Below are 72,089 nucleotides of genomic sequence, written 5' to 3'. Positions count from 1 at the left end.
AAGGGCTAAGCTCCACGTTGAATCCCAAATGGAATCCTAGGTCAGCTCAAACTCAATAAACCTACTCAAACTCAAAAATAGCTTGAGAAGAATGAGGTTCTAAGAGATAGGACACAACTTGGTGAGTGGAGCTCCAATCCCAGCTCCAGTCAGCCTTGAAGATTCACTTTCTCCTCTCTCCTTCTTACCTTTTTCTTCTTTTCTTCAATCCTTGTCCGGACAGCAAGAGGAGGGAAAGTAGGGCAGCAAAACCCCTTTGGCTTCCCTTCCATCTTCTTCTTTTCCCCTCCCATTCCTCTTCCTTACTTCTTCTTCTGCTTCCTTTCCTCTTCTCCTCCGCGGTTTGGCTTGGAGGGGAAAATATGGGAGGATCTTGAGGTTGAGCCCTCTCTTTTAAAGATAAAAAGGGCCTTAGGGTTTGTTAGCCTAGGTGCCCCTAAGACTAAGAATGGTCCTTTAGGTTTAATTGGGCCTTAAGGCCTGTTTGGCTAGGGTGACAGACTCTATTAGGTCCAACTAGTTAGGGCATGTTTGGCCTAGCCTAGGGCCCCATGAAAGCATTTTAGTCCTAGGGTTGGGTTTGGCTCAAGCTAATTAAAAGAATCCCATTAATTATTTAAGTTAAGTCCTTTGGGCCCATATTCATGGCCCAACAACCACTAGGAAGGTAAGGGTGGGGGTCCATCTTGCCCGAGGACCTAGTTACTATGTCCAGAGCATGGGGACATGGGTCCCACATAAAAATACATCAAAAGGACAAGAAACAGTACGGACAGATCCATGAACGGAACCAGTCTGGTGAGTCCATTCGTGACTTTGTTGCTGCTGTCAGGGTCCAAACCACAAAGGAAGTTACGAGGCTTTAAACCACACTTCCAAGACTCCGAATGGGATATGTATAATAGATTTTTGGGGTTCAGTTTTACCCGTGGTGGGGTCCATCCGCCCATCAAGGTGTGAACACAATTCCTTGTGTTTGAGCTTTCCCCCTTTGACTGTTAGAGTTCAAGATCATGGGTGTTGACCATTGCCATCATAGCCTCACTCGTTAGTAAAAGTCTAATTTGACCCGGGGTATTAGGGTGTATTTCGGGTGCGGATGTAACACTAAATGTGGAGATAAATGTCACTACATTTTACAACTCTAAATGGATATTTCATTAAAGCAGGGGATACCCTCCCTTATTGTGGATTTAATGAACCATGGTACGATGAAATTTCTCAACAACTAATGCCAGTCTTGAAATCTTCTTTATAAATTAAATGGACTGGTTGGAGATCCTTCAATAAGATCGTGTGGACTCCAACAAAGATCGGGAAGATGTAGCGGCTTCTTTCCACATTGAAGACCTATTCGAAGGAGTGATCACTACACTAGACGGCCTTGAAGATTGGAATCCAAACTCGCAAGCAATGATCTCCCCAGCTGAAGGAGCTATACCCAATTGGACCCAGTTTTTTAAGGACCACTTCTACGAAGGCATCGACAATTTTAGTCCTAGCCCTAGCTTACATTTCAGCTCTTCTAGTTCCAGTTCTGAGTCCGAGTCAAGTTTTTCTTCTAGTTCTTCTGAGTCCATGTCAGCTAAGTCCGATGTAGACCTTGAGTTTGATTCAATGATTACTTTCTTCTGATTACATTGTGCCTCTTCTTGCTTACATAAATGAAGACAAAATGTTCAATGATCCTCCACCCGATCTCCTAACAATCCAACAAAATGAAGAGAAAAGAGCTCAATCAATCCCTGAGAGCTTTAAAATCATCAATTTAGGATCATCAGAACTGCCAAGAGAAATAAAAATCGGCTCAACTTTGAATGAACAAGAGGCCCAACCTCTAATTGAACTTTTAAAGGAATACATGAAAGTATTCGCATGGTCATACAATGACATGCCCGAAATTGACACCAACATTGTCACACACCGTCTACCTTTATATCATGGGATAAAGCCAATAAAGCAAAAACTTAGACATATGAGATCGAAATGGATCTTGAAGAACAAAGAGGAAGTCACTAAACAACTTGAAGCAAGATTCTTAGAAGTGACTGAATACCCTGAATGGTTGGCCAACATTGTGCCGGTACCTAAGAAGGACGGACGAGTCCGAATATGTGTAGACTTTAGGGACCTGAACAAAGCAAGCCCAAAGGACAACTTTCCCTTACCACACATTGACATACTCATAGACAATACGGCCAAGCATGCCCGTCTATCCTTCATGGATGGGTTCTTAGGGTACAACCAAATCAAGATGGCACCCGAAGACATGCAAAAGACATCCTTCATAACTCAATAGGGAACATACTATTACAAGGTTGTCATTTGGACTCAAGAATGCCAGGGCAACCTATCAAAGAGCAACAACCACCATTTTACATGATCTAATGCACAAAGAGGTTGAGGTCTATGTCGACGACATGATCATCAAGTCAAAAAAATGTGAGGGACATGTTGAAGCCTTAAGAAAATTCTTTGAAAGAATTAAAACATACAAGCTAAGGCTAAACCCCTAGAAGTGTGTATTTGGGACAACGGCTAGAAAACTCTTAGGATTTATAATCAGCCATAGGGGCATTGAAGTTGACTCCACAAAAATTAAGGCAATTATGGACATGCCACCACCCAAAACCAAAAAGAGATAAAAGGATTTTTTGGAAGAATACAATACATTAGTCGGTTTATTTCTCGGTTAACCATGGTATGCGAACCAATCTTCAAACTACTCAAGAAGAATGAGCCAAAGGAATGGAATGAGCAATGTCTGGCTGAATTTAAAACAATCAAAGAATATTTAACCAACCCACCGGTATTGGCATCCCTGATATCTGGAAAACCTTTGTTGTTGTACCTGTCCGTAACAGGCGCGACTATGGGGACAATGCTGGCACAACACCAAGAAGATATAATTAGTGGTCTCGGGTGTGGGTATAACATTGATGAGCACATTTATGTGTGAAATCTTAGGGCATAAAGCATACATTTTACCACATTGGACAGAGTTACTTTGGTGCTTTCTTGTGCTTTTCAGGTTTTGGGCTATTTTGGGCTATTCTGGACTATCGGGAGCTGCATATCCCAAGTTACACGTAAAGTTGCCATTTTTCTTTCTATGGCTGTAAAGAGGACTAAATTTGGAGCAAGATGGATGTGACGGAACTCAAGTACACATTCATTTAGGCCTCCATGCAGTTGATTATTCTTTTCAGCCCAAGAAAGGATAATGGGTCAGAAAGGAGCTGTAGTGCAAGCCCATAGTCATTCTACCACTACCCAAGGACATTTTTGACATTATAGAAGATATTTCTAAGCAATGGTGGAGATCTACTGCAAGTACAGGACCATTGCGATGATTTTTCATTCTTGAAGAGAGAGAAGCACTGCTACCCACATGGAGGGACCCACACTGCCACTAGATTCCATTATTTTTGAAGGCCCACTACTGTCCACGATTTTTATTGGGCTGTACCCAGTGCTCCACGATTTTTCTTGAGGACATGATGGGCATTGTGTTATTTGATTGAGTGGAAATCCTAGTCATTACCCTTGCTCTCTCTCTCCTCCAACTTTTCAAGGGCACTTTTGGAATTCTACTTGGGATAGATTTCTTTTGAAAGATATTCTCTCATCTATGGAAGGTTAAAAAGTCAAAGATGTTTTGATCTCATTACTTGGAGAAGATATCTACAAAGAAAAGGAAGTACAAGTTAGAATTAGAAATTTACTTTTCTAGAAATAGAAGGTTTATGTAGCTAGGATTCTCTTCTCTCCCTCTTTCTATTTTTTTCTCTTTTTTCTTGGTATTCAAGGCATTGTAAAGGAGGAAGGAGAAGGAAATATTCCCTTAGCTCTCCCACACTCTCTCTATTCTCCACGTTTTTTAGAGGGCTGTCCCTCTCTCTTCTCTTCTTCTCCCCTTCCCCCTATAAATACCCCCCTCTTCTCTTGTAAAGTTGTTCATTCACTTAGTGAAATTTCTTCTCTTCTTCTTCTTCTAATTTGTGATTTTTGGCTTTTTAAGTTCTAGTTTGCTTTTATGATTTTTATTTCATGGTTGTAATGCTTTTGATTCATGCTTTCAATTCATGTCTTCAATTTGGTTGTAATAATTTAATTCTAGTTTAGTTTTAAAGCTTTCTAGTCTAAGTTCCTACGTTGATGACAAGACTTGGAGATTTAGAAGAGGAAGCCATGGTAAGTTTATTCAATTGTTCATGCAAGGCTTAATTAATTCATGCAAGCAAGTTCAATTCGGTTCAAGCACATCCAGGTTTTTACTCTCTAAACTCTTAAACTCATTCTCCTTCTCTTATATCTCATTCTCTCTTCTTCTATCTCATTCTCCTTCTTCTTCTTTTATTTTTTTTTTTATGTGGTTGTGGTGTGTGGCTGCAATTTTTCCCTTCCAATCCGCGTAAGGGTGTTTTGGTTGTATCTCTTCATTCTATGGGAGCCATTTTAGTATGAAGGGCCCCAAACCCAACATCATCATCGATTTATGCTAGGGTTGGGTGAACTCATCCCAAACCGGAATTAGTTTACTGTTTTGGGCAAAAATGAACTTGTATCTTAAATGTGTTCAAAATCCTTTCAAGGAAAAACACTTATGCTTGTTAGTTAGATACACCTATACTTGGTGGAATCATTCAAATGGTTTCCTAGGTAAAGGTTGGGATAAAACTCCCAAATTCTTACTGTTTTGGGAGAGAATTAGTCCTATAGCTTGAATGTGTTTAAAAATTTCTTTCTAATCTTCACATATGCATGCTGATTATATATATATTTATGCTTGGTTAGATTGTTTGATTGCTTTCTTAGTAATGCTTATAGGAAATCCTCCTTCTTAAACCCATGTTCAAGGGAGTTCCATTCCCTTAAAAATTATATAACTCTTGGTTAGTTAGAGCTTGTTTAGTTGCTGTAAAAATCTAATTTTTTTGTCAAGGTTAAACTAACAAAACACATGTATTGTCTCCAATTCCTTGTGTGTAGGTGAGTAAATCATAATGGCTCCAAGACGAAGGGGAAACAGGGCTCCCGCAGCGGCACAGACACCATTTAATGCCAGTGTCTTTGTGTCTGCCAAGGTAGAGAAGTTATTCAACTAGCAATTCCATAATAGGAGGATCCTCGTGGGGAGAGAAGCTATGGCTGAAGAATTGGTTGCCTTCAAGGTGCGGCAAAGATTTGACCGACTGGGGTGGTTCAATATGTTGTCACCTCCCAAGTTCTACTACCCCAGGCTAGTCAGGCATTTCTACTCCAACCTGACCGTCATTCACGAGGACGCAGTAAGGCTCTAGATCACCTTCTTCGTGAAGGGAGTACCCATCTCATTCAATGAGGTGGTGTTGGGACTGATACTTGGGGTGGATTCTATTGGAGACCGAGTCCATCACCCAACAGGAAGGGACCTGAACTCTTGCCTGCCTAAATCAGAGTACAAACATTTGTATGCCACGCTCATAAATGAGAAGTTCCAGCATCGGGTGAATTTGACCGAGTTTGGCAGGTTGCAAAGGGTCTTGACCATGTTGGCTAAGATCAATCTAGTCCCGGTCAAAGGTCACAGTATTGAGCCCTCTCTTATGGCTGCTGCCCTAGGCTACTCTCTCTATAAAGGGGTACAAGTGTGTCTACCCTACGCCATCCTCAGACACATGGAGCAAGTACTGTCCAAATCTCAGTGCAAGAAGACCTTACCCAACAGGAGGTTACTCACCTGAGTCTTTCAGCATTTTAGGATCAATCTTGACAATGAGGTGGCAGCATAGAGCTTTGAGGAGCCACTCGAGCACAATGCCCTAGCCCGGATGCACATCCAATACGATACCTTTAGTGACGATGAGCCCGTCAACCCAAATGAAAATGAGGAAGATGGAGAGACTGAAGATGACGAGGAAGAGGAAGCACCAATGCAACATTCTACAGGAGCCTCCAGTCCAGGGACTACTGATATGGGTGCTGTCTTGGCTGCCCTTGGACCACTGAACTCTAATATGGCCAAGCTCAACACAGACATGGTGCAGGGGTTCGTGGGCATACAAGGGCAGTTCACTACGTATGATCGCCAATTCGAGAGGGTGGAGAAGGACATCCACAACATCAATGCCTACTTGTACTATGAAGGCAATGATGAGGAGGATGAAGATAGTGATGATGAGATGGAAGACTAGGCTCCATAGCTGCAAAAGTTATATGCATCTCTCCCTTTTTTTTTGTTTCAGAACAATGTCTTATTTTAACTCTACTTTTGGTTCATGTAAGGATTTGATGTACCCAATTGTAAATTTTTGTGGTTTCTTTTTTGTTTGACAGTATTGTACTCACCTCCAAGGGAGGTTAAGGATGTAAGCAATAGCTGGAATCGAACGTATATATATATATATATATATATGCCCTTTAACTCTACTGTTGTCTCTATTATCTTGCTATTGTTCTCGGATTTCACCCTAGCTAGTCCTCTTCCTAAGTCCCACACACATTCCAATTATTTTTGTTGAAAGCTTTAATTTAGACCCTAATGTATAGAATAAATCACGAGTCTTTGCTAAACTATGGTTGGTGCAAAGCATCGTTCTCTGACTCCATGCTGTCACGCCCCCATTTTCGAGTAGGAATAAAGTATAGTCAAAGGGGTGACTAGGATGACACACGTCATCCCTTTTCACTACCAGGATAACTGACACAGTGTCCCAATCCACAGTCAATAATCAATGTAAAGCATAACAATTACAAATGCGGAGATAAAGGGAAATTCTATTTCCAAAATAGATTAATTACAAGCGCAAGCGTTTAAATAACAGTTACTATATGTTCAGTAGGCTAAGTGATACAAATAATGTCTAGTATTGTTTACCTACTGACCATGATGTAACTACTCAAAAGGAATATAAAGTATTACAAACAAGTGTTTATAATGGGCACAAAGCCCCAAAAGAATCAACAGAGGGGACAATCCCTAGAATCAACATGGCCTGTAGGCACAATCGTCACAGGGGCATCCGTCATCGTGTTCCTCCGACACAGGATCGGGTTCCTCCGTGCCAATACCATCATAATCAGCAGGCCGGACCTCAAGACCAGCCAAATAACTGCCATTTGCATCAAAATCTAAAAGAAGGTGTACACAGGGGGTTAGCTCCACTGAGCCAGTGAGGGGATGGGGAATGCACAAACACACAATCACACATAGTCCATGATGAATGTAATGTTGATAGATTTTCCACCTAATACACAGTCTAAGTCCGGTTATATACTACTATGACGACTCGCGAGACACTGTAGGTTACTTATCTTATCGCCACATTGAAACCACAATCATCACTAGGGGACCTACACAGGTCAAAGCCACCAAAACCACCCATTGGCAAACCCCGATGATCAGTGGTCATCCTTGACCTGGCCTCTCTCACCCACAGGCAATAAGGAGCCCTGATCAGCCAACACCTAACCCCTATTGGTAAGGGTCGTAGCATAAGGGAATGAATCCTAGCTGCAAATATACTACATGCAAGTCCTATCGTCCGGAGAGGTATTCAGGGTGCATCAATGTCCCATTCCATCTAGCACCTGTGTACCAGCATAGCACGGCACATACAGGGTAGGATGATAGTCAATGAATTTCATAAGCATTTCTGCGGTTCCGGTATCGACACGCCCGACACCGTAACCTAATTTAATAATGAAGTAATAAACACAACCACATAGCATCAAATGATACAGGAATCATAACAAATGCATAGTTCTTTTAAGCAAGCCCAAACATCACCCAAAACCCACTCACCATTTGTTCGATCATCGATTGAGGTGTTTAGTATGGTTTGCCTTGGCACATGCTCTCCCACACTGGTTAAGTAACCTAGGGACGTGTGAGAATAGTGTTAGAAGAGTGTAAGTGGGCCCCCTGATGGGTCCCAAAAGTTAAATTCAGGTTTCACACACGACAGCACGGACGGACTCAGGGACGGAAGCAACAAGGTGAGTCTGTTCCCGGCTCCGTCCAAGCATAGGGTGAAAATAGGAGGGATGGATTCACGGACAGAACCTCACCATGAATCCATTCATGCATCCGTCTGAACCCTGAGACATTACCAAGAGGGAACGGAACCACGGACGAAACCACTAGGTGAATCCATCCCTGGCTCCGTTCGAGCCAGTTAACAGCTTGTACAGGACGGATTTACGGACGGAACCATGATGCTGGATCCGTTCATGGATCCGTCGAGCCCCTGTCCGAGATAGTGAAGGATTTTCACTTCCACCCTTCCATCCTTGAGGTCACATGGCTCCTAGGGTTAGAGAGGGGAGTCCTAAGCCTCCCTAAAGTCAATAGTACCTAGTCTATCCTTGGGCCTTAGAGGATCCAAGGAATTGGAACCATTTCTAGGGTTTCTCTACTCCTAGGTTAGAATCTTAATGCTTGGGATAGCAACTTAGGTTACAAGGGGCTATAGATGGCATTAATGGAGGGGTAAGACTCCATTTAGGAGGCCAAAAGGTTAACTTTGGGTTCCATAAGGGAGCCCTAGGTTGGAACTGATCCAAGAGGGGATTCCCACATTTGAAATAGGAAAGAGAGGGAAGAAGGAAGAAGGTACCCACCTAACCAAGTGAGCCAATGGATGAAGTCCACCTCCAAGCCCTCCTCCAATCACCTCCTTCTTCTCCTTCAATGCTCTCCAAGCCTTCCACGGTTTTGGTTGGTGGAAGAAGTGAATGAGCCAATAGAAGGCTGAGCAATGTATTTATATTAAGTGGCCCACTTAGGGCCTGTTTGGTTTGGATCTCTTAAGATAAAACACATTTAAATGTATCCATAGGCTAATGGGCCCACCAACATAGCACACACACATTACAAGGGGACCATGGGTGGGGTCCACCATGTCTGGGGGCTCAGCTACAAGGTCTGAGGCATAGGGTGTGGGGCCCACATAAGAAAATACTCAAAAAGTATGAAACAACACAGGCAAATCCATGGATGGAACCAGTCTTGTGAGTCCGTTTGTGACTCCGTCACTGCTGTAAGGGCTAAAAACACAAGGAAAGTTGTTGGGCTTTGACCCACACTTCAAGGCCATAGAGGGGAGGGTACACTAGCCTACACCAGGGCAGTAATTTACTCCTCGACCATCATGACGTGTCCTTCATGATCCCAAAGAGTTTCCCGACTGCGATGCTAAGCTCATCGTTGAGGGAGGTGTCTAAGTGTGGCGACTCGGGAAAAGTCTTCCAGTACTCTTTGCTCCGGGGGCTTGTGCTAGGAGAATAGTCGACGAAGTCACCATCGACAAACCTCCCCCACTCTCGATTGAGGAACCTCTCTTCGACGGCCAGACCCGTGAACTGATCGATGATCTTGTAACTGGGCTTGACCACCAGTGAGAACAGTTCTCCGGCGTACACGGCAGCAGTATCTACACATCATAAGGGAGAAAATTCATAAATAATTAGTGATCCCGGGTGCGGGTATAACACACTTTGTCCGACCTTTGAGCCCCTAGTTTCTAAAGCCTTGGAACGCCGTTATTCTGTCCAAGATCGTAAGATTCGACACCTGCAAGCCATTACTTTGTCCGACAAATAGACAAAATCAGTCTTTTGCCTCCACCTGAGCTGGGGGACACCGTCCATTTTGCATAATTGCATTTATTTAAAGCGTACAAGTATACATTTCTTCCGTTAACTTTTAATTTCAGTACAATGTAGTTCTTTTAAATACTCTCGTGTAGTGTACAGTAGTTCGTGTAACATAGTTTAATTTAATTAAATAGTTTAAGCATTCTGACAAACTCATTGTCAACTAATCCACTCAATAGTGCATTCTTGGCCTTTGAGTCATTCTCAAATTTTTTCTTTTCAACTGCAGGCTCAATGATTGGCTCTATGGCAGGCGTATATCCAGTTTTCACTGACATCCAAACATCAAAACCAAGTGCTTTCAGAAAAGTCTCCATAAGAATCTGCCAAAAAGCATAGTTCATGCCATCAAAAAGTGGAGCCTTGTTGTAGGAATGTGCCATTATTTCAATACACCTCTGATTGACCCTAAGCTGTTAAGCCCTGACTGAAGGGACCCTCAGCTCTAAAACCAATTGGCCATCCTCACGTGTCACTGAGAGGGGGGTGAATCAGTAACCCCAAAATAAAATGCAATTTTCTGGCAATCAAGCAACCACACAATCATATGCAACACCCTACCTCTCACCTATGTGTAACAACACACATGCACACGTAGCGAGGTCTACCTAGTGTGCACACCCACTCTGCAAATAAATACACTCCAAATTCACAATAAAAAGTCACATAGGACACACAGGGTTTACGTGGTTCAACAGCACATTGTGTGACTGTCTAAGTCCGTGGAGTAATGCCCTAATAGGGCTTCATATTTACTCGATACACTTCCACTAATCAGATAGTTACACCGACCAGGGAGCACCCACTCCCAAAACACTCAACCCCTGCACCCACAAAAGTATAGGGCTACAACCCTAAAAGAACCAAACAAGCACCCACTTGATTGGTGATACAAGATAATTAAAGAGAATAACAAATCCCAACCCTTATTACATCCAATGAACTAGGGACAGCAAATAGAAGCTTAGAACAAAAATATAGGATTTGTCCAATGCAACCTCTCCTCATGGCCTCAAATCAATCCACTAGCTCGATCAATAGAAACTTAACCCACATTAGTGCCAATCCCATTCACAAACAGTAAACTCCATCATCGAATCAAGCTTGGCATTTAAATATGTTATTCTTCTGCTCACTTTTTTGGTTCTGCAGGTATTCAACGTTCTTCACATTTTTCCCAGAGTGAGCTACCACGATTCTGGTTGAAAATTTCTTTTAAAAGAGACCTAAAAGCCTCATTGAAACCTAGCCATACGATCTGGGATAGCAACAGCTTAGATGAAGCCAAAATAGAATTTTCTAGGTACTTGAACATTAAAGAAATTTCTGAAATTGTAAATGAGGCCCTCTTTAATTTTAGCATAATTTACATACCCATCTAACTTCTAATAATTAAATCTCAACCCCTAAGAAAAAAAAAACTGTTGCTGCCGAGGGCATGATTTGAGCTCAAATCTGTTTCAGGTTTGCTTCTTTTCTGCGTACTCATACGAAAAAATTCATAACTCCATCATCTGGCATCGGAATAATGAACCGTTTGAACCGATGGAAAGAGGACTTGATGAACTAACTTTCTTCAATTCAAAGATCTTTCAAATTCTGCCACTGGATCCACTGAAAAAATTCTTGAAAGTATCATAGCCGCGGTGACCTGTAAATTAGGACACAAGAATGAAGCAATACATAACTCAAAACAGCCATAAGCCACCAAACACCTCCAAACACTCTGTATCACTATTGTCCATTCTTGCAATGCTCTGTATTGCTACCAAAAACTTTGTATCATTGTTGTCCATGCTTTTGCAATGCTCTGTATTGCTACCAAAAATTCCCTGAGCCACTGGACACTGCCATAGCCTCTTCTGAGCTGTCAAGCCATTATCAGACACTTCCATCACCTGAACACCACTACAGGCATACGTGTAGTTGCCAACAATGACAATCCACACCATAGTTGCCCAATAGAAAACAATAGCTTCAACACAATTTTCAATGAAGAAATGGATTTGCCAATATGGTTTATGTCTCAGTCATTAAAATAGGTTAGTCTTTAACTCAAATGGAAGAGCACATGGGGCTCCACCCATGGGATGGTGGTTCGATTCCACCAGGACTCGAGAACAATTTTTCCTTTCATTTTTATTGTGTGTAGGCCTACTTTTTTTTTTTTTTGTTCCTCTAACTGTGTTCTTATAAGGTGATCCAGGTTTGATATTTCTCTCTATTTTCAAATTATTTAACTTCAGTTGTGTAAAAGGCTTGAACATTGCATTGATGTGAAAAACTATGCTCATCTGATCCCTCAATTTTCTCAACTGCTTATGGGTTTCTTTTCTAATGATTTATGTGAAAAACCTAGGATGTCACAGTAGTATAAGAAAATTTTTTATTATATTTTATTCATGCAATGGATGACAAGGACAGGTATTGGATAGGAACTCTATTAACTGTCATTTTAATTCAAGTTTAAACATTAGTTGCATGCAAATTTCTTCATAATTGTTTCATATTCTAGCCATATAGTAGCCAATGTGTTGACATAATCTATCTAGACCAAATAGTTTTTTATACAGATTCAACCTAAATCCAACTGACAGACTCAGGGAAACCAAACAATTTTTCATATAGATTCAAGTTGAATCCAATTGATATACTCAGGGTTACCAAATAGTTTTCAGGAAGATTCAGCTAACAGACTCAAGGAAACCAAACAGTTAATCTATTAGGACAACGGATCCACTAGTGCACCACCAATGGACTCCTCACCAATATCAATGCAACCACCACTTGGTTTAGCAAACCAAACACGTCCTAACAGAATCTGTACCAGTTACATTCACAGTTTCCTCTAAATTAAATTTTAGGGCATAGCTAGTCCAATTTAGTAGAGGTTCATTGGTGGAGCAGATTAATAATTGTGGTGTTGGACCTTCTCCTTCCTTGATGAAAACTATGGCTATGTCGAACATATCACTGATGTCGATGCAGTCGTCTTCTCCCTTGAGTTGTATCTCTGCTAACTCAAGTGCAACCCTGTCAATCTCATGCTCAAAGAAAATCTTTGAATCTAGGCCTGATTAGTGTCACAGCTTTCTCAAACCACGGTTCAGGATTTCCACAATAAGTAAAATCCTCTCCTTCTTTGACAAAGTAACCGTTCGATGTCTTGTAGTAGGGCTGCATACCCTTCTTTGACCTCTATGCTTTACTTCCATCCTCTTGGTACCCTAGTCCAAAGGTACCCTTGTTGCTCGAGAAGTTGGGTAATTGGGGAATACCCTGCTGGTTCTTCCCTAGACCAAATCTTGGGAAGTAGTTCATATCCCTCATCATTTTGAGCACTGTGAGATTCCACACTGAATAGTGCTCTGGTACGATCTGATCTCCTTTGCTAAGAATTGTGAAGACACCTCTTATCTCAAAACTGCCTAGCTGCACTTCTTGTCCCAGGATCTTTCCTTCTTCTATGTTGGAGAGGGTATTAACAAAATTGGAGTCTCCAAAAATTGAGATGACCCTATCCTCATTGATGAAATTGAGCTTCTGATGTAAGGTAGAAGCTGCAGCTCCCTCTTGTTGCAGCCATGGACGTCCCAACAACATGTTGAAGGAAGCCAAAATGTCAATTACCTGAAAATTTGTACTGAACTTGGCTAGCCCCAATTGAAAGTCTATTGCGAGTATTCCAAGGATCTCCCTTTTGGAGTTATCATATGCTCTGATAGTCTGACTGGAAGGTTTCATCTGGGCTAAGTCAAGCCCAATGCGACTGGCAGCTTTCAAAGGTAGCACATTCAATGCTGACCCATTATCAATCAAAACTTGGGGAACCTACATTCAATAGTAACATGTAGGGCACGAGTATGCTTTGTCCCTTCTGGTAGCAGATTTGTTTCAGAGAACCAAAGTGAATTTACCACGTAAGTAGCACTGTGTGATAGTTGCACCGAATCCATATTCACTACCAATTGCACTTGACGGAGAGATTTCAAAACCACCTCTTGATGTGCCGGAGAAGCCACCAACAACCCCTAGATGGAGATGTTAGCTTGTACTTTCTTCTACTGCCCTAGTACTTGGTGCTCAGGGACCAGGAAGGTGCTACACTGATCTTATTCTTTTGCCTATAGGGTTGACTTTTCCACCACAAAACTTTTTGGCTTGAAGCCTTTCCCACTTTTGGTTTCTGATACTATTGGGTGTGTATTATTGATGATGAGGTCAACAGGCCAATCCTCTTCTATCTCATCATCAGAAATATCCAAAGTGCCGACTATGGGGCTATCAGTCATTTGCTCAGATATGGTTTGGTTTGATGGATATCTTGACAAATCCTGAGCCAAGGCTTTGATGAGAGCGATTGTATTCATTACTTGATGCAAAGTCTTTGGCAAAATTTCTTCCTCCTCAGCTACTGAGAGTGTCAAACACTGTTGTTGATATATTGCCCCTGGTCATACCTCCTAATAGAGTAAGTTATAATCCGTATTGGCCTCTACTCATATTTCTATGGCCTGTGCCAAAGCTTTGCAGTGTTTAAAAAAATTCTCATCTCTGAAGAAAACTTCTTCTTCTTCTGTGTTGATAAACGAGTAATCCTCAGAATCTTCATCATCATAAATGGGACAGATACCATCTATGGGGTAAGAGGACGGTTCATCTATATTGATGCTGTTGAGCCATGTCTCCCATTCTTCCTTTGGTGGCTCATTTTAGGCCTGACTTTCCCATGCATTGGAATGCAGAATCGAAGAGTTGGTGGGTTTACCAAACAAATCCTTAGTAAAATCATGTATTGACCCTGTTACATTCTTCAGCTCATGCAAGAGCCTTGAGATAAGATCATCTAAATCGGGCACAGTGATGTGGACTCTGCATATGGAAATTATTTGGGTGGATGAAGAGATTCCATGAATATCTTCCAATTGTTGATAGACATCATTACCCCATTTATCAAAGCCTGCGCCTTTCACAAACCATTCACCTCGAGGATCACCAGGAGAACTGGTGGTTTCCTTATCACTGCTTAATGTAACCACAACAGGTTGAATAAGATCTTTGGGATCATCTTGCTGATGATCTGAATTTATGTTGTTCACAGAGTCACCCCAAACCATAGTCCTTCATCACTGTCATTGGAGTTTCCACCCATATGGATCAAGTAAGTATCTTCAGACAAGATCGCACCAATAACTACAGTTGTTATCGCCCTCATTAAGGTTGGAGTTACATCTTTAATGCTCTCCACACCTTCTTCGTCTGGCTTTTTGGAGTCGACAGGGTGGGCTAAAGTTGATGAACTAGTTAGAGGTGTCTCATCTTGCAAATCTCGTAGATAGATCATGTGGTCGATTTCATATTCATGGAAGACAAATTTCTTCGAGGATGCATTCTGTGGCAAGCTACTCAATCCTTCCTGAAGGAAATCTAACATCTCTTGCCTGCTATTTGAAGCTAAACCTCCACCATGATCGCAACACTGTCCCCCTTCCTGGAACTTTCCATTGCAACTGGTCCTTATGCAGTACGCATAAACCATCATTCTTTTGGCCCTTCTTTTACGAGCACGCAAACTCTTTCCACGAAAATGAGAAAACTCATTGTACTTCATTTCCTGTTGAAACTCTTATTGAGAAAAAGAACCAATCCAAGTTCTCGCCTTAGTTGGAAGATTTAACTGCCATACTAGCCTCATTTTGTTCTTCCAGATATCCTTAAGATTAGCTATAGACTTATGTACTGGACGGATCAAAGTTGTGGGGTTGGTTTGACAATCTTCCCCTAGAACATTTACTGACCCTATTGATGATTGTGGAGATTCAAAACGATATGATGATGGTTTTAGGACTTCAATCATTTCCTCATCAAAAGGAAGCCACCCATTGCTATGCAAAGCCGGATGGTAAGAAGGTGATAGTGGCTTATCAACTTCTTTAGAACTTCCTCTTAGGGTTGATGTTTCTCCCCAAATTGATCGGCCGACATAGTGCAAAAGTGCTCTATTGCTAGGCGAACTCAGATGATAAGAAGGTGATGCTAGCTTATCAACTTCTTTAGACATTCCCCTTGGACCTGGTGTTTCCTGTAATGCTCTCCCTTTTCCACAGTTCTGAAAAGCTTGAGCACTAAGGATGGCTCTGTAAGCCTTGGCTTTCATGTGCTTCGTCTTCTGAGGAACTGGCTTTATGAGAGTTACAAGATCATCCTTTAAAAAGTCTGGCTCCATCATGTTAACATCATGAGCTGGATGAGGGTTGGTAGTCACATTTGGTTGTTGTTTGGCCCTGAGTTTGATCTTCCTCACATTGATCAGGTCTTGAATAGCATGTTTTAGATGAAAGCACCTATCCGTTTGATGACCCTTTTTGTCATGATAGTGACAATAGAAGTCTGGTTTGTACCATGCCGGTAGATGTTCCATGTCAATTGGGTGAGGGGGAATAGTACTCATCATTCTTCCTTCTTCAATTTTTTGAACAATGCAGTTAAAGCCATACCCCCAAAATCTGAGAAATTTCTTCTATTTCCTTGCTACACTAGAGGATTCGGTTATATCACCATTGGAGGTGGAGCTATCACTCTCACTTGCTCAACCGGTTGTTGGCTTGACCCTACCATATTCACTTATGGACCTTTCCCTTTGTTGGCTCTCATATTTCTCCCAGATTGTGTTGCAGAGGAATCATAAGAAGTACCTCGGTTTAATGATCTCTTAAGCAACTGGTCTTCAATACGCTTCCCTGCGAGCATGAGTGCTTCAAAAGATAGGCTGGCAATAGAGACTATCATGTTATTCCCCGTAGAGATTTTCCAAAATCATTTATACTTGCTCAGTTTCAGAGGGTTGATTCCACATCTTGGCAACTTTCTCATAGAATCTTATTATGAACCACAAGAAACCTTCATTTGGCCTTTGACTTAGTGTCTCCAGTTCACGTCATGTGATGTCTACTTCAGTATTGTATGAATACTGTTTGGCAAAGGCTTTCATAACACTTGACCATGTTTGTGTCTATGAGAGATCTAGTTGTGTCAACCATCGCAGAGCAGATCCCGATAATGAATAAAGGAATGCTTGTCCCATTTGTTCTTCAAGCAACACTAGTGAAGATTTTCAAGTGAGCTTTGGGGTCATCGGTTCCATCAAGTTTGTCTGGCTTCCATTTGAAGTCTTTAGGAACTGTGGATTTTGGAAAGAAACCCATAGTACCATCTTCAAAAATGTCCTGGCTTTTCCCATTGCAAACAATAACTTCTAGTTTTTCTACTTTCTCTCTCATCCTTCATTCACTATCGGTCTCAGGAGATTCTTGATGAGCATCAACCATGACCTCTTCATCTTCTTCTATGACCACTCTGATAGGAACTCTAGAGGCTGTCGGAGCTGCTCTAGGGACACGCTCAAGGTCTCCGGAAGTAAGCACAATTTCACCTCTCTATTGGGCTTGCATTGCTTATAGTAATTGTAATATTGTTTGCTTCATTTTTGGCCATATTTTCCTAGATTTGGTCCATTCGCTGACTTTCATGAGGATCTGGACGGTCATTACTTGGTGGGTATGTGTTTGCCTCAATGAGAAGATTTTTTTGGTGGGTTTGGCAGGGCCATTGAAGCTGGTGGGATAGAGGTCCTAAAGTCTTGACTAGATAGAGGAGACGGACACTGGACAAGGTTAATTTGGATTAACCTATTGCCGTGACGGGTCCAAACAGGTAGCAAGGAGCTCTCTTGATGTGAAATTGTACCATGATTAAGCAAGAAAACATATAGGCCAAAAGGAAATTTTAGTTTATTACGGACAACATTCCCACACAAATATCTACACACAAGGTTAATACATGTACCAACACGTTGTTTGCCTTTGAGCTACAATCCTCAAGTAATTGATGGTATGACTACATTGTCACATGCTAAGCGATATTGGCATCCATATTGAATTCAAAATGATTTCCCTCCTGAGAGGGAGCAATATCCCCATGCCATTAAGCTGTGAGTGATGTAGTCATACCATAAATCCTTCGTTGTCCGGTAAATCTTAGGTCAAACTTGTTGCCAGATGAAAAACAAACAAAGTGGTTCAAATAAGATTAACCTCGTGGTTAACCTTACACTAACATAGGATGCCTTTTCACCGAGGGACCATCCGAGCTTCTCTTTTATAAGCATGCTATATCAGGTAAAGTATGTCCACAAGAGTTTTAATCCAATGAGCACACTTGGTGGCTCTGACACCCAGTGGTTAACTCTTTGCTACCATAGAGTGTCTTTTATCATGGGACAAATCGAGCTTCCCTTTTGTAGGCACGCTATAGTAACTAGAATTTACCAACAAATATTCAAATAATGGCCCCTCCAAAATAATCTACCAAGTTAGTTTGTGGTGAATCCTATTCATGTATGGTCTAATTTTCTACATGATTGATGCAAATAGGTAGGCTAATAGGACATAAAAGGTCACCCTTGACAGAACCGATATACTTCTCGCTCGTGAAAGCGAGTTATGGGTATGTGGTTCCTTTGATATACCTGGGGAATAGATCAATCAGACTCAGAATGATCAAACTAGTGCCATTTTTTAGTATCAAATGTACCCCACAGCACACTAGTTACCATCCTCACTTATGATTCTAGGCTTGCAAAGTAAATATCAAAGGGTGTGACTTAGCCGCTAATTACCCATGACTACACATGGGGTCCAACAACTAAACCACCTGGCTGAGTATTTTCCATGCATTGTGTGTGTGTGTGTGTGTAATGAGTGTAGTGCAGAAGCAGGCATCATTTGATCTCTAAATGTCCACTAGGAACACCCTCGTTGCCTGATTTCACTTCGAACACTCTTGTCCGGGAAGCATCTATCATTCGATCTCAAAGTACTTATTATAATGTGTCTCACCTCCCCGGGGGTAGAGACACAACAGGGAGTAACCTCGTCATTTGATTTTACTCCGAGTATGCTGCATTATGCAATTAATACAATCATGGTACAAACAAGGTTCTCAAACAAGCATATTGTCAAACAAAGCAGTATATGAGAGAGCAATATTTGTATTTAAAGCAAAGCAACATCTACTATTGAAAGCACCATAAACTTTCCTAGCGCAGTTGCCATTGTAAGGTATAAACATTGTGATTGTGCACCGATCGACACCTTTGTGGGGTTGCTGTCGTGACGCCTCATGGCATTGATGTCCCTTTTCCTTAACGACTCAAATTGTATGCCAAAAGACTGTGTGTTGTGGTTCACTCTTATGAACCGGTGATGTGGGCGCGAGGAAAGCACAATAACAGAAGGGAGTCGCCACCTAGGTTGTGAAGGGCCTAATACCCTAAATAGGTAGCCCAAATCCTGGTTAGAGGATAGGGGTACAATTGAATCTATGTGATCTGGCCAGAGAATGGGTAAGAGGTCAGGTTACAGAGATAGGAAGGTTTTACGCACCCCACTCCTCCCGGAGGAGCCGATCCTTCGTGTTAGATGTTGGGATTCACAAAATCTATCTAAATAAGATCTCATCTAACAATATTCAAGGTTGGTCTACAGTCAAAATATCATGATCATACATCATAAGACATTAAATGTGCAAACCTGTATAAAGTAATGGAAATTACTAAAATGCCCTTAAAGGGCATAAAGGCATAAAATGCAAATAGAGCCATGTCTGAACACCACCACTGATCTGAATATGACTAAATGCATTAACAACATATGTGTGAGGTATTCCAAATACCAAAAATGCATTCCAGCTTACAATGGTAAATATTACCAAAATGCCCCTAGAGAGCAGACTTACAGAAAATATAGTTAAACATCACCAATGATATCAAACATGACTAAATATGCTAACAAAACATATATGAGATATTCCAAATATCTAAAGTACAATCCAACCCAAAATGGCAATAATTACCAAAATGCCATTGGAGGGCAGAATTGTGTAAAAATCATATTTAAGCATCACCACTGATATTAAACATGGTTAGATAAGTCAACAAAACATCTATGAGATCTTCCAAATATCTAAAGTGCAATCTAACATTAAATGACAATAATTACCAAATGCCACTAGAGGGCATAAAGGCACAAGATTGCATGGAAATGATGCGTTATGTCCCAAGACATGTTTATTAATGTCAAAACATGTGTTATAATTATTAGGAATCCTTTTAGGGTCCTAAACAAATTTTGGCTACAAAATGACCAAAATGCCCCCCAAGGGCATAATGGCAAAAGGGTGTCGAAATAGACATTATGAGGGATTGCAAAGATCAAAAGTGATATTGATCAACTTAAAATAACCCGACATACTGAATAGTATTTGCTGGGATGGGCTTTCAGGCTTGTAATTGGTAAATTATCAAAATGCCCCTGAAGGGCATAAATGCAACGAGTGCGAATAAAACCATATTTGGGCATCACCATTGATTAAAAACATGATTTTGAATGCACTTATATGCATGGAATAACGTTTCAAACCTAGCGAAGGGATCAAACGTATTTTTAGAAACATAGTCGGTATTGTGACGATATAGGGATCGACAGGTTTTTAGGAAAACATGATGGCGTGAGGGCTGAAAAACTAAAATTCTGAAAGGACCAGAATAAAGCAGTAAGATTCTGTCAAATGCCAAAGTCATTTATTCTAGAAAGCTGTAATTTCGGAATGACTAACGTAAAGTAGTAAGATTCTGTCAAATGCTAGAGTCATTTCTTCTAGAAAGCTATAATTCTTGAATGACCAGTATAAAACAGTAAGGTTCTGTCAAATGCCAGAGTCATTTATTCTAGAAAGGAAAAATGATCGATGGGGGGTAAAAGAACCACTCGGCATCGATTAGGTTATTAGTAAATAACGCATGCACACATCACTAAAACTCCAAAAAGCAATAATGACCGATGGGGAGTAAAAGAACCACTCGGCATCGGTTAGATCATTAGTAAGTAATGTACACACGCATCACTAAAACTTTGGAAAGTAATTAAATGCCTGATGGCAAATATCCTAGAACGACAAAATACACCAATTTAGTGATAATGGATGGCCATTTTGGGCTCTATTGGATAAACACCAGAATGCCCATAAATGGTTGAAATGATATTTTATATGATTTTCTTATGCATAACACGTGCATGGAAATGACATAGAATACCCACTAGTATATGCCATAACCCGGTCACTTTACCAGTCTACATTATGCCAGAGTTGGAATAGAGCAAGAAGGTGAAAATACCTGGATTTAACCTTCCACTAAGGTTTCAAAGGAAACTTCTGTACAGAAATATCGGTGGCTTCTGCTCTATGAGATGAAATTTGTTGATAAAATTCGGGAAAAACCTTGACTTATCAAACGAACTTTTGCTGACAAAAATCAAACAAAACTTCGGCTCATGTGGAGGGGAAAAGACATCTTCTCTCTCACTTACAGGGCTATACCTCTCATAAGGTAGGGTTTGGAAATATCCCTATTATCTATGGATTCGGGACTTCGAGGGGCTTATCGAGGGTCCACAGAGTAACAGGGCATCGTGGGGACAAGGCCATGTTGGCAAAGGGAATAACAAATGAGGGGTAAAAGTACAGGCCTTACTCACTCAAAGTATCCGAAAAGAAAATTGAAGAAGGATAAGATAATCTGATTTTCAAAGAAAAAGACCTATTTTGAAAACCTCCTGCTTCTCCCTCTTCTTTCTAAAATCCAAACCAAAAGAAAAAGTTTGAAAAATCAAACTTCGAACATGGCTTCTGCCAACATACCGGAAGACATTTGATTTCAAAACCCTTTTTGAAAACCTTCTCTGTAAATCCGATTTTCAAATATGGAATCTGAATCTTAAAATTTGAATTTGAAAATCTCAATATGAAAACCTCCATTTGAAAATCTGCAATTGAAAATCTAAATCTCAAAGTCTCTAGTATGTGTTGGTTTGAAAGCGGGAGGGGTATTTATAGCTTTAAGATAGTGAGGATATTTTGATTTTCTTGTTTTTCTTTTTTTTTTTTTTTTTAAACCTTATCCAAAGCTTCCACAGATCCAAGGAACCGCCCTTGGGTTCCACAGATCCATGGAACTTATAAGGATCCTTGGATGCCCCAGATTGATCCATATGGCCTAAAATGGAATCTTTTGCCAGTTGGGATGTTGGATTTTGATAAAAAAAAAAAAAAATACCGTTAGATTCATTTTTCCAAGCACTATCCAAAGGTATATTTTTTAGCCCAAGATTGGGTCAAAAATGTTTTAATTTTAAACAAAACAATTAACCCTAACTTGGTGTCGACAATGTTTCTAATCACTACCTCTGCATCCTAGGCTATCATTGGTTATTTTGCACTTAAAAACACTTGTCCAAACCTTATCGGTTAAAAATGAAATAGGTTAGGTGGTTGAGTCCTTTTGGAGAGAGAAACTTTGTTAATTCACGTCCGATTGTCATCACTACCGAAGGGGGTGGCAAAATGCAGGGTCTACACTTATGAAAACTAAAAGTTTGGATCTCTCTCTCTCTCTCTCTATCTATATATCTATCTCTCTCTTAGAAACTATAATGTTGCATTTATAATTCTGTAAATAAATGAGAAGAAGCCATCTCTCTCTCTACATTGCACTCTTCACTATCCAATCCATAATAATGGTTGATCCATCTATCTAAGAAATCTTCCATCTTCCTCTCTTGACCAGGTTTATCTAGGCCAAGTCACCAATTTTTCTAAAAGGTGAGTCAAGTCAGAAAACCAGGTTTTCCAACTATTACTATATATTACTAACATTAATATTAAATTTTAGGGAAATAATTTATTATCCAGGAGTGTGGCTGTTGCACCCATACCCTAACCCATGCTAATCTAACAACATCTTGATGATTTACATGTGATGTTTGTACACTAATGATACCCATTTATACCCCCATGTGTGTATGAATCCCCTTTAGAAGACCCCACTCCAATTGGAGTCAAACTTGCCCAAGATTACTCCCTGCAGATCATGCAGCATAAGCCAGCAGATGAAACATATCATCCGTAGGCATATCGTCCGCTCAGTATAAATAGTGCCCAGAATCGTATGACTTTACCTTGGACCATCATGGCTTGAGCCTAGGGCTCCACCCTGGGTTAATCCAACCCACTTAAGACCTAATAAAGCTATCTAAATCCTAAGGTAGGTACCCTACACCCCATTTGGGATCCCAAGTGTTTAAAACACATTTTAGACACTAAAACACCCCCAAACCAAACACACTCTAAGTTACTTAGCTAAACCCAGCCAAAACCCTATCCCTCTCCTCATTTCTCTCATTTCCCAACCCTAGAGAAGAGATAAGAACGTGGAGAGATAAGGAAGGAAGGAAAAGAAAGAGGAAGATGGAGGTGAAGAAAGGGAGGACTCCATCCTCCATTGGAGCTGCTTTGAGCACACAGCACTCCCCCATCAAGCCATACACTCACCATTGGACTAGGAGCTCATGGAAGAGGTGATTTGGAGCTCAAACCCAGCTTAGGAACTCACTCTCTTGCTGCCCTAGGCTTAATCCCATTGTAAGCTATCATTTCTACTTGATTTCTATGCAAATCCTTTTAGGTTTCATGCAATAGTTGTCCAATCTATGTTCAAACCAAAGGACTTTTCATTCTTAATGATCTAACCTTCTAATTGAATGCTAGAGGCATCAATTGATACCTTAGGAATGACCTAACCCCCAGCCTTATGGCTTAGATGGCATGGAACCCTATTTTGAACCCCATTTGTGTGATTCTTCATGTTAGCAACCAAATCCCTCATTGGAAATGCTAAGCAGATTGATTCCCCATGAGTAGAAGCTCCCTTGGAGTCTAAGAACACTCCCTCATAGACCCTTATAGGACCCATGGCCATTGGCCAAGATATGGATCGAGCTCAAGCCAAATTGCTGCAAATTTGGCATGGGCGGACGATGTATCATCCACTCAGACACAAAGCATCGTCCACTCTAAAGGATTGGATCCACTGATTGTATAGTCCGCTGGCCTATGGACGATGTGCATGATCCGCACTATCTATTGTCCGCTTAGGCTATCTGATGCTGACTTGGGGTTTTGACTTCGGACTTGGTACCCAGACCCTCTCTCACCTATTGCATGCTTGTGTATTGACATGTTAGGGTAACGTACACCTACGATGGAGGACATACACTACACGGAACCTATGATTGCTTATGCTTCAGCGATTGTGAGTGGATTGAACATATAAACTATTTTATGGAATGTTTCTCATTAGGCATGTGTTTAGGATATGCATAATGATGTGGTATGATTACTATGCATGTTGTACCTTGTGGAATAATGCAAACATGATGACATACAATTATGCTAGATGATTTTAGGCTGAAATTCTATTTTGGAAATTATGTGAATGATGATATGAATGGAATGGAATATGGATATATGCTGAGAATGAGTGATGCGATCCAAGTACCGTGAGTGGGAGTCGGACTTATGATTGCCATGCGTAGTGAGGAGAGTGTTGTGAATAAAGAATGATTGTGATGTGTGTATGATGTAGAGGGTTAGGGTTGTGATCGGCCGACTGGTATCTCAGTATCACACCCGCCATATTATTATATTCTTGCGTGTGTGTGTAAGCTAGAGGGTGCAATAGGATAGCCAGGCCACCGTGTTTGGCACTATGGACTCAACCTCTAGGCTACACATGCACGTACCTTTGCATTTCAATAGTTGTTTGCTGACTATGATATAACTTACCTAGTACTACAACCCTTACCGATAGTGGTTTAGGGGTCGGGCAAGCCCATAGGTCTTAATCGTGTTCTCGGGATAGCCCACCGTGAAGTCCAGGCACTAATAGTAGTTCGGGTTGGACACCAGGATGAAGTGTATATCGGGGGGTTGCAGACAACCTAGTGAAGAGGTCCAGTCTCGCAGGCTTCCATTGTAGTATGGGTTTGACATTGTCGGAATGTCATCCAGATTATGGCACTGTTTGCCGACTATGCTACCTGTGTTATAGTAGTACTCAACCCAACTTGGAATCTTGTTGTTAGGGGAAAAATGAACAAATGCATTCATGCATCATATGTGATGAGCATAATTTAGCATGCATTATTGATGTATTTATTGATGTATGTATGTGTATGGTTTAATCGCTTACTGGGTTTGTGGAAACTCATCCCTCGGCAATCTTTGTTTTTAGATGCTGATACAGATAATGCCCTGGAGATTAACGAGGAGTCCCGATGGCCATACGTGGCTGGACTTGATATTTGGGGAGACCCTGGTTGAACACTTATACCCGATGATGACATTTGTGGGAGGCCCACTGAGGAGGGACATGATGGGGATCAGACTTATGAGATGGATACTCATGGAGCATAGTAGTTCGGGCTAGAGGCCCAGTGGTTATGAAACGTTATTATTTTATTTTTATCTTGAGAGAACTTTTGTCGATGACTGTAACCAATGATAGATGATATTTTGCAACTCCTCTTTATATCTTATACTTGCTTATTATTGTTATGGAATGTGATGACATTTTGAATGTTGGGATAAATGATCACTTATACTTATATGCTACCATTTTATAAATCTTATACTATATGTTATTAATATTCCTTATTTCTTCTGCTGCTACTCTGGATTAATCCTTGTTCTTTTATTGTTTGAATGATAGTGAACATGACACAACAAAGTGTCAATCCTATGGTTAGGTCAGGAATACAGGGGTATTCCAGTCACATTGCCCTTGCTTTGGGATAGGGGTGTGACAGTGGCCTATGCCAGCACTCCCATGTGTCTATCTCTCTCCTCCTCAAAAAAGGGGGCATGGGTGTCTTTTCGCATGGGGAGGAGAGAGATAGACTCATGGGTCTGCTGGCCATACTCACTGACATAGTTCTTTTTCCCTAGATATTATAATACTACTATTATAATATACGGACCGAGTAATAGAAACCAGAACCAAACCGTACTCCAGAATCAAAACCGAACCGAGCAAGTTCAGTTTGAGTATCATATTTCTAAACCAATTTGGCTCTCAGTTCGGATCTGGGTCACACAAACACTATCACGTCCCTATCCCAAGCTTATGCCATAAGCACAGTCAAGATGGTAATTAGGATGACACACGTCACCCCAATACCTACCAGGATCAACGGCACAATGTCCCAAAGCATAGTCACCACCCAAGGGCCCACCCAAATAAATACATTTAAGCAAAAAGGAACAAATATTCCAATCATTGTCAGAGTTATAAAGAGCTTAAGTAGTATTTACATAAGCAGTTACAGTATGTTCAGCTGTCTGAGTGATAGTATAATAGTTAGTGCTAACACCAGCTGACCATGACATAATTATTCAAAAGTATAATAAGTTATTACAGAAAATGTTTATAACGGGCACAACGCCCCACAAGAATCAAAAGATAGGGGAAATCCCCAATTAACATCAGTGCCCATAAGCACAATCATCACAGGGGCAACCATCGTCGTGTTCCTCTGACACATACCCAGGTTCCTCTGTGCCAATACCATCATACTCTGTCGACTGTACATCTAGGCCAGCCAAGTATCCACCACCTGCATCAAAATCTAAAAGTTGTGTACATAGGGGGTTAGCTCCACTGAGCCAGTGAGGGGAAAGGGGAGTGCACATACACAGAATCACACATAGTCCATGATGCATAAAATGTTAAACATATATTTTTCCACCTAACAAATAGTTTAAGTCATGGTATATGCTATTGTGATAACTCGGGAGACACTGAGGGTCACTTATCCTATCGCCCCAGTGAAACCTCAATTATTACAAGGGACCTACACCGGTAGAAGCTATAGGCCACCCAGTGGCAGACCCCATATAGCCGTTACTACCCCTGACCTGGCCTCTCCCACCTCCACAGACATCAAGTGCTCCGACTATCCAACACGTAAACCCCTGTTGGCAAGGGTCGTAGCATAAAGGAGTATAATTCCTAACCATAGATATACTACATGTGATTCTATCGTCCCGAGAGGTATTCCGGTTGCATCAACGTCCCATTCCATCTAGCACCCGGGTACCAGCACGACATGGCGCATACAGACCAGGATGGCAAGCAATGATTGTAAACATAAGAACTTCGGGGTTCCGGCATCGGCATACCCAGCACCGTAACTCAATATAACAATATAAAGTATCATATCCACATTTCATCCATTTGTATCCAACATGGTTTTATATGCAAAATGCAACATGGCAAGAATGAATGTAAGCACATAAACCATTCTATATTCCAAATGATTGTATCTATACATCTATATGTATTTGTCAAGCCCAAACATTACCCAAAACCCACTCACAGTTTGTTTGCTTGTCGCTCGGTGAGGTTTGCTCTAGTGCACGTACTTCCATATAGATTCCAAAGTCTAAGGATCTATGAAAGTAGTGTTAGAAGTATATAGGTGGGTCCCACAAAGGGTCCCAACAGTTTAAATGAAGTTTGGGTTAAAACAGTAGGGGTGGATGAAGGAACGGAGTCAGCCAGGTGAGTCCAGTCGTGGATCCGTCTAGGCCATACCCAAAAAATATATGGAACGGACTCACGGCCGGACGTGGAACATGGATCCGCTCGTGCATCCGTCCAAAACCTAAGACACACTTGAGAGGAACCTGAGCTATGGGCGGATTCACCTAGGTGGGTCCACTCGTGGCTCTGCCCAGATTAAACAGCCAGGTTAGGCTGAACAGACTAATGGGCGGATACACGACAGTGAGTTCGGTCGTTAGTCCGCTGCCATTCCTTTGAAAGCTACGAAGATTATCACCTCCAGCCCTTCATTCATAGATCCATAGAGGTCCTAGGGTTGGGGAGGTGAGCTCAAACCTTCGTTGGAGGTCTAGTACACCTGGTCCTCAAAGAAGGTAAGGGGATTTAAGGGATTTGGGTCCATCTCCAAGGTTTTTTCCCAAACCTAACCTAGGTTTCAAATGCTTGAACAACATTTGGGTCATCCAAGCCATGAAGGCATTAAGGAAAGGGAATGTGAGTCTCAAAGGGAGCATTTAATAGGGATTATTGGGTTTCCAAGAGAAACCCTAAGCTTGGAATTGATCCCAAGGGGATCCCCCAATTTTAAAATGGAAAAGAGATGGAGGAAGGTGAAGATGCCTACCTCAAGGATGGATTATTTAATGCTTTCCACCTCCACAGCCTCTCCAGACCCTTCTTCTCCAAGCCTTCAATGCTCCCACAGCTCCAACGTTTTGGGTAGGTGAAGGAAGTAATGAGGCTTAAGGACTAAGTCTTAGTCTTATACCAAATCCCACTTAGGGCCTGTTTAGCTTGGACATAATGAGTCAAAACTCATTTAAGAGGTCTACCAAGCTAATGGGTCCACCCAAATGGTAAGCCCACAAGTCAAGGGGATCAAGGATGAGACCTACCTTGTCTAAAAGACTAAAAAGAGTGTCTGAGGCACAGGGTGTGGGTCCCACACAAGGTCCTCAAATAGCACGGGCGGACTAACAGGTGGATTCAGTCTTGGTGAGTCTGCTCGTGTGTCCGTTGCTGCTGTAAAGGTAGAAACTTAAGGAAATTGATCAGGCTTTGGCCCACACTTTAAGGTCAACTAGGGGAAGGGTACAATAACATTCACAAGGTCAGTATCTTACCCCTCGACCGTCATGACGTGTCCTTCGTGATCCCGAATAGTTTTCCAATTGTGATACTAAGCTCATCGCCAAAGGAGGAGTCTAGCTGTGGGGACACAAGAAACGCCTTCTGGTACTCCTCACTTCGTGGACTCATGCTAGGAGGATGATCGACGAAGTCATCATCGACAAATCTTCCCCACTGCCGATTGAGGAACCTCTCCTCCACAGGTAGGCCCGTGAACTGGTCAGTGATCTTGTGGCTAGGTTTGATCACAAGTGAAAATAACTAGCCAGCATACACGGCAATAGAATCTACACGTCACACAAGAGAGAAATAATAATTAATAGTAAATCCAGGCATGGATATAACATCCTCCCCACCTTACAAAAATTTTGTCCCTGAAATTGTCATACCTTGTAGGAATTCAAGGGAAGGGTACTTTGCTCACATTTCCACCTCGGCTTCCCAGGAAGCTTCTTCTTCTGTGTGGTTGCACCACCTCACCTTCATATAATGAATAGGTCTGTTGCGGAGATTTACCACCTTGCTGTCGTAGATTCTTTTAGGTTGTTCTTTATAATACATATCTGCTGCCAACTCTGGTGGTTCCTGAGATAGAACATGACTGGGGTCATGCACATACTTCCACAACATAGACAAGTGGAAGACATCATGCACGTCGTCCAAGGATGGTGGAAGCGCCAACTGATAAGCCACCTGCCCAATCTTCACAAGAATCTCATAGGGTCCAATATATCTTGGGCTTAACTTCCCCTTCTTGCTGAACCGCATTACGCCCTTAGTAGGCGACACTTTAGGAAATACTTTATCACCGATGAGGAACTCTAGATCCTTTCACCTTTGGTCTGCATAGCCCTTCTGCCTAGATTGGACAGCTTTAATTCCCTCGTAGATCAAATCCACCTTCTCACAGGTTGCTTGGATCAATTCCGGCCCAAGGATATGCCGCTCACCTACTTCATCCCAATACAATGGAGTATGGCACTTCTTTCCATACTGAGCTTCAAAGGGTGCCATTCCAATAGTTGGTTGGTAACTGTTGTTGTACGCGAACTCGATAAGCAAGATGTGCTCATCCTAGTTGCCCTGCATATCAATGGCACAGGCTCAAAGCATGTCTTCCAATGTCTGTATTGTTCTTTTCGATTGCCCATCAGTCTATGGATGGAAAAAGCAGTGCTAAAACTCAATCGGGTACCCATAGTTCTCTGGAATCCGCCCCAAAACTTGGACGTGAATCTGGGATCTCGATCTAAGATAATGCTAACTGGAACTCCGTGTAGGTGAACCACATTATCAATGTACAAGTGGGCCAATTTATCCATAGAATAGGTGACTTTGATTGGGATGAAATGAGCCATCTTCATCAGCCTGTCCACAATAATCCATATAGCATCAACACCTCTAGGCATACGGGGTAGCCCTGTGATGAAGTCTATGGTGACATGTTCCCACTTCCATTCTGGCATGGGCAATGACTATAGAAGGCCATGGGGTCATTGTTTATCTGCTTTCACTTGCTGATAAGTGAGACACCGGGCCACAAATTCAGCTACATCCCTTTTCATTCCACTCTACCAGAAATGTCCTTTCAGGTCCTTATACATTTTAGTACTACCTGGGTGAATTGAGTAGGGAGATTCATGTGCTTCTGACAACATTTCTTTTCTTAGCTGATCGTCCTTAGGGACACATAGGCGATCCCTAAACATGAAAATGCCGCTATCTGTCAATGTAAAATCCAGATCTCGCTGCGTGTCACTCTGAATAGTTTCAATAACTTCCTGAAAGTGTTCATCTGTAGCTTGAGCTGCTTGAATCTTTCCAACCAAGGTTGATTGCACCGATAAAGGTGCTAGGGATAGGGTAACACCCTCTACCAATAACTCCAAATCCATCCTTCTAGCTTCTTCTATAAGCTCCTTACTGACAGCTAAGGAGGTCTGGGATTTTCAACTGAGAGCGTCTGCTACAACATTTGCCTTACCTGGGTGGTAATGAATGGTGAAATCATAGTCTTTCATGAGTTCTAGCCAGTGCCTCTGTCTCATATTGAGTTCCTTCTGAGTAAAGAAATATTTGAGGCTTTTATGGTCACTGTAGATCTCACTCTTCTCTCCATATAGATAGTGTCTCCAGATCTTCAGAGCAAAGACTACAGCTGCCAGCTCTAAATCATGAGTTGGGTAATTTCTCTCATAATCCTTCAGCTGACGAGAAGTGTAGGCTACCACTTTATCACCTTGCATCAGAACACCGCCGAGGCCCATTCTCGACACATCACAATAGACTACCATCCCTTCAGTACCATTTAGAATGGTAAGTACCGGAGCCAAGATTAGTTGTTGCTTTAGATACTGGAAGTTCTTTTCACATTCGTCTAACCACTCAAACTTCACTCCCTTTTGGGTTAGTCGAGTCATAGGAACAGAGATTTTTGAAAAGTTCTCGATAAATCTCCTATAGTAGCCGGCCAGATTGAGGAAACTGTGAATATCCACTACATTCTTAGGTGTCTCCCAGTCAACTACCGACTGTACCTTACTGGGGTCAACTTCAATACCCTTCGTAGATACCAAATGACCTAGAAAAGCCACTTGTTGTAACCAGAATTTGCACTTGCTGAACTTAGCATATAGTTGCTTTTCTCTCAAGCGTTGTAGCATGAAACAAAGGTGGTCAACATGTTCTTCTTCACTCTTGGAGTAGACCAGGATGTCGTTAATAAATACAATAACGTACTTATCCAACACATCATGAAACACCCTATTCATTAACTCTATAAAAGCTGTCGGGGCATTGGTCAATCCAAAGGACATAACTAGAAACTTGTAGTGTCCATATCGCGATCTGAACGCGGTCTTGCTAATGTCACTACCTCTGATCTTTAGCTGGTGATACCCCAAGCGGAGATCAATCTTGGAGAATACCCTCGCGCCTTGCAGTTGGTCGAATAAATCATCTATCCTGGGCAGTGGGTACCGATTCTTGATCGTAAGCTTGTTGAGTTCATGGTAGTCAATGCACAAACGTATACTACCGTCTTTCTTTTTCACAAACAAACAGGTGCACCCCACGGGGAAACACTTGGCCTGATAAAACCTTTCTTTAGTAGGTCATTAAGCTATTCTTGAAGTTCTTTCTGTTCTGATGTAGCAATTCTATATGGTGCCTTAGACACTAGAGCGGCATCAAGTTAGATGAATCATAAATTCTGTTTCTCGATCCGGTGGCAACCGTGTGAGGTCTTACGGAAAGGCATCAAGAAAATCTCTTACAACACTTATCCCTTCCATAGGCGTAACCTTGGCTTCAGTATCCATTACAGAGGCTAAGTAACATTAGCAACCTTGTGCTAAGTGACACACCCCAAACCACCCCCTGGGAGGATTTAGGCAAGTGACCCGGATATCCCACAACATCCACCAATCCCCAAGGATCAAGAAGCAGTACTTACACATTATAAACCACATAATGAGGGTAAAAGCTAATAAGAGAATATCAGAGTACAACGAAAGATCAAACTACCCACAGATGATTTATATCATCGATAATACTATCCTAAATACCTATGTTATACCATATACATATCCATTTATGTTCAATAAGTACATTATCTTGGTAATACACTTCTTAAAAGAAAGAAACTTAAATAATAACAAAATTGTCGCTAAGCAACGAGATGAGGAAGATCTACAATTCCATCAATGGCTTCCTCGCCCATTGGTAAACCCGTACCTGCAAAATCAACTAAAAGAGAATATACAAGTGTGAGCTCCACTGATCCCGTGAATAAAATATAAACCATGCATGCACATGCAAGCACAACCAAATGAGTCCTACATGAGGTGTAGTTCATTTTATTTATTAGCCACCTAACATCACAACTAAGGTAGGTTAGTGCTACTACAATCCCCAATACATGTATCCCTGGTGCGGGTTTGGTTATCCCTTCCCGCGATACACCCATTGAGTTGTTGGAGAAAACCAGTCGGCTCCAGCATCCCTTCCCAAGGTCAGCCCGACCGGCCTTCTGTGATTAATCCTATGAGGTTACCACTTCTTATATTTTCTTTTTGTGGTTTTTGGATGATATTGTGGCATAAAGCCGAAATTCACCCTTTCGGTGCTTCCCAAGCATATTGCACGAGGCATCCCAGCAATGTTGCAAAGGCTTCCCGGCGTATTCGCCCGAGGTTATACGGTAGTCCTCACAGGCATCCAACACCTTAACCCTTGTTGGCAAGGGTGCGTAGCACAGGTGATGAAACTCTAGCCCCATGTCTATATGGCATTGTATGAGTCAGGCGGTGTCAACCGTATCCCATACTACGGGCTACCCCAGGCCTCATTTCCAAGCCGGCTACGGCATCTAATCTAGCAATTTCACATATAAGCATTATCATCCATTTCCAATGTCCATCAGATAAGATTCAGAATTCAAATGAGAATATAAAACAATTTAAAGTAATTAAAGATAGTAAATATTATTGATGTTGTCGTCATGACCCATCAATCATGTTACACCTACACTCATGGTGTAATTTCACTCACCTTGGTTTGATCTTATCGATTCAGTTGTTTGTTCAGTTCCGACCGGTATCTGGCAGCGCACCCCGAGCGCAAGGTCAAACCCTAAAGTATACATAAAAAATATGTCATTTAATATTCCAAACTATTTTTGGATGTCCTAGTGTTGATCTAGGCTCACTAGTTTGACTCGGTGCACAATCGAACATCACTTAGAATTCTCTGGGCCTTGCACTAGGCTTTAGGCCTAAGCCCCTGTGCATCATTCGGAGAATGTGGCTTAGGGTCAATATGGTATTTTACCACTATAGTACATGGTTCTAGGTCACAATAGTCTTACAACACAGTCCCTAGGTCAGTAGTGCTGCAGGACCAACACAGACAGGGTTTCCAAGCCCTGCGGGGACCACTTGGGTACCCAAGGTGTTCATAATTATAGATAGATGTAAGGAGGGGTATTTTGGACATTTTACACCTCCTTACACTATTTATAGTCCATATGTGGAGGTCCCCAACCTTAGATCTACAAAACAATCCACTTTAATTCTCTGGGTGATGTCTCTAGGTGATGTGTGCATCGCCCAGTGCATCATCCAGAGAATGCTTAGAACATAAACAGGTTCATTTTCTTAGGTTTTGCACCATAGGTAGTGCCTTGATCGACCCTATATGCATGTTAGGTCATTGTGGACCCTACAATGTCCTGACCAAGGGTCAAGCCCCTGTGCAAGCCCCACTGAGATTCAGCTTTGCTGCAATCTCTGGGCAATGGCACTGGGCGATGCAGACAAGGGCCAGAGACATCGCCCAGTGCGTGAAATAGCATATTTTAATGGATTTTACTTATGGGGACCACCCAACATGAACATGGGCACCCTCCATAGATAGAGGGGAGTCTGAGGGACCACCTCATACCCTCGGTTCACTGTGGACCCCACTAGTGTGCCCAAAGTCACTCAAAATCAGTTTAAAAACTCATTTTCAAAATGGGCCTTAATAGCCAAACAGGCCTCAGTGTGGGCTGGGCCTATAAATAGGAATGCCTTGGGCTCATTTAGAACCCTTAGCATTACTAAAACCGTGAGGGGAGAAAGAAGAGAGAAAGGAGAGAAAGAAGAGGGGAAGAAGAAGAAAGAGAGGAAGGAAGAAGGGGGAAGCTGCTCACACACACCTGGGTCCAGATTTTCTTGGCTCCTAGCCCTGCTCAGGTATATATCTACATACCTACACCTGCTGCCCCTTTGAATCCCTATGCTTTGGATGTATTTCTGCTCTCCGGTAGCCCAGAATAGCTGGGAAATGCTAAGACTGGCTCCAGATCTGCCATGCAAGCTTGGAGCATGGAAGATCTGTGATTTTTGAACAAAAATACAAGACTGATATGCTGTTTATGGAAGCCAAATCTGGCTGTGCACAGCTGCACTGCCCAGATTCACTATTTACTAGCTGTTTGGAAACCTTGGATGCAAACCATGGCTACACAGACCTAGCCCTGGGTAATTTCGGCCATGAATCCCTATATTACATCTGTTTCCAGCCTTCCATGTGGCTGAAACTGAGATTCATGTATGGAGAAAACCCTGTGATACTATTCACTGGGCTATCTGGGCAACCTCTGGCAGCCAAATGGTGGGCCCAGAGGAGAATCAATCTGGACCGAAATGGAGATCATCCCTAGGGCTACCTGACCCCCTAACATGCATTGGGATCAGATTTGAGCACTGCCGATGAAGCCCAACCTTGGAATCTCAGCCCTGTGTCGATTTGCAGACTCTGGGCAATGCACTGGGCGATGCACCCATCGCCTAGTGAGGGATTCGCTACAGTTTTTGCAATCTGACCTGTGGAACCTCACCCAATGGCCATGTGACAGTGTGAAAAGATGGGAAATTACCTAAATGCCCTTTTTCAAATCTACCCTTATGAAGAATTGGCTTTGGAACCTAAGTGGGCCCCGCAGGTGATGGAAACCCTGTCTGTGCTTGGTCCTACAGTACAAACAAGCTATGGACAGCACTGTGAACCTAATCTGACCTAGGGTCAGGTACAACTATAAAGAATGACCATTTTACCCCTAGACCACTATCTCTGGATGATGCACCGAGACATGGACCTAAGGCCCAGTGCAAGGCCCAGAGAGTTCCAAGTGAGAACCAACTGAACATCGGGTCAACCCAGTGAGCTTAGGTTAACCCTAGGACTACCAGAGACAGATTGGAAACTTAACATGACAACTTCTGATTTATATCTAGGATTTGATCCCGCGCTCGAGGTCTACAATCAGACTGCTGTTGGAGCTAAATTTTTGACTGAGTTCCTAGAACCAAATCAAGGTGAGTGAAATATTATCATATATGTACATGTAACTGAGATGCTATGCTGGCTATATAATTTAAATCATAATTGCTGTGTTAATTAAATTCTGTTCAATTATTCAACATATTACACATTGATTGTATGTTGATCAACACTGTGAATTTTATCTGATGACTGTGATTGTTAGACTAGATCCTATAGTTGGCTTAGAAATGACGCATGTGGTAGCCCATGGCGGTTGACACCACCCGACTCATACGATGCCATATAGATATGGAGTTAGACTTTCACCACCCGTGCTACGTACCCTTGCCAACAGGGGTTAAGGTGTTGGATGCCTGTGAGGGTGATCATATGTGTATATGAGAAAAGAAAAGAAATGTGTTTGCACCGGAATGGTGATTATGGGCTATAAGCCATAAAAGAAAGGAAATGAGAAATGTGATTGATTGCCCTACAAGTTAATCACAGAGGGCTGGTCAGGCTGCCCTTCGTGAACGAATACGGGAGCCAACTAGTCCTCTCCGACAACTCAATGGGTGTATCACGGGAAGGGGTTAGAAGCCCGCACCAAGGATACATGTATTGGGGATTGTAGTAGCACAGACCTGACTTAGTTGTATTGTTAGGTGGCTAATAAATAATCTGGACTTACATATCATGTAGAATCATATGAATTGTGGTTGTACGTGCATGCATGATGATATATTTTGCTCACGGGCTCAGTGGGGCTCACACTCTGTTATACAATGTTTTTCTTAGATGATTCTGCAGGGTGATGCCACTATGGCATGGAGGCTCTTTACGAGGAGGAGAGCCCTGGTTGTTATGATGATATTGGTGTAGACCCTGACAGAGGTCGTGCCAATGATGCGTGCATTCTCGGTGGTCATTGATGAAGACCATTGAGGAGTGCACCTGATGCTTTTTGTCTTGGGGACTCCTTTTTGTTTTGTTAGGAGTTTATCCCCGGTCTGCCTGTGGTTCTGTTGTAGTTTTTCTTACTCTTCTTTTTGGAGTTGAGTTATCTCACCCTGTACATATATGTATGTATATCTTTCTTTCTTTTAGCATTTGTCAGCTTTGTTTCTGTTGTGGGTTATATTTGGGTGGGAATGCTTCAGAACACAATATATATGTATTTATCACTCTCATTCCCGTATTGCTACGCTTTCTCTTTATTTATAATTGTAGATTATTCTGCAGCACTCTGATCTTACCTGTAGTAATGTGATGAATGGGGACCCATGAATGTAAGCACTGCTTCTAGATCCGTGGGATTTGGCGGATTGTCGTTACGTAATTCGGGTCACCTTCCTAATCCTCCCAGGGGGTGGTTTGGGGTGTGACAGAGCTTGGTATTAGAGCGTGAGGCTCTTCTTACATTCACGGGGTGTAGATTTAGGGTTAATAAGCTACTAACACTAAAACAAGTAATAACTAAAAGTAACAGGGGAGGTAGGTGCAATTAAATAGAAAATGCATAATTTCCATTAAATAAAAGATAACTGTGGCTGAGCCACTACTAAAGTTCTAACTGAAGGTACTACTCTCAGATAATTACATAAGTTTAAAAAAATAACTACATATAAACCCAACACAAAAGAAGCAAAAAAAAAAAAATACATAAGCATAAAAAGAAAAAGATAAGCTGGAACACAGTAGCATAAGCACCAGAGCTGGTCTGGGGAACTACTCCGGTGGGGGTAAGTCGCTCGAAGGAGGCTGTGTCTGGCTTGAGTCAACATGATAGAATCTGTCCCAGAAGTCCAAGCGCTGCTCAACAGACCCTACCCTGCTCTCCAAGGAAGTGAAGCCCCGATCCATCCTAGTCGCCATGTCTGAAAGCTGGGTACCAAGGCTCTGGAAATGTGACATCATCTGTGCCCACTCGGAAGGCCCTGGACCCTGAGAACTGGTAGCACCCGTCGCCTCATAGGCAGGTAAGTCAGTGAACTGAGTGCCAACAACCTCAAAGTCGCCTTGACCCACACCCTGCTCCTCTCCATCCACACCCTGGATGTCTCCCTCAATGTCTCTTAGCTCCTCATCCTGCTCATCTCCACCACGCATCTCACCCCTCTCCTCTCCCTGCTGCTCATCACAAGGCATCACCATCTCCTCATCCTCTTGAGGATCACCCCCTGGCACCTTCATCTTCAGAATCGAGGTCTTATCAATAGGCATGGATCTGTCCTTCTCCATGTACTCTCCCGCCAAAGGAAACTCGAAATGCTGGAAGACTAAGGTGAGGAACTTCCCATATAGAAGGTTCCCATCGCTGGGTTCTGAGCATGGTACAACATAACCTGAAGTAAAAGATATGGGAGGTTTATGATTGGACCCCCTCTGCCAGCTCCCAGTAAACAGTATGTGATGTATGCCCTCATCATAGAAATACTACCCCTATTACCGCCCTTGGGGTAGATGTTGTAGGTTACACACCTACTAATCACTCGGGCACTAGGCTTAGAGGAAGCCTCAGATTTGGGAGTGTCCTGTGAACCTGTTAGTGCTCTAAAAACCCCTCTCCTAGGCTCCAAAGAGAACATCTCCAAGATGTCCATCCTGGGCTTGTAGTAAACCCTCTCCCCCGTATTGGGTAAACTCAAAATCTCTGCCAGTGAAGCAGTGGTCAAACGGATATCCACTCCCTTCACCCTACTCAATAATCCAAACTCTTGTGCCCCAGATGGCACCAAGTTGTAGTAAAAGTACCGAACCAAGTTGGGATAACAAGGCCCGGTAGGTGTCAACATAGAAGCCCAACCTAGGGCATTAAACCTAGCAAGGAGACTATATTGGTGAAAGTCCTCCACCTGGACCACCCGACCTTTTACAATTTTTAGAGACCTAAAATTCTTCCAAACCCTAGCATGCTCATGCCGAGAAAAATGGAATCGATCAAACTTGGGTTCCTCCGAAGAGGAGTCATCCCTAGGTGAAGATGTAGGTACCGTAGATGAAGATGATGATGAACGATCACTTTCAACTCGGAGTCTCTTCTGTGCCACGGATTTTCTAGCCGTGCGGTGACTTGAAGACATTTTTCTACAAAAAGAGAGGAAAAGAGATAGTTAGGGCAAGAAATTTTAGCAAAACCCAAGCCAAAGTAAGAAGAAAGCAAAAGGAAGAGTTAAAATAGGGAAGCAACAAAAAATCCTTACCTAGGCACGTGTAGATTCGCAAGGAACTCGAGGAAAGGCGAGGATTTGGTGTAGGAATAGTCACACTACCCTCCAAAGACTTTTCCTAGGTGTTTAGAAGAGTTTAGAAGAAGATAGGAGTGAAATGGGCCCCTCTCGGACTCATATACCTGCGCTCCGATTCTCTGGGCGATGGCACTGGGCGATGCAGGCAACGCCCAGAGACATCGCCCAGTGAATGTATTTTGCTGGTTTTTGTGTTTCAACACATGGGGACTTGGATTTCACCTATATTAGCTTTGTTAAACATAAAAACAAAGATTTTTAATAATGTTTTTAAAAATAATAATAATAATAATAATAATAATATTAATTAATTAATTAATTAATTAAATTAAATAATTAAACAAATACAAAGTTTATGAAAATAATGGAATATGACTTTTACTTGGGGGTCTTGGTAGGGCATATAGGAGATTGAAAATTCTTTGTTACGTGTTTAATATAAGTACCTAAATTATGTAAATATATATACATATTTATGGGAATTGGTGTGTGTAGTATCTAATTAGTATGTGCTTGATGTTGTGATGTACAAACTGACTGGAGTGTTGCCATGCAAAACCGCACATAGATACGTAGGTATGTTGTAATACATATGAACTACGTGTAGGGAATGTAGATATTACCCCATCCAAAATCCAAGTCAGCCAAGAATAGGATCTTACAACAACAAAGAATTGCTTGGTCAAATGTCTACACAGTTTGCAACCATGATGCATGAACGCACAGCACCACCACCACCACCCAACCACCCCGTACTATTTCCACCACCTATGCCTCAACACTTAGCGGAGAACTCTACCGCCAAGGTTATGGAGAGATTCAAGAAACTCCAACCGCCTACGTTTTCCAAAATAACTTCTGAGGCAATGCAAGTGGAACGGTGGATTAGTGCCCTAAAGAAGGCATTTGAAGTACTTGAGTGCACGGACGCACAAAAGCTGATATGTGTTGGTTATCAGTTGCAAAATGAAGCCAAAGCTTGGTGGAAAGCTACTAAACCTAATTTGGAAACTACTCACCCGAACCCCACGTGGGAGCAATTTAAAGAAGTTTTCTTCAAGAACTACTTCCCAGATAGTTTCAGGGATAGGAAAGAAGCTGAATTCATCGCACTAGTGCAAGGAACCAAGTCAGTACTGGATTACCAACAGCGATTTGAAGACTTGTTTCATTTTGCTCTAGAGCACCTAAAAGGGGAAGTTAGTAAGGTAAAGAAATTAGAGAAAGGACTCAAGACTGAGATTGGATCAGTATTGTCAATCATGGACATCCGGGATTATGCTCAGATGGTCGACAAGACGAAGACCATGGAAGATAGATTTAAAGAGAATGAGAAAGAGAAAGCTGTGACATTGTCTGTAGGCAAGAGGCCAAACAATTTTTAGACCTACGCCTGCCCAAATAAAGCTTACCGCAGAACCAATTCAAATTCCATCTCGACTCCGTATCGTAGGCCGAACGTGGGTTAGAACCCTTTTCGCCCCACATTCAATCGACCTGCTCAACTGGCTACGAGTCAAGCGACAACGGCGGCTTTGCCAGCCCGACCAGCCACAAGTCAAGTGAGCCAAGCCTCAACACCTGTTGTTCCACCCTATAAATGCAATGTGTGCAGTAAAGAAGGACACATGGCTAGAGATTGCAGATCGCATGGGTACGGCAACAACTTACCAAATCAGTCCTATGCTAGACCTTTTAAGCCACAGGACAATCAGACGCGAGGAAAGGTGTTTGCGATGATGAATGAAGAAGCTGAGGTGAACCCTGATGTATTGACAGGTAAGTTTTCGAAACACTACTAAATTATAGGGAATGACTGGCTTACTTCATGTAACCTAAATTACCTACAAACCCTAGGTACCCAGAATGTCTCAACCATACCTGCACGAGTGTTATTTGACTTGGGCACAACCCACTCTTTCACTTCTACCACTTTTGTGAGTAGGATGAAAGATCAACCGAGAGACATCAGGCACGAGTTAGTAGTCAGCACACCGACGGGCAATGTCATGAGTTTGAAAGAAGTATACGACCCCTGCCAGATTTAGATTTACGGGAAGAATCTAACCGCACAATTGATAAAGATGGATATAAAGGATTTTGACGTGATACTAGGCATGGATTGGTTATCCGCCTATGGTGCAAATGTCTTATGTGCCGAGAAGAAGATTGTATTTAAGATGAGTAATGGGACAATCCTCACTTATCAAAGTTAACCAAGAAGAAAACCCAAGAGAATAACCTTATCAGCCCTTCAGGCGCGAAGATTGTTAGACGAAGGTTGTCAAGGCTTTTTGGCCACTGTGATAGACACAAAGGCAAAGATAAAACCTCTGGAGAAACTTGAAGTCATCAGAGAATTTCCTGATGTTTTTTTGGAAGATCTGACGCAGTTACCGCCTAACCGCGATATAGAGTTCGCGATTGATCTAATTCCTGGTGCAACACCGGTATCCAAGGCACCATACCAAATGGCGCCAATTGAACTAAAGGAGTTGTAGGTTCAACTTCAAGGCCAGCTGAAGAAGGGATTTATATAATCCAGCGTATCACCCTGGGGAGCACCCGTGTTGTTTGTTAAGAAGAAAGATGGTAGTATGCGGCTGTGAGGACTCAACCAATCTTGATTCCGAACAAGAGGACGCACTACTCTTGATTCCGAGCAAGAGGATTCAATTAAAACATGAAATAAAAACTAGTAGAAAAAGGGTTACCTCAACCTTAGTAAGAGTGTATGCTACCTTCCACCCTTGGAGCTTGAAGCTAAATGAGGTTGAGGAGCTTGAGTGTGTTAGCTTGTGATGATTGGATGCTTGAATACTCACTTAGGCTATTACAATTGAGAGCTTGTGATGAAGTCTCTTAATGATGATTATTAGTAGTCATTAGAGCCTTAAACAATAGGGTATTTATAGGCTTGATGGCTCAATTCAATTAAGAATTTATTTCAAGATCAGATTCCAAAAGCCATAAATAATCCCGTATGCTGGATTCCAATCCGGTATGCCGGATCACCTAATTTCTTTATTGAACAAAGCAATAATGGTCAAAAGATAACAGTATTATATTGATCTGGTATGCTGGATATTGATCCAGTATGCTGGATTATGATCCGGTATGCTGGATTACAATCCAGCATGGGCTGGAAGGCTACTGTGAGAAATTTCCTGAGATTGCAACACTGATCCGGTATGCCGTTTCATGATCCGGTATGCTGGATTTTCCAATTTCTGCTAAAATTTGTTAAGTCCTTTATTGGACTTACATGGATGAATCCAATTGGGTTTGGTCACCTGGACCACCCGACCGTTTACAATTTTTAGAGACCTAAAATTCTTCCAAACCCTAGCATGCTCATGCCGAGAAAAATGGAATCGATCAAACTTGGGTTCCTCCGAAGAGGAGTCATCCCTAGGTGAAGATGTAGGTACCGTAGATGAAGATGATGATGAACGATCACTTTCAACTCGGAGTCTCTTCTGTGCCACGGATTTTCTAGCCGTGCGGTGACTTGTAGACATTTTTCTACAAAAAGAGAGGAAAAGAGATAGTTAGGGCAAGAAATTTTAGCAAAACCCAAGCCAAAGTAAGAAGAAAGCAAAAGGAAGAGTTAAAATAGGGAAGCAACAAAAAATCCTTACCTAGGCACGTGTAGATTCGCAAGGAACTCGAGGAAAGGCGAGGATTTGGTGTAGGAATAGTCACACTACCCTCCAAAGACTTTTCCTAGGTGTTTAGAAGAGTTTAGAAGAAGATAGGAGTGAAATGGGCCCCTCTCGGACTCATATACCTGCGCTCCGATTCTCTGGGCGATGGCACTGGGCGATGCAGGCAACGCCCAGAGACATCGCCCAGTGAATGTATTTTGCTGGTTTTTGTGTTTCAACACATGGGGACTTGGATTTCACCTATATTAGCTTTGTTAAACATAAAAACAAAGATTTTTAATAATGTTTTTAAAAATAATAATAATAATAATAATAATAATATTAATTAATTAATTAATTAATTAAATTAAATAATTAAACAAATACAAAGTTTATGAAAATAATGGAATATGACTTTTACTTAGGGGTCTTGGTAGGGCATATAGGAGATTGAAAATTCTTTGTTACGTGTTTAATATAAGTACCTAAATTATGTAAATATATATACATATTTATGGGAATTGGTGTGTGTAGTATCTAATTAGTATGTGCTTGATATTGTGATGTACAAACTGACTGGAGTGTTGCCATGCAAAACCGCACATAGATACGTAGGTATATTGTAATACATATGAACTACGTGTAGGGAGTGTAGATATTACCCCATCCAAAATCCAAGTCAGCCAAGAATAGGATCTTATAGGCTATCTAGTCAATCAAAACACTTAGACGCTAGGGTACCTCGAGCCAACCCAAGTATATTTTATTGATATTTTTATTTTAGTCATTTAAGTTCCAGTAGACATGTACTTAATTCTTTTAATTAAGTATAACCTGATGCTCAGAACCATTTTCTATGACAGGACCTATTCCCTCAGCCAAAGCTGGAGACCCCAGCATCATGATCTATATTAGACAGCTACGAGTGAGACTGAGAAGGATACGATTAGTACTATCCCGAGCCGAGAACCGGTTAGACTTTTATCTAGCCATTGCTGCCATTAGTGGACTGGAAGAGCGAGACTATTTTATGTCCTTAGCTGAAGAAGTAAGAGCCGACATAGAGTACTTACTTACGATGGAGTTTGTGACAGGGAGGAAGCTGGAATTACTTGCCTGTTAGACCAGCTAATAAATTAAAAGCCTTCTATTTAAAAATTTGAAATCTCTCATATAGTGTCATGTATAGCATGTATAGCATACCATTACGTAAAACATTTAAGAAGAGAAACCATAGATGAAATGAAAGAAAACACTTCATAATGATCAAAGATAACATATCTAACAATCCACCTTACTGGTGCGGCTCATGAAATTCACTGGAACTACGGACTAGGTTTGTACCTGTACTAGCTAGGCAATAATTGTTGACCTCAATGAGCGAAATTGGAATATTGAACATGCTCCTCTTTTCAGAGAAGCCACAATGGTCAACACTAGAAGAAGTTCCCGTGGTGGTCACAAAGGGAAGCAACCTCGTGTTATACGGAGGTTGAACTGCCTAATGGGAATGAGGCTCAAAATTCGAGAAGATCGGCAGCTTCGTCGGAGGCACCAAGCAGTTGTGCGAGCCACGTACGTAGCACCTCAGCCAAATATGGCAGCCGGTGACGTGATTGCATTTATGGCCACAATGATGCGGACCATACAACAACAACAAGAATTGCTTGGTCAAATGTCTACACAGTTTGCAACCATGATGCATGAACGCACAGCACCACCACCACCACCCAACCACCCCGTACTATTTCCACCACCTATGCCTCAACACTTAACGGAGAACTCTACCGCCAAGGTTATGGAGAGATTCAAGAAACTCCAACCGCCTACGTTTTCCAAAATAACTTCTGAGGCAATGCAACTGGAACGGTGGATTAGTGCCCTAAAGAAGGCATTTGAAGTACTTGAGTGCACGGAAGCACAAAAGCTGATATGTGTTGGTTATCAGTTGCAAAATGAAGCCAAAGCTTGGTGGAAAGCTACTAAACCTAATTTGGAAACTACTCACCCGAACCCCACGTGGGAGCAATTTAAAGAAGTTTTCTTCAAGAACTACTTCCCAGATAGTTTCAGGGATAGGAAAGAAGCTGAATTCATCGCACTAGTGCAAGGAACCAAGTCAGTACTGGATTACCAACAGCGATTTGAAGACTTGTTTCATTTTGCTCTAGAGCACCTAAAAGGGGAAGTTAGTAAGGTAAAGAAATTAGAGAAAGGACTCAAGACTGAGATTGGATCAGTATTGTCAATCATGGACATCCGGGATTATGCTCAGATGGTCGACAAGGCGAAGACCATGGAAGATAGATTTAAAGAGAATGAGAAAGAGAAAGCTGTGACATTGTCTGTAGGCAAGAGGCCAAACAATTTTTAGACCTACGCCTGCCCAAATAAAGCTTACCGCAGAACCAATTCAAATTCCATCTCGACTCCGTATCGTAGGCCGAACGTGGGTCAGAACCCTTTTCGCCCCACATTCAATCGACCTGCTCAACTGGCTACGAGTCAAGCGACAACAGCAGCTTTGCCAGCCCGACCAGCCACAAGTCAAGTGAGCCAAGCCTCAACACCTGTTGTTCCACCCTATAAATGCAATGTGTGCAGTAAAGAAGGACACATGGCTAGAGATTGCAGATCGCATGGGTACGGCAACAACTTACCAAATCAGTCCTATGCTAGACCTTTTAAGCCACAGGACAATCAGACGCGAGGAAAGGTGTTTGCGATGATGAATGAAGAAGCTGAGGTGAACCCTGATGTATTGACAGGTAAGTTTTCTAAACACTACTAAATTATAGGGAATGACTGGCTTACTTCATGTAACCTAAATTACCTACAAACCCTAGGTACCCAGAATGTCTCAACCATACCTGCACGAGTGTTATTTGACTTGGGCACAACCCACTCTTTCACTTCTACCACTTTTGTGAGTAGGATGAAAGATCAACCGAGAGACATCAGGCACGAGTTAGTAGTCAGCACACCGACGGGCAATGTCATGAGTTTGAAAGAAGTATACGACCCCTGCCAGATTTAGATTTACGGGAAGAATCTAACCGCACAATTGATAAAGATGGATATAAAAGATTTTGACGTGATACTAGGCATGGATTGGTTATCCGTCTATGGTGCAAATGTCTTATGTGCCGAGAAGAAGATTGTATTTAAGATGAGTAATGGGACAATCCTCACTTATCAAAGTTAACCAAGAAGAAAACCCAAGAGAATAACCTTATCAGCCCTTCAGGCGCGAAGATTGTTAGACGAAGGTTGTCAAGGCTTTTTGGCCACTGTGATAGACACAAAGGCAAAGATAAAACCTCTGGAGAAACTTGAAGTCATCAGAGAATTTCCTGATGTTTTTTTGGAAGATCTGATGCAGTTACCGCCTAACCGCGATATAGAGTTCGCGATTGATCTAATTCCTGGTGCAACACCGGTATCCAAGGCACCATACCAAATAGCGCCAATTGAACTAAAGGAGTTGTAGGTTCAACTTCAAGACCAGCTGAAGAAGGGATTTATATAATCCAGCGTATCACCCTGGGGAGCACCCGTGTTGTTTGTTAAGAAGAAAGATGGTACTATGCGGCTGTGAGGACTCAACCAATCTTGATTCCGAACAAGAGGACGCACTACTCTTGATTCCGAGCAAGAGGATTCAATTAAAACATGAAATAAAAACTAGTAGAAAAAGGGTTACCTCAACCTTAGTAAGAGTGTATGCTACCTTCCACCCTTGGAGCTTGAAGCTAAATGAGGTTGAGGAGCTTGAGTGTGTTAGCTTGTGATGATTGGATGCTTGAATACTCACTTAGGCTATTACAATTGAGAGCTTGTGATGAAGTCTCTTAATGATGATTATTAGTAGTCATTAGAGCCTTAAACAATAGGGTATTTATAGGCTTGATGGCTCAATTCAATTAAGAATCTATTTCAAGATCGATTCCAAAAGCCATAAATAATCCCGTATCTTTGGATTCCAATCCGGTATGCCGGATCACCTAATTTCTTTATTGAACAAAGCAATAATGGTCAAAAGATAACATATTATATTGATCCGGTATGCGGATATTGATCGATATCTTGGATTATGATCGATATCTTTGGATTACAATCCAACATGGGCTGGAAGGCTCTTGTGAGAAATTTCCGAGATTGCAACAGCGATCCGGTATGCCGTTTCATGATCCGGTATGCTGGATTTTCCAATTTCTGCTAAAATTTGTTAAGTCCTTTATTGGACTTACATGGATGAATCAATTGGGTTTGGTCACCTGGACCACCCGACCGTTTACAATTTTTAGAGACCTAAAATTCTTCCAAACCCTAGCATGCTCATGCCGAGAAAAATGGAATCGATCAAACTTGGGTTCCTCCGAAGAGGAGTCATCCCTAGGTGAAGATGTAGGTACCGTAGATGAAGATGATGATGAACGATCACTTTCAACTCGGAGTCTCTTCTGTGCCACGGATTTTCTAGCCGTGCGGTGACTTGTAGACATTTTTCTACAAAAAGAGAGGAAAAGAGATAGTTAGGGCAAGAAATTTTAGCAAAACCCAAGCCAAAGTAAGAAGAAAGCAAAAGGAAGAGTTAAAATAGGGAAGCAACAAAAAATCCTTACCTAGGCACGTGTAGATTCGCAAGGAACTCGAGGAAAGGCGAGGATTTGGTGTAGGAATAGTCACACTACCCTCCAAAGACTTTTCCTAGGTGTTTAGAAGAGTTTAGAAGAAGATAGGAGTGAAATGGGCCCCTCTCGGACTCATATACCTGCGCTCCGATTCTGCAGGCGATGTGCATGGCGTGCGGCAACGCCCGGAGACATCGCCTGTGAATGTATTTTGCTGGTTTTTGTGTTTCAACACATGGGGACTTGGATTTCACCTATATTAGCTTTGTTAAACATAAAAACAAAGATTTTTAATAATGTTTTTAAAAATAATAATAATAATAATAATAATAATAATAATTAATTAATTAATTAATTAAATTAAATAATTAAACAAATACAAAGTTTATGAAAATAATGGAATATGACTTTTACTTAGGGGTCTTGGTAGGGCATATAGGAGATTGAAAATTCTTTGTTACGTGTTTAATATAAGTACCTAAATTATGTAAATATATATACATATTTATGGGAATTGGTGTATGTAGTATCTAATTAGTATGTGCTTGATATTGTGATGTACAAACTGACTGGAGTGTTGCCATGCAAAACCGCACATAGATACGTAGGTATGTTGTAATACATATGAACTACGTGTAGGGAGTGTAGATATTACCCCATCCAAAATCCAAGTCAGCCAAGAATAGGATCTTATAGGCTATCTAGTCAATCAAAACACTTAGACGCTAGGGTACCTCGAGCCAACCCAAGTATATTTTATTGATATTTTTATTTTAGTCATTTAAGTTCCAGTAGACATGTACTTAATTCTTTTAATTAAGTATAACCTGATGCTCAGAACCATTTTCTATGACAGGACCTATTCCCTCAGCCAAAGCTGGAGACCCCAGCATCATAATCTATATTAGACAGCTACGAGTGAGACTGAGAAGGATACGATTAGTACTACCCCGAGCCGAGAACCGGTTAGACTTTTATCTAGCCATTGCTGCCATTAGTGGACTGGAAGAGCGAGACTATTTTATGTCCTTAGCTGAAGAAGTAAGAGCCGACATAGAGTACTTACTTACGATGGAGTTTGTGACAGGGAGGAAGTTGGAATTACTTGCCTGTTAGACCAGCTAATAAATTAAAAGCCTTCTATTTAAAAATTTGAAAGCTCTCATATAGTGTCATGTATAGCATGTATAGCATACCATTACGTAAACCATTTAAGAAGAGAAACCATAGATGAAATGAAAGAAAACACTTCATAATGATCAAAGATAATATATCTAACAATCCACCTTACTGGTGCGGCTCATGAAATTCACTGGAACTACGGACTAGGTTTGTACCTGTACTAGCTAGGCAATAATTGTTGACCTCAATGAGCGAAATTGGAATATTGAACATGCTCCTCTTTTCAGAGAAGCCACAATGGTCAACACTAGAAGAAGTTCCCGTGGTGGTCACAAAGGGAAGCAACCTCGTGTTATACCGGAGGTTGAACTGCCTAATGGGAATGAGGCTCAAAATTCAGAAGATCGGCAGCTTCGTCAGAGGCACCAGCAGCTGTACGAGCCACAGCTGTAGCACCTCAGCCAAATATGGCAGCCGGTGACGTGACTGCATTTATGGCCACAATGATGCGGACCATACAACAACAACAAGAATTGCTTGGTCAAATGTCTACACAGTTTGCAACCATGATGCATGAACGCGCAGCACCACCACCACCACCCAACCACCCCGTACTATTTCCACCACCTATGCCTCAACACTTAGCGGAGAACTCTACCGCCAAGGTTATGGAGAGATTCAAGAAACTCCAACCGCCTACGTTTTCCAAAATAACTTCTGAGGCAATGCAACTGGAACGGTGGATTAGTGCCCTAAAGAAGGCATTTGAAGTACTTGAGTGCACGGACGCACAAAAGCTGATATGTGTTGGTTATCAGTTGCAAAATGAAGCCAAAGCTTGGTGGAAAGCTACTAAACCTAATTTGGAAACTACTCACCCGAACCCCACGTGGGAGCAATTTAAAGAAGTTTTCTTCAAGAACTACTTCCCAGATAGTTTCAGGGATAGGAAAGAAGCTGAATTCATCGCACTAGTGCAAGGAACCAAGTCAGTACTGGATTACCAACAGCGATTTGAAGACTTGTTTCATTTTGCTCTAGAGCACCTAAAAGGGGAAGTTAGTAAGGTAAAGAAATTAGAGAAAGGACTCAAGACTGAGATTGGATCAGTATTGTCAATCATGGACATCCGGGATTATGCTCGGATGGTCGACAAGGCGAAGACCATGGAAGATAGATTTAAAGAGAATGAGAAAGAGAAAGTCAGACATTGTCTCGTAGGCAAGAGGCCAAACAATTTTTAGACCTACGCCTGCCCAAATAAAGCTTACCGAGAACCAATTCAAATTCCATCTCGACTCCGTATCGTAGGCCGAACGTGGGTCGAACCCTTTCGCCCCACATTCAATCGACTGCTCAAGCGCTCACGAGTCAAGCGACAACAGCGACTTTGCCACCCGACCAGCCACAAGTCAAGTGAGCCAAGCCTCAACACCGTTGTTCCACCCTATAAATGCAATGTGTGCGGTAAAGAAGGACACATGGCTAGAGATTGCAGATCGCATGGGTACGGCAACAACTTACCAAATCAGTCCTATGCTAGACCTTTTAAGCCATAGGACAATCGACGCGAGGAAAGGTGTTTGCGATGATGAATGAAGAAGCTGAGGTGAACCCCGATGTATTGACAGGTAAGTTTACAAAACACTACTAAATTATAGGGAATGACTGGCTTACTTCATGTAACCTAAATTACCTACAAACCCTAGGTACCCTGAATGTCTCAACCATACCTGCACGAGTGTTATTTGACTTGGGCACAACCCACTCTTTCACTTCTACCACTTTTGTGAGTAGGATGAAAGATCAACCGAGAGACATCAGGCACGAGTTAGTAGTCAGCACACCGACGGGCAATGTCATGAGTTTGAAAGAAGTATACGACCCTGCCGATTTAGATTTACGGGAAGAATCTAACCGCACAATTGATAAAGATGGATATAAAGGATTTTGACGTGATACTAGGCATGGATTGGTTATCCGCCTATGGTGCAAATGTCTTATGTGCCGAGAAGAAGATTGTATTTAAGATGAGTAATGGGACAATCCTCACTTATCAAAGTTAACCAAGAAGAAAACCCAAGAGAATAACCTTATCAGCCCTTCGGCGCGAAGATTGTTAGACGAAGGTTGTCAAGGCTTTTTGGCCCTTGTGATAGACACAAAGGCAAAGATAAAACCTCGGAGAAACTTGAAGTCATCGAGAGAATTTCCGATGTTTTTTGGAAGATCGACACGATTACCGCCTAACCGCGATATAGAGTTCGCGATTGATCTAATTCCTGGTGCAACACCGGTATCCAAGGCACCATACCAAATGGCGCCAATTGAACTAAAGGAGTTGTAGGTTCAACTTCAAGACCAGCTGAAGAAGGGATTTATATAATCCAGCGTATCACCCTGGGGAGCACCCGTGTTGTTTGTTAAGAAGAAAGATGGTAGTATGCGGCTGTGAGGACTCAACCAATCTTGATTCCGAACAAGAGGACGCACTACTCTTGATTCCGAGCAAGAGGATTCAATTAAAACATGAAATAAAAACTAGTAGAAAAAGGGTTACCTCAACCTTAGTAAGAGTGTATGCTACCTTCCACCCTTGGAGCTTGAAGCTAAATGAGGTTGAGGAGCTTGAGTGTGTTAGCTTGTGATGATTGGATGCTTGAATACTCACTTAGGCTATTACAATTGAGAGCTTGTGATGAAGTCTCTTAATGATGATTATTAGTAGTCATTAGAGCCTTAAACAATAGGGTATTTATAGGCTTGATGGCTCAATTCAATTAAGAATCTATTTCAAGATCAGATTCCAAAAGCCATAAATAATCCCGTATGCTGGATTCCAATCCGGTATGCCGGATCACCTAATTTCTTTATTGAACAAAGCAATAATGGTCAAAAGATAACAGTATTATATTGATCTGGTATGCTGGATATTGATCCAGTATGCTGGATTATGATCCGGTATGCTGGATTACAATCCAGCATGGGCTGGATTACAATCCAGCATGGGCTGGAAGGCTACTGTGAGAAATTTCCTGAGATTGTAACACTGATCCGGTATGCCGTTTCATGATCCGGTATGCTGGATTTTCCAATTTCTGCTAAAATTTGTTAAGTCCTTTATTGGACTTACATGGATGAATCCAATTGGGTTTGGTCACATGGATTGGGTTTAATTTAAACCTCCTAAAGTCCATCTAAATGAATGTATGCAAGTGTGTGCAATACATTAATTGTGACTATAAACATGATACAACATGATACAAGATTAAACAAGTTCTAAGAGGTCTTGTATCCCATTGAGTTGCTTGAATAGAAGTCTTGAATGTAGTCCTTCACTTCACAACATTCTTTTGAAATCTTTGTCTTAGTGCATCAAGCTTTTACATGCTCCCCCTTACTTGATGTTCATCTCTTATGAAGTCTCTCTATACAATATAACACAGGTTAGTACAACTAACTTATTTGTTATCATCAAAACCATAATGGGTGATGTGTGGAATTTACCCCAACATGAAGTGGTTTCCTAGACTCCCATCATCCTATGGAGGGTGTCCATGGCCAGTAGGGGTGGTCCCCACACAACTACTGATTAAAATATTCATTTTCCCACTATGGGTGATGTCTCTGGGTGATGCACACTTCGAGCTTGCACAGGGGTTTGGCCCAGGGTGTTGGCCTTACACCTACACCTCACATGGGGTCAACTGCACCTATTTTTAGGTGTGGGTCCCACATTTATGGAGAGGAGAGAGAATACTTAGAGTCCATGCAGTATATTATCTTGTGGGTAGTGCAACTGTAACGGTCTGCAATCCATCTTCTAACAGGTATGTAGGAGGACATCCTCAGGGGTTCTCCATTAAATTCAGTCACTGGAGTGATACTCCACAGTATACTTGGATGCCATATCAGGGGTTCCTGTCCTTCATTCAAATTCCCAGCCAGTTAGGGGCAGGTTTCATAGTGTATCATCCTAATCACCTTCTTGACTGTGCTTATTGCCTAAGCTTGGGATAGGGGTGTGACATATATGGCTCGCAACATATTCCCCAACAACGCGGCAACATCCACATTATTGTTGATGGGAGGAGGTACTGGTGAGGCCGTGTTCAAAGAATATCCGGCATCCTCACGAGGAGGGGAACGATTCCTACTTGAATGGGTGTTAACCATGACAGATACCTGATCGAGTTTAAGGCTGTCAATGCATTTAACGCATAGAATAACTCAAGGGAAAGTGATCCATCTCATAGTTTGTGCACTTGTAAGATCTTGGAATTTTAAACAGCTAAAGTTTTGTAAATGCTTCTGTGGGAGGCCATTGTAGTATCAGCTGGGGTTATTAATAAAAGTTTATTTTCTCATTATCATGTTCCATTCTCCATTATATACTACTGTTCATGGCTTTCACACCTAGTTAGTCTTCTCCCTAGGTTTGCACACACTTAAATTAGTCTCTTGAAGTTTTTAAGTTAGAACCTAATTGTGGAAAGTAAATTAAGTGTCTTCTGCTAGACTATGACCGGTGCAGAGCATTACGCTCTGATACCATGTTGTCACGCCCCTATACCAACAAGAAATAGAATACAATAAAGGGGATGACTAGGACATCATGTGTCATCCCAATAAGCTACCAGAATCACGAATGCAGTGTCCCGATACATAGTCATTAACTAACATTAAAACGCATTAATATCAGAGTGCAGGAGATAAGGAATATTACATATTAAAATTTGATCAGTATTATAGAAGCGTATAATTAAATAGTTCTAAGATGTTTAGTGGCTAACGATTATAAGTAATGTACCTTACACATCACCTATGACTATCAAGTGACTACAAAATGGTATAACAAAAATGTTTATACAAGGGCATGATGGCCCCAAAACAAGCAAAAGGGGAAACAAGTCCCACGCATCAGTACGGCCCGTAGGCACAATCATCGAAAGGACATCCTTCTCTATACTCCTAAGTCATAGCTTCTGGATCATCGGTGCCAATATCATCATACCCCGTGGTCTGAACCTCGAGACCAGCGAAGTAACCACCATCTGCATTGTAATCTAAAGAGTGTGTACACAAGGGGGTTATCTTCACTGAGCTAGTGAGGGGATGGGGAGTGCACATACAAACAATTCACATAGTCCATGATGCATGTAATTATCTTTCTTTTTCCACCTAACACACAAATCTAAGTAAATACTATTGTAATAACTCGAGAGACACTGTGGGTCCTTTCATTTTCGTCACAATGCAACCTCAGTTAATACCATGGGGCCCGCGCCAGTAAAAGCTCCAATACCACCCAGAGGCAGTCCCTGATAACCATTACTACCCCTAGCTTGGCCTCTCATACTTTCCACAAGCGGCTGGTGCTTTGGCTACCCAACACCTAATGTAATACCTGTGCCCAAAATATAAGGATAATTTGGACATTTCATACTTTGGCGTAGATTTTGAACCAGTGATCAACTGAGGATCTTGATTTTTAGTTGTGCAATCACTGAAATTTGAGGTAAGATGATTAACTTTATTAATTAATTATTTTATTGAGAAATTTTCAAAAGTTAATAACTAGCCTAGTGGTTAGGATCTTATAAGCATTTAAATTGGTGTAAGACACTATCTTGAGTTAAGCAATTAAAATGTAATTTTTTATATTTTTTACCTTGGGCTTATAGGTGGGCCTCTAATTGATCTACTAAAATAAAATGTAAAAAAAAAACAAAAGAGAAAGAAAACCATGGGGGAAGAACTCAACCACGTGAAAGATTTTGACCAATAAAAAAAACCATGTGAAAGATAGAGTGAAACCTAGAATCTAGGAAGAGAGAAAAAAAAAAGGAGATTATGGTGAGTAGGAGAGAGAAATAGGGAATTAGAGAGAGAAGGAAATAGGGAGAGAATCATAGAGTCAAAGAAGAAATAAAATAGAGGGGGAGTTGGAGTAAAAGAAGGAATATAGGGAGGTTCCATGCATGAGAGGAAATTAAAGGTAAAGGAAAAATAAAGTAGAATGGTTTTGGAGAACGTCTACCCAAATCATGTGGGAGAGAGAGGGATAAGAGAAGATGGTTGGGAAGGATTCTCCCTACTCAAAAACGTGTAGAGAAGAAGAAAAAAAAAAGAGAAGAAGAAAAGGGACTTTGTTCATATTGCCACACCTTCTTCCTTGGAGTTTTAGCTTTGATTATTCTTTGGAGATTTGAGAAGAGAGAAAGAGGAGCACTTTGCTGCTACTACCTTGACTTCATTCCATAGATTTGCCTTAAAGGAATAATATAAAAGAGAAAGAAGAGTAGGAGAAGAGTTGGGTCTTCCAAAAGAGATATGTTGAACTACACTATATTCCAATTAAATTTTTGATATGTAACATAGGGGTAGATTTAGGTTTAATGCTTAAGGTTGTATTAAGAAATTTTCATGGATGAATACATCATGATTGTATAAGTATATTAGTGGTCTTATAAGTTGGATCATGATTTCCAAACATTCAAATTCAGATTTGGGAAGTGATGAGAGAGAAATAGGATTTTTCCATGTGAAAGGTATTTCGTGTGTTGGACATCAAAACAAATCCGAAATCTTTCTTGTTATTGACTATATTTATAAATTGTTTCAAGTTCTAAAAATCTTAATGGGGATTCATATATGAGTTTATATGTTCTCCTAAAAATTTCATTAATTTTAAAGTTGAATTGATATGTCAAACAATTCGTGTACTAGGATAGGTTGCTACCAGGGCAGTTTTTTGTACCCGAATTTGACAATGAAAGCAGACATATTTAGAAAATATATTTTGTTATAAAATTTTTACTATAACCAACTTTAAGAGTCTTATAACTATTCTCACTAGTTTGACCTAAATTGAATTCGGAAAATGAGAGATATAAATTTTACAATTTAATGACTCAGATTCTGTCTCGGTCAAAAACATTGTGTTAAAGTGATGGGAGACTTAACTTGGTGAGTGTTTTGTGATGAGATTTCTTTATAGTACTGATAAATGTGTGTTGTATTTCAAAATAAATCAACCAAATTCACTTTTGAGTTCCAAAAGTATTTTGTTTGTATTTTTCTTTCGCTATAGACAGAACAGTGTTACAGTAGAATTTTGAGATCTAATGGTATAATATAGAATGGAGAGTGAAGGGATATATGTGTGATAAGATAAGGTTAAATAAAAAGTAATATTGATGTTGAATACCTATATACACATGTTTAAACAAACATGACTTGTTTGGGGAGGATCATCAGGGAATCGAGGTGGCCATTGAATTATATTGGCGTTGACGAGATCGCAAATTTAGGCATCATCAAGGTGAGTGAGACTACACGATTTCCTTATATATTATTTTCTATAAATCTTCATGATTTACTATTTTATGAGAAAATTATGATTTGAATGGTATGCATGATGTTTCTAAACATGTTTTAAGTTGAGACCGCATGAATGGTTTTACTTTATGATTTGATTTCCTATCATTAAAGTATGGTGATTTAAGCATGATATTTAAAGTATGATGAGACCTATGATTTTATGAACTATGGATGGAATATTGTTGTTAGACTGTGACCATTCCAACAGGGAGGTTGTGTTGTTGGGATGGAATACTGAGCACAGGAGTGAGGCAAGAGCATGATGTTAAGGACTTTGTTCCAGTTCTGGGAGCCAAGAGCTTGATGCTCACATTTTCATTTTTGTGGGTATGCGAACCAGGGGGTGAGGCATGAGCATACGTTAAGGAACGTATTTTTCCCACCATAGGAACACAGTATCCAGTTCTGTGAGCTAAGAGCCTGAGTTCTTTCCTAGTGTTTGATTTGATATATTATATGAGATAGCAGTACCACTTTGAGACCCTTATAAGTGAGAAAATTAACTATAGAATATGGATTGTGTTACATAGACTTTTGATGTTCTAAAGGCATGATTTAAAACCTATTTTATATAATAAATTGCATGATTTGAAATAATTTTTTTTATTTTGAAAAGCATGTGTTTTATCAGTATTATGTGGATAGTGTTCCCTTCATTCACTAAGCTTTCCCAAGCTTACCCCATAGTATTTTTCAGATGATGTTGTTGAGTAGGAGCCATGCCAATGCAATGAGTGTTTGGTGAATGTTGAAGATGATGGTGGTATTGTTGAAGAGGATTGTATTGAACCAGTTGAAGAGGATCTTTGAAGACTTTGATTTAGCATTGATGATTTTATTTATTTTAGTTTGCATAGATTGAAATTTGACAGTATTTGGAATTTTAAGATGATACTAATTTCTAGCTTTGAATTTTCAAGGGTTGTAATAGAGACTTAGTAGTTACTTTTATCTTTACTTTGTGTTGCCACCAGCATATTGAATTATAGATTTTCAGATCCTAATGTGATTTATTATTAATTAAGACTTCTGCTATATTTATTCTAAGACTTAATGATGTGAGATGATCCTTTGAAATGATTGGTGGTTTATCATTATTCACGATCATAACCCGTATTTCGATCTTGGTTATCGTGATAACCTATACTCCTAGAGTGGGTTTTGGGGCATACAGCTTTGGTATCAGAGTAGTGGTTTAAGGTTGAACTTTGAACTATAAAACCACATGAGAATTATTGGAGTTGAGTTTTAGTTGAACTAGAACTTAGAACTAGTGGCATAGTTTTTTTGAACGTAGAGACATTACACATAGGTTTGAATTGAAACAACTATATTGAAACTCTCTAGTGTTTTGTTGTGAATTTGAGTTGTGGAGTACGAGTGATATATATTTCTTTAACATCTGGAGAGACATTAGTGGCAGACACTATAGATGAGTCTTGACTGGTGCAAATAGATTAGAGATTTGGCTGCAGACTTTATTTTTTAGAAATGAAGGATTTTGATGTCATACTTGGCATGAATTGATTATCCTATTATTATAGTGTTTATTATTTTGTTGAAGGAGTATAATGTTTGGTAAGAAGGACAAGTTAAGCCCTAGATTTATATGACCCTTTGAGATTGAAGTACATGTAATTTTGAGGACAAAATTTTTCCAAGGAGGAGAAGATATAATACATTGAATTTTTTGTAAAACCCTACTGGTGGTACATGCTAAGGTAAAACCGATTTAATTTACAATGTGAGGTTATAGACACTGAATTTTGTCACCCCCCAGCGATGACGACAACCGAACGTGAAAGACTAGCAATGCCCTCTAAGCTCTTTTTGTTCAGAGTGACTCGGACACCCCCTGTTCCACCTCATTTTCGTCCACAGTCCCTTGTATCCTCGGTACGACCCCGCACATTGCCCCTGCCTGAAGCAACTACCTAGCAGTGCCACGCGCAACTGCAGCACCACATGGCAGCGCGGTGCCCGGTCACGGCACCGCGTGGCACCACTGCACCTAGCCAAGATTTTGCCCCTCGGTGCCAGGTGGCAGTGCCACACCCTAAGCTGCGGCGCCGCAGGGACCTAAAATGTAATTTTTTTGTCTGACGACGTCGTAGATTTCATCGCGGTGCCTTCAGACAGGATCTTTTCCTATAAATACCCCCACCCCTCATTTCAACAAGTTCCAAGTTGAGGAGAGAGGGCACCCCCAGAGCTCCAATTTTCATTTTTTTCCTCTTTTTCCTAGTTTCGGGGCCCAACCCCTGTCCGATTTTGAGCCTTTGAGCCTTGTCCCTCTGTCCGGAGTCCGGGTCCCCTGGATCCACCTCCCCTAACCCATTTTTGCCCAAACCCCCAAAGTCTCCCATGACCTAATCACCCTGTCCGATGTCCTAATGCCTAGCTTCCGAAGCTTTCCAACTCCGTTATTTAGTCCGAGGTTGTCACGCCCCCATCCCGATGTAATATATGTACTACCACATAGGGGGTGACTGGGACAACCCGTGTCATCCCAATACCTACTAAGATCACAGATACAGTATCCCGAGCCACAGTCCACCCTGTCATCGCATTTTGATAATAGAAAGGAACGTACTAGATCGGAATAAACCGTTCCAATTACAGAGTTAGTGGAAGCAAAATTAAATTAAATCATGTGAGATTATAGAGCATCGGTTCTCTAATGATAACACATAGTACACTATTCATAAATGTAACCATTCAATCTCTCCTCTATAAATAAACATACGATTTATACATGAATGTGGAATGAAGATAGAAATTAAATAGTAAATAATTGCCCCAAGGGCCCCAATCTTGGGTGTACATCTACATCCAAGTCACAGCCACCAGCTCCACTTGATTCACATCCAACGGTGCTCATCAAGAGTAGTACCTCCCGTATATCAACTAAAAAGGGGTTGTGCAACAGGGTTAGCTACACTAGCTAGTGAGGGAGCAAAGGGGAATGCACATACATTATACAATCAATATCAAGCAGAATGATGCATGCTAATGTTAGATTCATTTTTCAATTAGCATAGAGTTCTATCGGTCAAGTATATGCTACTGTGATAACTCGGGAGACACTGAGGGTCACTTATCCAATCGCCCCAGTGAAACCTCAATTATGACGAAGGGACCTACACCGATAGAAGCCATCATGACCACCCAATGGCAGACCCCGATAGCCATCACTACCCCTGACCTGGCCTCTCCTGCCTCCACAGCCATCAGATGCTCAGACTATCCAACACATAAACCCCTGTTGGCAAGGGTCGTAGCATAAGGGAACAAGCATCCTAGCCACAGATATACTATATGTAGGCCCTATCACCCCGAGAGGTATTCTTAGTGCATCAACATCCCATTCCATCTAGTACCCAGGTACCAGCATGGCACGGCACGGTACATACAGATCAGAATGGCATATAACAGTTTTCATTATTAATATAAATTGGGGTTCCGGTACCGGCACACCTGATACCGTAGCCCGATACAATAGTGAGCATAGTACCACATCCACAACCGTTCACATTTAACACAAATAATATAATGCACACAATGTTTATAAATATAATAGCATGCTTAAGATTTCATAGTATATATATTCAAACCCAACAAATCACCCAGAACCCACTCACCTAACACGGGCATCGTCGTGTGTGGTTAACATGAATCTTACCTGGGCTTCCTGCTATCCATCGAGTTGGGTAGCCTAGGAATACAAAACAATCATTAAAGCATGCATAAAAGGGTCCTATGCGAGGCCCTCAAGGTTAAAATCAGATTTCAACAAAGACAGCACGAGCGGACTCACAGACGGTTTCAACAGAGGTGAGTCTGTCCCTGACTCCGTTCAGTCCAAAAGGTAAAATAGAGCGAACGAACCCACGGATAGAACATCATACTTGGATCCGATGGTGCATCCATTCGACACCTGAGAAACACCTAAAAGGGAGCGGATTAACGGGCGGATGTGCTTCTTCGGTCCGCCCCTGCATCCATTCAATCCCTGAGACATACCCGAGAGAAACTATTCTCAGGTGGATACAACAAACTTGAGTCCGTTCCTTCATCCGAGCAGTCCAACACACAGGGGTTATACTGGATGGACTGACGGACAGTACCATGATTGGTGGATCCGATCGTTCATCCACTGGAAGTCTCTTCCGAGATTTCAGAGGGCTTTTGCTCCAGCTTGGAGCTTGGAGTGCCCCAAGCTCTCAGGGATAAGGGAGAGGTGTTTAAGCCTTCCTAGGGTCACTAGGTCCTAGGCTCACCTCATGGATCCAAGATCCTACAAGGTTTGGTCTCAATAAGTCCAAGGGTTGGGTTTCATAGCTTAGGGCCAAAGGTTCACCAACAATGGTTGCAAATGCAGCACCTGGTCTAGATTAGCTCCATTAGAGCTCCCAATTAGGGCCAAGCATCACCTTGAGTTCCAAATGGAACCCTAGGTTAGCCCAAGCTCAAGAACTCATCAAAAATACAAAAATGAAAATGGAGAGAGAGATTCAAGCTTGGAGTCTTACCTTGGTGAGATCCTTCTTCCAACCATCCTCTCCATCTCTCCTCCTCCTCTTTCTCTTCTCCCTTTGGTCCGGCCAGCTTGGGGAGGAGATGTGGGGTAGCTGGCCATTTTGGCATAGCTCCCATCTTCTTCCCTTCCCCTCCTATTCCTCTCCTACTTCTACTTCTTCTTCCTCCTTCCTCCTCCTTCTTCTCTTGTCTCTTCTCCTCTATGGTATACTTGGGAGGGGGAAAGATAAGAGAATAAGGATTCTCTTATCCTTTTAAGGGTCAAATGGGTCTTAGGCCATGTTTGGTTTAGGCACCCCCAAACACTTACTGGCCCTTAGGTCTTTAAATAGGTTTTAGTTAGGTCTTAGGGCTTGTTTGGCCTTAGTCATAACCATTAGGTCTATTAGGTCATGTTTGGGGTGTATCCTAAGTCCATAGGACTTAATTATCCTATAAGGTCTGTTTGGTTTTAGTTAGGGTATAAAACTCATTTTTCCTTTAAGTTATGCTTTGTGGGCCCACTATCATGGTTCAACTAACTTTCTATTGGTAAGGATAGAGGTCCATATGGTCTAAAGGTCCAATTAGGGTGTCCGGGACACGGGGGTGTGGGTCCCAAAGGAAAATAAATCAAAAAGGCCAATGACAGCATGAGCGGATCCTCGAGCAGATTCAGTGCGAGTGAGTCCGTTCGTGACTCCGATGCTACTGTCAGGGCCCAAACTTCAAGAATAGTTGCATGGCTTTGGCCCACATTTTCAGGTCTTCGAGGGGATACTCTTAGCAATATTCAAGTCTGAGGTTACAGGTGTTGGCCAGTGCCACAGTGGCATTGCCCCTTAGGTACAGGTCTAAACTGCCCCAGGGTATAGGGGTATATTTGGGGTGCGGGTGTAACATCCCCCCAACCTTATTAAAAATTTTGTCCTCAAAATTTGAGGCAACTTGGTCTCGAGGGCGAGGGCTTGTTGAGCAACAATACTTCCTTTTACCCCGTACATGAACTAAGTCAAAGGTCAGGTCAAAATATGACAGTGCCTATTTGACACAACAAATCAGGTTCTATAATTCTCTTTCCTTTTATGGTCACATTACCTCAGGGGTGTGGTTCATAGTAATCCTAAGCTCCATTGGATTATGGGTTGGTGGTTATCACATTCCAGAGGTAATCACAAGGTCTTACATGCTAAGCTAGCCCTAAGGAACAGAAAGTCCCCGAGATCTTCCAGATCAGGTGATATCACTCTGGCCTTCACTACTCTGGTCATTCCTAGATTGTAGGGTTTAACCCATCTTGTCACCAACACAGGGTTTACATTTTGAATGCTTTCACCTCGGGTTATCTCATTACCTAACCCAACTTTAGAATGATTCGAAATATTGATGGAATCTCCATATGTGTCACTCTTAGCACGGAGGGAACGCATTTGGTGACCCATTACTTCCTTCATATCTGTCGTTGGAAAAGGTCTTGTTACATCCTTCAGTTTCAGCTTTCACGACCTTTAAGCCTATTACACAGTTATCCCATAGGGGAAAGGTCCATACCAGCCCTCTTTCGAGAATCACACAACCTTCTAATAGTTTTAGCCTGAGTCAATCCCCTTAAGCAGGTTCCATTACTAACCTACCCGGTGATTATTAAATTAATTTCCTATTAACTTAAGGTCTGGTCGACCCGGGGTAGGGTTTAAACTAGCTACTTTGACAAGGTCAATAGGTTTAAATCTAATAATTACATTCGTATCCTTATGGACATATCTATAACCTAGGTTAATCCATAGGAACAAGGAGTTCTTAGGTACGGTATTCTAGGTCTCTTCGAAAATCAAGTCATGGTGTAGGACTCCCTCTATGAGTCTAAACAAGGTTTGGGTGAACCAACTAAAGCACAAATAGAGCTGTCACTAACTTGAGGTGTCATCAAGGATCTCCAAGTCCGTGTGGTCCTGATTAATCACTCAACTAAGCTATTCCAACCCAGCCTACTATTTTCTTCCTTCAGGCCTGACTAAGGGTTGGATCTTATGTGCCCCTATAAGGGTTTCTATACCATATAGGTTTAGGGTCCCCTATCCATAGGTTTTGGTTTACTCACTAACGGGTCTAAGGATTTGCATCCTCCAAGGTAACTCTCCTTCTTTCACGTAGGAAGGGAGTCACAGCGTACACTGATGCCTGCCATTTCTCATTGGCTGGCCCAGTTAGGTACAAGTCCTAACCCCTTTTAATTTTAAGGCATTAGACAGGGCTTAGGTGGTCCCCACAAATGGGTCACACAATCAGGGTGTCCAATCTAGGGTCTAGGCATAAATCATCATACATGGGTGGGGTTAAAAGGCCTCCAAAATCTGGGCTCAAAATCCTAAATGAAATCGAACAGATTCACGGATGGAATTAGTACTCCGGGTCCGTTCGTGACTCCTCCTCAAATAGGGAGAGCGGACTAATGGGCGGATGCGGAAAGTGAATCCGTTCATTCGTCCGTTCTCAGAGGGTTCAATGGCTAAGAGGAAATGAATCGAACAGATCTACGGATGGGCTCATGAATGTGGATCCGCTCATTGATCCGCTCAGTTTAATATTCCAAAGTTTCAAGTTTTATGCGGGACAGATCGACGGGCGGAGTCACAATAAGTGGATCCGTTTGTTCGTCCGTTCGTGAAATTTTAACAAAACAGAGCCGCGAGTTTTAAAACTTACTTTTGGCTCCAAAGAGGGGAAACACAACCGTAAGGGGAGAGGGCTCTACAGGGTTTTTGTTTGGCTTCCTAGCACTCTCTTGAGGGTTTTCTCGCAAATTTCAAGCCCTAAGATCAACTCTTACACTCTCAAGGTAAGATTTCTCTTCTCCTTTCTCTTTTCCATTCTTTCTTCTCTTCATTGGGGAAGTTGTGGCTTGAGTCTCTTCATATTCCTTCCCTTTTCTTCTTGGGTTTGAGATGGATAATCCTAGGTTGTGATTGGATTTGATTTTGTTTGCGTTATCGTAGTTATGTACACCAAGTCCATGCCAAAATCTATTTAGGCTAGGGTTCTTGGGTTAGAATCAAGCCCTAATTGATCAATGGCGCTATATGGTTGGATCCTTGCATGAACATGGTATTTCTTATAAATTTTAAAGCCCTTGCAAGCATTTTAAAGATTGTTTGCTATGATTGTCAAGTGTAGTTGGATTTACTTGTATAATTCTAGACTCAAATTGGGGTAAAACTTCAATCCTTCAATGCTTGGGGAAAACCCTTCAAGTTTGTGTTTAATTCTTTACATGCCCTAGAATCTCATAGGAAATGATCCCATTGTTTTATCTTCAAGCATATTCTCTTGTTTGTAAGATTGTTGACAAGACCCTTGAAATCTATCCTCTATTCTCCAAGTAATTCATTACCTTGATGTATCCTCAATGCATTTCTTATTTATGGGATTATTTGCATAATTCTTGTATTCATTCCCTTTTCAGTCCTTGTCTCTTGTTGGGGTATCTCATTCAATAACTTACTTGTTCGGTGCTGATTAGAATATAAGAAAATCAAGACACATATTGCTCACGTCAATCCTACTTCTCCATGTGCACACACTAGGGATCTCAATGAATTTATATATATATATATATATATATACACATCTTGTTTTCAAGCACATCTCCAGTGGCATTCCCGTCCTACCTTATATATACTATGTTTCTTTTTTATTTCCTCCTCATGCATAATCTTCTCTTCTCATCATCTCCATATCACTTAAACATTTTACTCCTATGATTTATTTGCCAATCATATGCCATCATTCCAATTTGGCTTACATTTATTGTCTTTCCTTGGTTTGTGCTTTAGTGTAGGAAATTAATCATGGGTCCCAAAATGAAGAGAGATTTATCCATTGTATCTTCCACTCCTACGGCTTACAACATGAACTGTTTTACCTCTGAAAAGACCGAAGGAATCTATAGGGAGCATTTCTTCAATAGGAAGATTCTTGTGGAGAGAGATGTAACAGTGGAGGAGCTTTTGGCCTACAAGGTGGGGGCCAGGTTTGATAGATTGAAATCGATTGACATGCTCATTCAGCCAGACTTCTACTACCCCACACTGGTTAGGAAATTCTATGCAAATCTGGTAATGGTCCAAGAGGATGACGACGGTTCCAGATTGACTTCCTATGTAAAGGGAGTAGTCATTAGCTTCAATGCCGTGGAACTGGGGGTTCTTCTCAGTGTATCCTCAGAGGGTGAGAGGGTATACTATCCTCCAGGCAGTCATCCGGACAAGTGCCGCCCTCCAGATGAGAAGCAAAAATTGTTTAAGGTTCTCTGCAATGATAGGTTCGAGGAGAACAAAGATCTTTCCAAGTTCCCTCCTTCATAGCATGTTCTGATCTTTATAGCCAAGACCAATCTGGCTCCTTCCAAGGGACACAACACTCATCCTCCTTTGATGTTTGCGGTTCTGGCTCATTCTCTGTACACTGGCTAGTCCATTTTCTTGCCTCATGTGGTCATGCAGCACATGGCCCGTGCGGTGATGAATCCTACCCGAAACAACACTCTACACTATGGTCGACTACTCACCAGGATTTTCTTATTCCTTGGGATTGATCTTGACCATGAACCCAAGGGAACATGCACTAAGGGACATATTGGGTTCAATGCACTACATAAGATGAATCTGTATTATGATTATGACAGTGCAGCGGAGCATGTTCAGTAAGGGGATGGCAGAGGGGCTAGGGAGGAGGATGAGGATGACAGTGATGAAGACCTAGAGAAAATGGGTTTTGGGCCATCTGCAGCAGGTACTTCAGGTGCACCAGGGGGAGGTAGTGACATCTTGATGGCTATTCGGCGACTGAACCTGAGGATGGCAGATAGTTTCGATGATGTCAAGAAGTAATTCTCCGATTAGGCTCAGTGTCTAGAGAGCACAGAGCAAGGAGTGGCTGATATCAATACCTTCTTGGGTCGCAGTGGTGGCGGTGGTGCAAATGCCTAGCTCAGTTCTTCTCCAGAAGTTCTCTAAAGTTATAAGGGATCTGTTCTTTTAATTTCTTATCTCTTGATGGATTGGGATGTTAGAACTATTTTCTTTTGGCTTCTTTTTTTTTTTTTGCATTTTCTTTTCCTACTTGTAGTCAGTTAGTTTGGTGAACTTTTAGAACATTTTAACTGTGGTGGATGAATGTACCCTTGGTTTGGGTGGAACAATCAGATGTTTTGGGTTGGATCTTTTGAAACCTTATGCTTGAGGTTGGAATGGGCACCATTATGCCCAAACAGAGAGATTGGAACAATTATGGTGGTTGGATGTATGCATTTTGAATTTAGAACAGATAAGATCAGGGGTGTTGAATTGTGAAAGGCCCAGTTGTCTTTATGAAAGGGCTTGGGAACAAGTGGGAATCTGTAATTAATCCTATGTATATATCTATATGCTTGTTTAATTCTCCCTTGTTTAGATCATGGTGGATTATTATGGTTGGTTATATTTAATTCATTATCGTTTAGGGATTATAGTATATATTTACCCATCTATTTCCTACTTAAGACTCAACCAAGCAATTGCAGGATTATATTCAATAGCCTACGTTTCGAGTTCTAAGTTTCATGTTACCTATTATCATCTAGATTCTTGTTTTCACTCCAACCAGTCTTCTTCTATGTCCATATACAACAGTTTTTGTTCTTAAGATTTTTAACTTAGAACCTAATTGTGGGGAGTAAATCAAGATGTTACACTGGACCGTGGTCGATGTAGAGCATCATCGCTCTGATACCACTCTGTCACACCCCCATCCCAATGTAATATATGTACTGCCACATAGGGGTTGATTGGGATAACCCGTGTCATCCCAATACCTACCAGGATCACAGATACAGTGTCCTGAGCCACAATCCACCTTGTCATTGCATTTTGATAACAAAAAGGAACGTACTAGATTGGAATAAACCGTTCCAATTGTAGAGTTAGTAGAAGCAAAATTAAATTAAATCATGTGAGATTATAGAGCATCGATTCTCTAATGATAACACATAGTACACTGTTCATAAATGTAACCATTCAATCTCTCCTCTATAAATAAACATACGATTTATTCATGAATGTGGAATGAAGACAAAAATTAAATAGTAAATAATTGCCCTAAGGGCACCAATCTTGGGTGTACATCTACATCTAAGTCACAGCCACCGGCTCCACTTGATTCACATCCAATGGTGCTCCTCAAGAGTAGTACCTCCTATATATCAACTAAAAATGAAGTTGCGCAACAAGGTTAGCTACACTAGCTAGTGAGGGAGCAAAGGAGAATGCACATACATCATACAATCAATATCAAGAAGAATGATGCATGCTAAAGTTAGATTCATTTTTCACCTAGCACACAATTCTATCGGTCAAGTATATGCTACTGTGATAACTTGAGAGACATTGAGGGTCACTTATCCTATCGCCCTAGGGAAACCTCAATTATCACAAGGGAACCTACGTTGGTAGAAACCATCATGACCACCCAGTGGCAGACCCAGATAGCCATCACTACCCCTGACCTGGCCTCCCCCGCCTCCACAGCCATCAGGTGCTCAGACTATCTAACACATAAACCCCTGTTGGCAAGGGTCGCAGCATAAGGGAATAAGCATCCTAGCCACAGATATACTATATGCAGGTCCTATCGTCCCGAGAGCTATTCCGGGTGCATCAACGTTCCATTCCATCTAGTACCCGGGTACCAGCACGACATGGCACATACAGATTAGGATGGCATATAAAAGTTTTCATAATTAAATAAATTGAGATTCCGGTACCGGCACACCCGGCACCGTAGCCCGATACAATAGTGAGCATAGTACCACATCCACAACCGTTCACATTTAATACAAATAATACAATGCGCACAATTCTTATAAATATAATAGCATGCTTAATATATTCAAACCCAACAAATCACCCAGAACCCACTCACCTTACACGGGCATCGACGTGTGTGGGTGACATGAATCTCACCTGGGCTTCCCACTATCCATCGATTTGGGTAGTCTAGGAATATAAAATAATCATTAAAGTATGCATAGAAGGGTCCCATGCTAGGCCCTCAAGGTTAAAACAAGATTTCAACCAAGACAGCACGAGCGGACTCACGGACGATTTCAGCAGAGGTGAGTTCGTCCCTGACTCCGTTCAGGCCAAAAGGTAAAACAGACTGAGCGGACCCTCGGACAGAACATCATACTTGGATCCGATCGTGCATCCGTTCGACACTTGAGAAACACCTTAAAGGGAGAGGATTAACGGGCGGATGTGCTTCTTGGGTCCGCCCCTACATCTGTTCAATCCCTGAGACATACCCGAGAGCAACTGGTCTCGGGCCGATGCAACAGACTTGAGTCCGTTCCTTCATCTGAGCAGTCCAACACATAGAGGTTATACTGGATGGACTGACGGATGATACCACGATTGGTGGATCCGATCGTTCGTCCGTCGGTAGGCTCTTTCGAGATTTCAGAGGGCTTTCTCTCTAGCTAGGATCTTGGAATGCCCTAAACTCTCAGGGACAAGGGAGAGGTGTCTAAGCCTTCCTAGGGTCACTAGATCCTAGGCTCACCTCATGGATCCAAGATCCTACAAGGTTTGGTCTCAATAAGTCCAAGGGTTGGGTTTCATGGCTTAGGGCCAAAGGTTCACCAACAATGGCTGCAAATCCAGCACCTAGAGGTCTAGATTAGCTCCATTAGAGCTCCCAATTAGGGCCAAGCCTCACCTTGAGTTCCAAATGGAACCCTAGGTTAGCCCAAGCTCAAGAACTCATCAAAAATACAAAAATGAAAATGGAGAGAGAGATTCAAGCTTGGAGTCTTACCTTGGTGAGATCCTTCTTCCAACCATCCTCTCCATCTCTCCTCCTCCTCTTTCTCTTCTCCCTTTGGTCCGGACAGCTTGGGGAGGAGATGTGGGGCAGCCAACCATTTTGGCATAGCTCCCATCTTCTTCCCTTCTCCTCTTATTCCTCTCCTACTTCTTCTTCTTCTTCCTCCTTCCTCCTTCTCCTTCTTCTCTTGTCTCTTCTCCTCCACGGTTTACTTGGGAGGGGGAGAGATAAGAAAATAAGGATTCTCTTATCCTTTTAAGGGTCAAATGGGCCTTAGGCCATGTTTGGTTTAGGCACCCCCAAACACTTAGTGGCCCTTAGGTCTTTAAATGGGTTTTAGTTAGGTCTTAGGGCTTGTTTGGCCTTAGTCATAACCATTAGGTCCATTAGGTCATGTTTGGGGCGTATCCTAAGTCCATAGGACTTAATTGTCCTCTAAGGTCTGTTTGGTTTTAGTTAGGGTATAAAACTCATTTTTCCTTTAAGTTATGCTTTGTGGGCCACTATCATGGTTCAACTAACTTTCTAATTATAAGGGCAGAGGTCCATATGGTCTAAAGGTCCAATTACGGTGTCCGAAACACGGGGGTGTAGGTCCCACAGGAAAATAAATCATAAAATGCAGATGACAGCATGGACGGATCCTCGAGCGGATTCAGTGTGAGTGAGTTCATTCGTGACTCCGATGCTGCTGTCAGGGGCCAAACTTTAAGGAAAGTTGCGGGGCTTTGGCCCACATTTCTAGGTCTTCGAGGGGATACTCTTAGCAATATTAAAGTCTGAGGTCACAGGTGTTGGCTAGTGTCACTGTGGCATTGCCCCTTAGGTAAAGGTCTAAACTGCATTAGGGTATAGGGGTATATTTGGGGGGGGGGGGGGGGGGGGGGGGGGGGGGGGGGGGGGGGGGGGGGGGGGGGGGGGGGGGGGGGGGGGGGGGGGGGGGGGGGGGGGGGGGGGGGGGGGGGGGGGGGGGGGGGGGGGGGGGGGGGGGGGGGGGGGGGGGGGGGGGGGGGGGGGGGGGGGGGGGGGGGGGGGGGGGGGGGGGGGGGGGGGGGGGGGGGGGGGGGGGGGGGGGGGGGGGGGGGGGGGGGGGGGGGGGGGGGGGGGGGGGGGGGGGGGGGGGGGGGGGTTATCAATTATATTATTTTTTTAAAAGTTTATCCATATTAACCAACCAAGTGCTTTGGAGAGCCTATAATACCCTTTTGATGCATGATATCATAAGCCCATTCATTAAAACTCAATTTTTTGCTGTTTTCCATTCTCTAGGGGTTTCACTGGGCGTTTGGCCCAATTGCCCAGTGCATCGTCCAGAGAATTGGGGCTTGCTTTTTATTTAGTCTGAAACCTCATTTCTTCATTCTTTCTTCCATTTTGAGAGCCCTAAACCCATAAAGCTATGTCCAAGAGAGTTTAGTGACCATTCCCCCATCATTCCCAAGCATTCCATCGCTACAATCTCGCATCAACACGAGCCCTAGGTGAGTTCTAATGCATTTTTCCTTTCTTTCCCATTTTTGTTTTTTTTTTCCTTTTTGTTTTGATTTCAGATTGTATAACCTAACTTCTATATTCTCTTCTCTCTTTGCTATGATGCAACCATGTCTTCAAGTGGAAAGCATAGCATGGCAAGGAAAGCGGTGACCCACAAACGGCTATGGTCGGATCCATCGCCGCCATCACCATCGGCCGTGCCATCTCCATCTTTTAGACACGATTCTTCATCCGAAGAACATGAGTTTGATCGGCACTAGTTCGCACGATATGAGCAGACCCGTGATTGGGAGAGGTTCTCTTCCAAAAACATAGTGAATGGAAGGGTGGTGTAAGTGGGAGACTTCCACCAGTTCGGTCTCTTTGCGAAGTTCAATGCCCTAGGTTGGGCACCAATGCTGTCTCCTTCATTACCTTGCTACCCGAACCTAGTTTGGCCTTTTTATTGCAATCTTGTGCTGGCTTCTAAGGTACAAGGCTTCGGTCTTGAGAGTAGGGTGAAAGGGGTGGACGTGAAGTTCACTCCAACCATCTTGGCAGAGATTTTGGGGATACTAAACAGTGGTGACAGGTGTTACTACAAGCCTATAGTTGACATTTCTGATCAGTTCTCACTGGACTCCAGGAGGATGGTATTCAAGGCTCTTACCAGGGTCGAAAGGACTCCTAAATCTGAGGGGGACTACAAACCGACGGCGAGGATTTTGAGTAGGTGCATTTTCTACAACATCTATCCCAAAGGTGGGAATCGGGGCCGCATTTCCATGCTACGGTCTTACATCACATACTATTTGATGAGGGCAGGAAAGGGAGGTCCGGTGATCAACCTTCCTTATCTTCTTATACAGGTTATGCTCTCTCATGCCTATAACCTTACTGATGGGAACCTGCCATATGGGAGGTTCCTTACCCAGGTCTTCATGCATTTTGGAGTTTCTCTTGGTGGAGAGTATAGGGAGGTGATAGGTTGAAGCCAGTCAGCAAGACCTCCATCAAGAAGATGAAGATGTTAGGGGAGCCAGAGAGTGACTCAGAGTTTGAGGAGGAGATGGAGGAGGGATATGAGGTATTGAGGGAGTTGGAGTTTGTGGTGGTGAGTAGGACAGTGATCCAGTGGATCTAGGCACACAATTCGAGGATCTCCCTACTTATGATCCTATGGGAGCTTCTGGTTCACAGGTACCACCTCAGGCATCGGAGACTTATGGCTGGGTAGATATATTGGCACAGTTCCACGGTTTACATACCCAGCTTGCCCAGATGTCTTCGAGGATGGACCAGGGTTTCACTTCCCTGGAGGGGAGAGTAGGTTCTATCGAGCAGCGTATATACTTCTGGGACTCCTACTACCGGGTTAACTCATGACAGGCTCAGCCTCCACAGAGCGATGATCCACCACAGGATTAGTTTCTCTAGATCTGGTGCTTTTTGGCTTAGGAACCTATGTCTTACATTTCAGCTCTGCTTTATGTACTCAGAGTTTGAGGAGGAGGAGATGGAGGAGGGACATGAGGTGGCTGAGAGAGTTGGAGTTTGTGATGGTGAGCAGGAGGGCGATCCAGGCACACAGTTCAAGGATTCTCCTACTTATGATCCTATGGGAGCTTCTAGTTCATAGGTACTGTTACACCCGCACCCCAGATATACCCCTATACCCAGGGCAGTTTAGACCTTTGCCTGAGGGGCAATGCCACAGTGGCACTGGTCAACACCTATAACCTTAGACATGGAATATTATAATAAGAACCCCCTTGAAGACCTGGAAGTATGGGCCAAAGCCCCATAACTTTCCTTGAAGTTTGGGCCTTGACAGCAGCATCGGAGTCACGAACGAACTCACTCTTACTGAATCCGCTCAAGGATCCACCCGTGCTGTCATCAGCCTTTTTGGTTTATTGTCCTGTAGGACCCATATACCCATGTCCCGGACACCATAAGGAGACCCTTGGACCATATGGACCCCTACCGTTGCCATTGGATGGTTAGTTGAACCATAAGAATGGGCCCACAAGGCCTAACTTAGGTGAATAATGGGTTTTATATACCCTAACCTAAACCAAACAGACCTTAGTGGATAATTAAGTCCTATGGACTTAGGGTACACCCCAAACATGACCTAATGGACCTAATGGCTATGACCTAGACCAAACACACCCTAAGACCTAACTAAACCCCATTTAAAGACCTAAGGGCCACTAAGTGATTGGGGGTGCCTAGACCAAACACACCCTAAAGCCCATCTAACCCCTTAAAGGATAGGAAAACCCCTCTCTTTCACTTATCTCTCCCCCTCCCCCATAAACCGTGGAGGAGAAAATACAAGAGAAGAAGGAGAAGAAGGAAAGAAGAAGGAGAAGTAGAAGTAGGAGAGGAATAGGAGGGGAAGGGAAGAAGATGGAGGCCATGCCAAGATGGCTGGCAGCCCCACACCTCCTTCCAAGCTGGTCGGACCCAAGGGAGAAGAGAAAGAGGAGGAGAAGAGATGGAGAGAGTGGCTAGAAGAAGGAAGCTCCCCAAACCTAGCTCTCCCCCATTTCTCCTTGATTTTTGATGGTTTCTTGAGCTACGGCTAACCTAGGGTTCCATTTGGGGACTCAAGGTGAAGCTTGGCCTTAGTTGGGAGCTCTGATAATGCTGACCTAGGCCTCTAAGTGTTGCAATTGCAGCCATGGTCAATGAATCCCTAGTTTGAACCTTGAAACCCAACCCTTGGACCAATGTGAGACCCAACCCTTGTAGGATCTTGGATCCTTAAGGTGAGCTTAGGATCTAGTGACCCTAGGAAGGCTTAAACACCCCCTCTATAACCCTGAGGTGCTAAGGAGCTCCAAGCTTTAAGCTGGAGCAAAAGCCCTCTGAAATCTCGGAAGAGACTTCCGACAGACGAACAATCGAATCCATCTATCGTGGTACCACCCGTCAGTCCGCCCAGTATAAACCCTACGAAATAGTCTGAGTGGACGGAGGCACGGATTCACTCTGTTTGCCTCCGCCCGGGGCCTGTTGCTCTTAGGTCTGTCTCAGGAAATCAAACGAATGTAGGGGTGGACCCAAGAAGCACATTCGCCTGTGCATCCGCTCCCTTTTA

The 72,089-nt window shown here is 42.1% G+C and overlaps 1 protein-coding gene across 1 annotated transcript; it reads right to left on the bottom strand.

The window, feature by feature from the left end:
• Positions 1-28,708: 28,708 nt before the first annotated feature.
• Positions 28,709-29,056, bottom strand: LOC122638823. Its single transcript, XM_043831671.1, has one exon. The coding sequence runs from the start codon at positions 29,054-29,056 to the stop codon at positions 28,709-28,711; it is 348 nt and encodes a 115-aa protein (XP_043687606.1).
• Positions 29,057-72,089: the final 43,033 nt, after the last annotated feature.

This window comes from Telopea speciosissima, chromosome 9, assembly GCF_018873765.1.
Source record: "Telopea speciosissima isolate NSW1024214 ecotype Mountain lineage chromosome 9, Tspe_v1, whole genome shotgun sequence".
Classification (NCBI taxonomy): Eukaryota; Viridiplantae; Streptophyta; class Magnoliopsida; order Proteales; family Proteaceae; genus Telopea; species Telopea speciosissima.
Note: the sequence above shows the minus strand (reverse complement) of the source record. Positions and strands in the feature narration are given on the sequence as shown.

Bases quoted from the DNA above. Each gene is read 5' to 3' on its own strand.
- LOC122638823 (XM_043831671.1), bottom strand. From the start codon at position 29,056: ATGCGGTTCAGCAAGAAGGGGAAGTTAAGCCCAAGATATATTGGACCC.